The sequence below is a fragment of the Miscanthus floridulus genome, chromosome 5 (genome assembly GCF_019320115.1).
Source record: "Miscanthus floridulus cultivar M001 chromosome 5, ASM1932011v1, whole genome shotgun sequence".
Lineage (NCBI taxonomy): Eukaryota > Viridiplantae > Streptophyta > Magnoliopsida > Poales > Poaceae > Miscanthus > Miscanthus floridulus.
Window position 1 is genome coordinate 26876344 of NC_089584.1, and position 72089 is coordinate 26948432.

Sequence of the window (72089 nt, forward strand, 5' to 3'; positions counted from 1 at the left end):
TGTTGTTTCTTCCCCTAAAATTTAGTCTAACCATTTTTTACTTAACGTTTGCTCCTATAAAGCGCCCCAACCCGAACACTTTCAGCCCGGGTCGCTCAGGGGCTCCACAGGGGTGCAATGCCACCTCTCTTTTTACTATCATATGATAAATACATTTTTCCCCGAACGAAAGGGTAGTCTGTTCCTTTAATTACCTTATGTAACTTTGCTTTAAATATTCTGATCGATCGCACCCCGCCTCTACCTACGGTTATGAGCAGTTGAGCCTCGCGGACCACGTCTGGGCTCTTAAGGTTGCAGCCTACGATACGAACGGGCAGGTGCAAAAAGGAAAAGAATAAAAAACAAAGTTATGCTAAGATACAAATGAGGAACGGACAGGACAAGCTTCCCCGAACAAAGTAGTTCCATCACAAAAACAAAGTTACTGTATTCATGAATACACAAAAACACTTTACACAGGGGGCTCCCCCATGACATTATCTTTTACATCTACTAAAGTATTTCTACTCTAAAACTTCTACTATGGCTCCCCGATGGCATCGGCTATCGGCTTGACTGGCGAGGGTAGGGGCTGCTCATCCTCCTACAGGGCAACGTTTGGCTCGGTCGGAGGCGGGGCGACGTCCGCTTCCAACCCAGGCTCCATGCCATCCACAGGCTGGGCGACGTCCTTCGAATGCATGCCTTCAACCATGTCTGCACGGAGAGCATCCATCACCCACTACGCGGAGACTTGCTTGGCCACCAACTCGGCGTGTGGTAGCAAGCTCTCCCTGAGCGAGTGGATGTCCTCCACGCTCTAGCCGTCAGCATACCCACTGCAGATGGTGGTGAAGTCTAGGTCCAGGTGGTACGTCACCAACAAAGTCAACACCCCCGACGTCCCTTAGAACAGGCCATCGGTGATGAGGGCTCGAACCTCATTCAGAACCTCCTCCAGCTGGATGGTGGGCACGCTGGTACTTGGCGCTGACCCGAAGACCTCTGAGACGACGAGCTGGGCAACATTGCGTATCTAGCCAAGTTCCCCCTCAAAAGCACATTGCTCTTCAAGGGACTTGGCCAGCGCCTCTGCATTCCAGCCAATCGTCGCCTTGGCCGTCTCTAGGCCCCGCTCCAATGACTCCACCTTTCCACCTAGCTTTGGAAGACGGGCGACAAGCTCAGAAGCAAGCTAAAGGAAGAAACCAACACGTCGAAAGTAGAAAAGGTACATACTGAGGCGGGTGTTCTCGAGGATGGAGAGTCCTTCCTCCTACCAAATCACCTGCTCGCGCAGCTGGGCATTCGCCTCCTCCATCCCCATCACCTGGCCTCGAAGCGTGAGCACTTCCTGGTCGGCCTCTGACCGGGCCTTTCGCTCCGACTCTAGGGCCTTCCACTCCATCTCTAGGGTCTCTAGGGCACTTTGGAGCGCCACCTTGGTGTCCGCCAGGGACTTCTGCAGCACCGCCTCAGTCTCCGCCTGGCAGACATTCGCTGCCTCAAGCCCCCACTTGGTGGTGGTCGCTCGCTCCACTGCAAGCTGCTCCACCACCCGTGCCTCGGTCACCTCTACCACCCGGTCTTGGGACTCATGGCGGGCGACTCTAGTTCACCCTCGAGCTTGGCTATCCGGGTGTGCTCCTCTTGGAGGAAACAAGACTTGCGGCACGACATCCCCTCCAAGCCCTACAAAGTAAGGAGCTAACATGCTGAAGAAACCAGCAAGGAACCAAGGAATCAAGAACAAATCACAGAGACTTGCTTGGCCTCCTGCCGGTGAAAGGCGGGAACGGTGCCTCCGCTGGGTTCCTGATGTAGAACCATTCCCTATGCCACCCCCGATTGGAATCGCAAGGGATGTACATGGGGTACGAGACTGACGTGCTCGGTTTTTTCTGCAGCATGAAGCCCCCCACCGACATGATCTTGAGTGGCTTCCCCTCCGACAAAGCTCGCCTAGAGAACTTCCGCCAGAAGAAGTCCATGTGCGGCTCCATCCCAAGGAAGGCCTCGCACACGATAACATAGCCGACGATATGTAGCACCCTAGTTGGATTGAGGTGCTGCAACTCTAGGCCCACTCAGTGAGGAGCCCACATAGGAACTAGTGCATGGGGTATCCTAACCCGTGCTCATGAAAGGCGAGGAAGAAAATAACCTCACCGGCCTAAGGTTGTGGGAAATCCTACCCCGCAGAAGCCCTCCAGTGCGCTACCTCCTTTGGTGGCAGAAACCCCTTCTCAGCAAAGGCAGCCAGCACCAACTCCCTCACAACGGATGACCTCGAGCTCGACATTGCGCTCTAGATTCGTGAATGGATCTATGAGTTTTCTCCTCTCCCTCGCTCTACTCTTTTCTCTCCTAGGCACCATCATAGCACTCAAACGCTCTTAGCGAGAAGGTAGAAGAAGAAGGGGTGGCAGATGAGGAATAGGTGAAGGAACGGAGCGGAAGCCCTCTCCCTTCCCCTTCATAAAAAGAGGCACAGCAGTTGGGAAAGGTGCAGTGATTGGGGAAAGGCAAAACGATGGGGGCAAAAAACCCTCTCCCTTCCCCCATACAATGTAGATGGGATACGATGAGATGCGCCCTGACCGATGGGACACACCCTGCCTGACGGAATGGCACCTGGTCAGATGGGACGTGGCCTGGGTGTGGCCCACCACTACCACACACCGGGCATAAGAAACAAGGCGCCACTGTGCACAGGCGGCCCTCCACCTTCCCAAGCAGGACTTGGAAAGGCCCAAATGATGGGATCTCCACCAAGAGAGATCAATGGGCTTTCTGAGTCGATCGGACGGCTCAGGTGAATGCCAAGAGATAGGTAAGGAGTAGAGGGACGCCCCATGTAGGCCATGCCAACTTCGTCACGAACAGCGAGCGTGGATCCCGGTCGGACATATCCGATAGCAGCTCCTCAAACCCCATCACTCGAGTCATCAAGGTAACATTACCAAACCCCCACTATTTCTTTATATGAACATTCATTCATCCATGCACGCATTCATTCATTCCATACATCCAAAAGCATCACATATGCAGTTAAATACATCGCAATGCTCCGTGTTGCGTCGCGAAGTGGCAGTTGCCTCATTCAACATGAGCAACGACCGACCGGGGTTCGAAGGCTGGCCCACAAAGGGCTCGAGGCCATCTCACATCAAATAGAGCTAGGGGAGAAAACACAAATGAGCCCCGAGCAGCCCTCCCCTAATCTGCCTTGAAGCAGACATGGTCATCTCAACCTTCTCGTTTGATCCTAACCTCCCACCAAACCCACAGAATCTCCATCGAGGGGAGGCCAGCGGGCTACCTGAGTTGGTCTCCGGAATGACCCAGGCATCTGTCAGGTTACAGGTTAAGGACCAGTGGAGTGCCACATGAGGGCTATGCTGACCCCATCATGAACAATGGACCTAGACTTCACTCGAACCTACCCGTTAGTGAGCTCACCAAGCGCATCACTTGAGCCATTGAGGCAAGCGACGTTAGCTCAGCCCCTCCGGTTGCGAGAAACCACAGACGGGGTAACGCACAAAACTCAATCGACCCCTACCAAGCCCAATGGGGCTCAAGGGCTCAAGGCACCCAAATGCCCCGGTGCGCTCGACGCCTAGATCCACGAGTCTATCTCGCTCGATCCCTCGGTGCACCTGACGCCTGGATCCGCGAGTCTGTCTCGTCCGATCCCTCTGCGTGCCCGATGCCTAGATCCATAACTCTGACTCGCCTGATCCCCCGGCACACCCGATGCCTGGATCCGTGAGTCCATCTCGTTCGATCCCTTGGCCCGACCAGCACTTGGATCCACGACTCTGACTCACTCGATCCCTCATTGCGCATGATGCCTGGATCCACGACTCTAACTCACCCGATCCCTCATCACGCCCGACATCTGGATCCGTGACTCTGTCTCGCCCGATCCCTCAACTATGACCAAATGCCTAGGACCACGCTCCCAGAAATGACAGGTCAGAAGCCAGAAAAGAAGAGACTACGCCCACTACAGTGCACCCACTCATGCCCGCTAAACAAAACCCCCTAGGTGATTCTGCACGAATCACCCGAGGGCTCGTGCGCACCCACTGACGAAACAAAACCTCCCCTGCTGGCAACACGAAAAACCCTGTAGACGATTCTACTCGAATCATTTGGGGGCTTGGGGGCAACACCCATGGGTGCGATCGCGCGTACCCACCGTCAAGACAAAAATCCCCCATACGATTCTACCCGAATCACTCGGGGCTCGGGGGCTCCAGTCGGGTTCATAAACCCGAGGTCCCCCATGGACCGGCTTCCCAACAAAGGCTCGGCCCAGCAGACAATGTTGCGAATGATGTGCAACTCATGGGCCAGCCCAAATACCTAAATGATAGGCCAGAAGGGCAATCCAATCTCTGACCGGATGGCCTGGCCAAGGAGGAATGGCGCCCGCTTCCGACTCGGCCCGCCTCTCCGACCGGAAGGCCTCACTAAGGAGGAACAACACTCACTTCCGACTCTGGCCCACCTCCGGATGGCCTCTCCAACCGGAAGGCCTAGCCAAACACTAGTTCTGACTCCGACAGGGGATGCGCCAAACCCCTGCTTATAGCTCTTCTCCAACTGGCGCAATCAGAGCCGACTGGGACCAACCGACTGGGGACGCCCGCTTGGTGAGGACCAGGAAATAAATGGAGAAAATAAAGTAGGGCACTCAAGTCAACCGCAATACCGAGGACCATACCCTCTACACCTACAGAGCAGTACCAATAGGGCATGTCAGAAGGGTACCCTGCAACCTTCATGGCATGTTAGAACCTAAGCAGTGTTGTGGGCACTGACATTTGCCCTATAGTATTGTGGGAGCCATCAACTCCCATACCAGACAAACGCGGTAAGGCTCCCCCATGTGCCTCTAGGCATCAACAGTATGGCAGGCACCGACATCTGCCATACCAAAAGAAGACGATGCAACCTCCCACATGCGTCTGACAACAACAGTGTTATGGCCGCCTACCATCATCTTGTACCTGACGGCGTGGGCAACAAGACTTAGTAGCATACATACTCTCTCTCTCTCTCACACTTGTAAGGCCATCCCCTTCATCTATAAAAGGGGATGCGCTCTCTCCCAACAAGGGGGCAATGAATTAGTTCACTCACACACCACAATAGAACCACTAGGTGCAAACCTCGAGCACACGCTCGAACACTTAGCACGTAACAGAGCTCCCATCACTCTCGGCCCTTTAGACCAGAGTCCAACTAGACCTCTTGTACCCCCCATCTTTCTCCCTTCCGTTTGTAACCCCACAACAAACTTTGAGCACCTGGGCTCAGGAATAAAGTCACCGACCGACTCAAACTGGACGTAGGGCACATTGCCTGAACCAGTATAAACCCTGTGTCATTGAGTGCTAGGCCACCTCCAATCACAATGTACATCAAAACTATAAATATTTACATGTTGGTCACTTTCTGCACCGACACATGAATTCACTAAAACCAAACTAGAGCTTTCACGCTGCCATGTGCTGGATCACGTTGGGGTTGAGATGTTGTAGCTTGATCTTGTAATAGTGCAGCAGCCCTGAAGAAATTTATGGGTGGGGGTCATGAACCCATGCTCATGGAAGTGGGCTAACGACACCACATAGCCGTTGGGCGGCGATGAAAAATCCTCCTCGCTGGGCAGCAGCCACTCCTCAGCCAAGGTCCATGCATGGAGAAGACTGCGTCGGACAAGGCTTTCCATGCGTTGCAAGGTGATGTCGGAGCGGCACCATGGATCCATTGGAGGTGGGGTGGACAGATGTGGGCTCAACGGCTATGGGGATGCGGAGGTAGGAAACCTAAGTGATTAGCGGCGGCGGTCGTGGCTACGGAGGCAAGGATGCAAGGTATGGAATTCGGGGGGCGAACCCTTTGGTTTTATAGGGGCGATGGGTGCGAGGAAACCAACCACCCACCTAGATCTCCATGCTTGTCACGATCTACCATCACATTTTGCCTCTTTGAATGGGCCATGACCCATCATAGGTAAGGGATACAGAGCTAAAAACTCTACTACGGCCCGTCTAGGCCCAGGAGTTCGAAGGTTGGTCCACCGACGGGTTCGACAACCACTTTGGACGCCTTTTTGAAGTGAGGGGTGGAAAGGGATGGGCCTGCTAGTAGCCAGTACCTAGGCGCACGAGCATCGCAGGCATCCTAGCCCATGTTCGAGTCTCGGCCGGATATGATCCATGGTTTTCTCCTCGAAAGAAAGGCATAAGGCCCTCGAGACCGGTCGAACAGACCCGAGAACTATATGGATTGACCGTCGAGGGTCTGGAGTCGGTCACTAGTTGACCCAAGCTAGATCCACGCGAATAGGATGCTAGGGCCCCACTTAGACTAGCCAGCTAACAACTCACCGAGCACCATGGCTCATCCATAGAGGAAAATCACGGCACGGCTCAGCCCCTCCGGTTGCGGAAACCGTGGACGGGATGACGATCACAAAGATGAGCCAACCCTCGACTGGACCCCCACTACGCACGGGGGCTCGATGAAAGTTGGGCTCGCAAGGAGACCGGACACACGGTCGTAGAACGATAGACACCCGAAGGGATCAAAATCAGGGAAGGACCTTTTTTGACCCACCAAACCTCACGGCTATACCCCTGAGGGGTTCAATCTCGACAAAAGGGAATCACCATCCACAGGTCACGCCGTTAGTGACAAAAGAAGGCCAAGGCCATCTGTAAGGTCTTGATGGCGACTAGAGGGGGGTGAATAGTCATTACTAAATTCTAATCGCGCTGGCTAACCGAAACAAATGCGGAATTAAGACAATCGGTCTAGCCAAGACTACACCCCTCTATCTATGTTCTCTAGCACCTTATAAAGATCCTAATTATGCAACAAAGGTGCCAGGCTAGCTTGAGCTCACCTAACCAATTCTAGAAGCAAGGTCACACAAACCTTATGCCACTAGTACTTCAAGCAACAAGGGAGCTCCTACACATGCTAGTAAGCAAAAGCACAAAGCCACCTAAGCTCACTAGCAATGCTCAATAACAAGGCAACCAATGCCAAATTAGAGACCGCAATTACTTAGTTACACAAACTAAGCAATATGACTAACAAGTTTACACAAACCAAATTAGCCACGCAAGGGAGCTACTTCTATGCTACACAAGCAAGAAGGTAACTAGTAAGCTACACAAGCAAACTAATTGCAAGAGCAACTACACAAGCACAATGTATATGAAAGTAATTACAAGCTTGTGTAACAAGGATGCAAACTAACAGGAAGAACAAAGTTGACACGGTGATTTTTCTCCTGAAGTTCATGTGCTTGCCAACACGCTAGTCCCTGTTGTGTCGACCGGGCCATCTATCCTAAATCCGGTCATCAACTAGGTTATACCTTTGCCTTGCGCAACATCTCCTCCAATGTCAAAGCAACACATGTACCAACACGATCAACAATGATATGATCCACTTCATATCATCACGTGATCATATTGGTTCATCGATCTTGACTTTACTTGCTTTTCACTGTTGCCTTCATCCATCGGCGCCAATTCTTGCTTAAGCTTCACCACCAAGCGGTCCATCGCTCCAAAGCCTCTGACTTGCCCTTCACGCTTGCAACCGGTCCATCAAGCCAAGTCTTATCTTGATCTTCTCCACCTTGATCACATGACTCAATGTCATGTCTCATGTACAATGAGCTCCTTCATCATTACATATGTGAGCTTTGCAACATCTCCAAGCCATTTTCACCTTCATGGCATATGTTGCTCACACACATGTTCCTATGGACTAATCACCTGTGTATCTCACATAAACACAATTAGTCCACCTAGGTTGTCACTCAATTACCAAAACCACACAAGGACCTTTCAATCTCCCCCTTTTTGGTAATTGATGACAACTCTACAAAGATATGGAAATTAAGCTCTTTTGGATTCATGTTGCTTGCCCAAGCAATTTTACCATGTGTAAATGATTTTGGACAAGTACCACAAACTCGAAATGGTAGTATTAGCTCCCCCTACATATGTGCTAGAGTGTTTGAATTAAAGCTTGCACATATGCATAGATTGGAAATGTGGGAGAGTAATTACTATCAAATGATGCTAATGTGTATAGAGTAAACCTTTGAAGTGTGATACCAATCGGAGTTGCACCTTTAAGTTCATCCTTAGCACCATGATTAGCTAGATAACACTTGGAAATAAAAAGCACTAGATACCTTGTGAGATCAACATTAAAAGCAAGGTACTAGCATTACTTGAAAAGCATACCAAGTGTCTAACTATCATCCTATGCATGCTAGTTTTTATTTCATCAATCAAATTCTACAACTTGCATACATCACACAAACATGCATATTGAATTTAAGAACTTATGCAATGCAAGCAAGCACATGAATATGCACATATTAAATGCAATCAATCAAAGTTCATGAGCTTGCTCCCCCTACTTGTGTGCTTCTCTTGTCCAAGATTTTGATCCATCTCCTTTCTTCAATGTTTCTCCCTCTTTGTCCATGTCCATGTCCAACATCTACTTTGTCTCAATCTCTCCCAAAGCTTTCATATCTTATCTCTCCCCCTTTTATAATCTCAAACTCAAAGCTTTCATATCTTTGTACAATCTCTCCCCCTTTGTCATCAATTTTCATAAAAGGTGTGCTTCTCATTGATGCAAAGGTATTCATTTGGGATAGATGGTTGAGGCTTGAATCTTGCATTTTTTATGGACATCACTTGATTGTTGGAATGACACCACTAGTAGATATCACTTGTAACTTGTACCACTTGTATCTTGTGTAGGGCTTCTTGAGATACCACATATAGGATCTTTGATCTTGATATCAATTTGTGTGACACCTCTCCCTATGTGGTAGCATCGGTCATCCATTTGATGCACTTGAGCTCTTATAGGTGAGGGATGCATTCTTCATTTGATGGTCACTTAAAGTTGAGGATCACTTGTGGAACCATCGTCTTGCATGATTGATACCATGTGTAGATGTGATACCATTTGAAAGAATCTTCTAGTATGGAACCACTTGTTGGATTTATCAATAAAAACTATTTCTTGAACCTTTGTTATCTTCATGAGTCACTTGTGAGTTGATCTAGACATCACTTGTGAATTCTTGATGAAATACTTGAGTCTAGATACCACTTGAAACAAACAAACTAGATATCCATTTGCATTGTTGTTTTGTGCTTGTACTCTTATCACTATCATGAGCTTCTATGGTTGACTTGAACTAAATTGATTTACCTAAGCTACCAAGTCCGGTTTGAACCAATGACAAGCTTCTTCACACCACTTTGCAAGGGTTATCTTGCCAATGTTGTACTTGTCACTTGTTGGCAATCCAAATTAAATCAAGTACTTGGGTTTACTTAGCTCATGAATAAATTCATATACTAACCACTAGATCAATTAATCATTCAAGCAATAGTGGTATGCTATGAATGTAAACATTTCATTTGTTATGCATGATCCTATGAAGCATGTACTATATGCACTAACCGCATACTAGTAAGGGATGAAATGATCATGCACATTACAATGATACCTTTGCTATATTAGAGTAGAGGATAGTCACATAGATTCCAATTCATTACTCCAATAGCAATGTGAAGTCTAATTATAAGCTTCGTGAAGACCAATAGATATCATTTTGAATTCCATTCTTCACCCATATGAAATGAATACCACTTATGATCAAGTGCACTTTCTTGTTGTGGTTGGCTTGCTTCATATTTTGATCAATGCTTGCATGAGAGCATCAATGTGAGAGTACCACTTGAAATATCATGATTATCTCTCTTTTGGGTGTTGCTTGCTTTTCTTGATCAACCCTTTTGATTGCTTCAACTAAGCATCTTAGATGTTCCTTGGATCACCACTTCCATGTTAGTCTTCCAAGTACCATACTTGGTTTACCTACACATAGGCGGCAAGCCCCTACACTAGGGAGAAGTAATCTCTCTCCAATAACCATTCTTGATACTCACTTGAAATAAATTTGTTGATTGATCCAAGTGATGGACTTAATTTGATGAGTAAACTTGATTCCTTCTTTAAGTCCTTTTCTTTCTACTTGTTTAAGTCCTTTTCTTTCTATCAAATGATTTCCAATAGTCACTAGAACTTAAACTTCGTCTTGAGTTTGATCTTGATCTTCCAATTTGAGTACCAAATGTGTGCAAAGTATACTCCACAATCAAATAGCCTTGTACTCTTTGTTTGTCATGCTTCTAGATCATCTTAAAACCAAACTTAGATGCCTCAATTACTTATAAACATGTTTCCAATTTGAGGACCTTTCAATAAAAGTGACTCTATATCAATCCAACATTTGTCACTTTTCTGGCAGATTCTGTACCCTTCAAAGAAATAACCATATCTCCCAAAGTATAATTCCAAATACCACGAAATTTGGTGGAGATGTGATTATCTAAGTTACATAGTAGCTGTTAAAATTTGATCTTCATTTGAATTCTAGATTACTATCAGATTTCAATTTTTCCATCACTGCTACATGCTAAAAACTGCTGCACTATAGCTGACAAGATCTACTCCAAAACCGAAGCATTTCTTATCCAATTCTCATGAAATTTGTAAAGAAACTTATACCATAAGTCTAGAGCATGTGTACCAATTTTTATGTCAATCCAAAAAGTTTTGATTACTAAAACATGGGTAAGATCACAGCTAGCTCAGATTTTGTAATATAGGACAGATTTCAACTATTGAGCTATACTTCATCAAATGTGAATCAAACTTGTAACCAACTTATTTGAATACTTTTACAAGACATGAATCCATTTAATCCACTTACTAAATGTCATCTTATGAACTTATCCAACACAAATCAATCCAAACTTGACTACTAATCAATTTATCCATTCAAACATCTTATAGCAAGCAACATTGTATATTTATCCAATTCAATCAACTCATATGCACCTGAAAGCATCTAGGCCCCTAGTTGGATTTCGGTGATTAATATCAATACAAGATTACTATGACTAATGTGTGTTTTGCAGAGACAATTAAGTTAGGTCATGGTAATGGAGATCGATTGGGCAATCGAGGTTGTCATGCTCCTACGATGGAAATCGTTTCGGTTTTTAAAAGGATGGACGACAAGGTTAAGGATAACTAGTTCTAAGTGTCGATTGGAGTTGGAGAGACACTTAGAGTAGTTTAGGACTTTGCTTTTTTTCTTTGGCCGTACTATTAAGGGGGGTATGAACGGGTAGCTTGACCTAGTTGAGTCTAGTGAGTTAGGTGTGGTGCACACTTATTAAAACTAGCTCTAGGTAGCTCCTATGAATGCCTAAGATCCTATGGAGCAAACTTCATTCTCAGATGTTCGAGAGTTGGAAGTGAATGGAGGGTCAAACACTGACCGGACGCTGGCTCCGGTGCGACCGGACGCTGGCCGTAGGGTCCGGTCAGTTCATTTGACCGTGGAGATCTAGTCTGGTGTGACCGGACGCTGAGAGGTCATGTGACCGGACGCTGAGGGCCAGCGTCCGGTCGACTCCAGTAAGGGTCCAGACTTGAGAAAGTGCGACCGGACGCGTCCGGTCTATACTGACCGGACCTTGAGGGTTCAGCGTCCGGTCGAGTCCAGTAAGGTTCCAGTAAGGGTTTTATGCGACCGGACGCGTCCGGTCAGTGCTGACCGGACCCTGCCAGCGTCCGGTCAACTCTTTACTACTGGTTCGCGGGTTGAACTGACCGGAGCATCCGGTCATCACGACCGGAGCGTCCGGTCATCCCGCAGAAGCTCATAACGGTTCGTTTTTCAGGCTGCCTTATAAATAGAAGCTTCACTCGTGAGTGGAGTAACTTTTGCTCATTCCAATAGCTGAGAAACACGTTTGTGAGTGCCAAGAAGAGCAAGGTCCTAGTGAGGTGTTTGTGATTTGAGAATCCAAGAGAGTAGCCTCACTAGCAAATCAAGAGTAGCAAAGTGTGCATCCATCTTCTCATTAGGCTTCGCGTGGTCAAGTGAGAGTTCGTGCTTGTTACTCTTGGTGATCGCCATCACCTAGACGGCTTGGTGGTGATTGGGAGTTTGGTGTTCACCCGGCGGAGTTTGTGGGTGACCCAACTCAAGTTGTGAGCGGCTTTGGGTGATTCGCCGCGACGGAGTGTCGAAGAATCAACCCGTAGAGAGCACTTGATCCTTGCGCGGATCAAGGGGGAGCTACACCCTTGCGCGGGTGCTCCAACGAGGACTAGTGGGGAGTGGCGACTCTCCGATACCTCGGCAAAACATCGCCGTGTTTCTTTCTCTCTCTATTTACTTTGAGCACTTACTTTGAGTATTTACTTTGAGCAATTCAATACTTATTTTACATCCATAGAATTGCTTGCTAGAGTAAGTTTGGAACACAGGTTGCGAGGTTGTTGTGCATTAGTTTGATATAAACACTTTTCTAGGCACAAGGGGTTAATTGGGCTATCCGTAGGATTTGATTATTGCAAGAGAATTTAGAATTAGCCCAATTCACCCCCCCCCTCTTGGGCATCTTGATCCTTTCAATTGGTATTAGAGCCTCGTGCTCACGTTTTTAAGCTTAATCGCTTAGAGCAAGATGTCTCACGGGGATGGACCTCCTCCTATCTTTGAGGGAGATGATTTTCCATATTGGAAAATCCGCATGGAGGCATACTTAGAAGCTCTAGATGTTGGAATTCTTAGAGCCGCCTCTCAAGGGTTCCCAGCACCTAGGAATGCCGCACAACTTCAAGGCGATGAAGTGAATTATGAAAAATGGAATGCAAAGGCTCGCAACACCATCTTTAGAGGCCTTTGCAAAGATGTGTTCAATCGTGTAAGGAACCACAAAGACGCCCATGCACTATGGTCGGACGTTTGTGCGCTCCATGAGGGAACCAAGAGTGAGCGTGAGGAACGCTATCATCTTGTGATTAAAAAGCTAAATTCTTTTGAGATGTTTCCCAAAGAAAGTGCTAATGAGATGTATTCTCGATTAAATGTTCTTGTAGAGGAAGTCAATGGGCTTAGACTTACTCAAATGTCACCATCCGACGTTGTGAGAAAAATCTTGAGTGTCCTCCCCATTGATAAATATGGGCACATTGTGACCGTGCTACATCAAGGTGATCTTTCCGCCGCTACACCGACACAAATCTTGGGAAAGATCAATGCTCATGAGATGTACATGCACATCACACCACAAGATGGCTCATCCTCTACAAAGAAGAAAGAGAAGGACTTAGCATTCAAAGCTAGCCAAGACAAGGGCAAAGCAAGACTTGAGTATGAGAGCTCAAGTGATGAAGATGATGAAGAAAGCCTTGCCCTCATGGTGAAGAAGACCACCAAGATGCTAAAAAGGCTAAATAAGAGTGGCATCAAGTTTGATGGCAAGAAGAAGAAGTTCTTCACTAGCTCAAGAAGAAAGCCAATCTCCGAGATGGATTGCTACAATTGTGGCGAACTTGGCCACCTAGCTCATCAATGCACAAAGCCCAAGAAAGACAAGTTCAAGAACAAGGGCAAGAAAGATGAGTCAAGCGATGAAGATGAAAAGAAAAAGAACAAGCCATACAAGAAGAGAGATGGCAAAAAGAGGGACTTCTATAAGAAGAAGAAGAGTGGCAAGGCCTACATTGTCGGTGATTGGCTCACGGACATTGATTCATCAAGTGGATCATCCGATGATGATAGTGACGATGAAAAGGTGGCCGCCATTGCAATTGATCTTGCATCCTTCACCGCCACCATCGCCATCATCCTCTACACACCTATGCCTTATGGCCAAAGGTGAACGCAAGGTAACTAAGAGTGATGATAGTAGTGATGATGAACATGCTAGTGATGATGATAGTGATAGCGATGATGATGACTCACCTACATATGATGATCTTGTCAAAATACTAAGAAAATATACTAAGATCATTAGAAAGAGTAGAGCTACAAATGAAAAACTTGATGCTAAAAATGATTCACTCTTAGCTAAGTGTGATACATTAGAAAAGGCCAATGATGAGCTCAAAGAAACAAATGATTCTATATCATCCAAACTCAAGGAGCTCAAATCTTCTAAGAAAGAGCTTAAAGATAAAAATGATAAACTTGAGTGGGTGCACAATGAGCTTATCACTAGTCACAATAAGCTAAAAGATGAATATACAACTCTAAAGATCAATTATGATACCCTTATTATTGCACAAGAATTCTTACCAAATGAGCCACATGATGCTACTAACCATGTTGTTAAGATTGATATAGCTACCTCATGTGATGATTTAATTGATGAAAGCATTGAGCATGGATCTAGTAGCAAGGGCAAGCAAGTGGTTGAGTGCAATGACTATGATGAGTATGTCAAGCTCAAGAGTGACAATGAGAAGCTCATGAAAGATCTTGAAGAGATGAAAAGTCACAACACCATTGTGCTAGAAAATCTTGATCATGACAAAGAGGTGATCCTTGAGAATGAGAAGCTAAAAGAAGAAATCAAGAAACTCAAGGAGGAGAAGAACAATGATATTCTCAAGGAAGAGAACAAGAAGCTCAAGATGGAGAAAGAGCATCTCAAGGATGGGATTGAGCAAGTTTGCTAGAGGCAAGCATCTCCAAAGTGAGCTACTCATGAATACCGTCATGAAGATGGATAGAAGTGGCATTGGATATATGGCAAGTGTAGAGAAGAAGAAGGCTCAAGCTCAACACCAACAATCAAAGCCAAAGCCAAAGCCAAAGAGATGTTTTGAGTGTGGACAAGAAGGCCACTTTTGCTCATGAGTGTCAAACTCCACCACCACAACCCTTGCCCAAGCATGCTAGACCCTTTGCTTTCAATGCTCACTACATGCTTAGAAAAGATTCGAGTGGAAAGATGAAAGTCATGTTCTTAGGTCCCCCCAACAAGAGTAGGCCTAAGAAAATTTGGGTGGCTAAGTCACTTGTTGAGAAGGTGAAGGGCCCTCAACAAGCTTGGATCCCTAAAGCTTGAATCTCTTGTGTGTAGGTGAACTACAAGACCGGTGGAAGTCATTGGGTTATTGATAGTGGTTGCACTCAACATATGACCGGTGATCCTCGTATGTTCACCTCACTAGATGAAGAGGTAGATGGACAAGAGAAAATAACATTTGGAGATAATTCAAAGGGCAAGGTTAAAGGATTGGGCAAAGTGGCAATATCAAATGATCATTCCATCTCCAATGTGCTCTATGTTGCTTCATTGAGCTTCAACTTGCTATCCGTTGGGCAATTGTGTGATCTTGGCTTTCAATGCTTATTCACCGAGAAGGAGGTTGTTGTATCCAAGGTAGATGACAATCAAGTGATATTCAATGGATTTAGATACAACAACTTATATCTAGTTGACTTCACCTCCGAAGATGCAAACTTGAAGACTTGCCTATTCACCAAAACAACACTTGGGTGGCTATGGCATAGAAGACTTGCTCATGTTGGGATGAGCTCACTCAAGAAGCTTATGAAGAATGATTTGGTGAGAGGGTTGAAGGATGTGAAGTTTGAGAAGGACAAGCTTTGTAGTGCATGTCAAGCCGGCAAGCAAGTTGCAAACACTCATCCAACCAAAGCTTTCATGTCAACCACAAGAGTGCTAGAACTCCTACACATGGATTTATTTGGACCAACAACATACAAGAGTTTGGGAGGAAATCTCTATTGTCTTGTGATTGTGGATGACTATTCAAGATATACATGGGTGTTCTTCCTTCATGACAAATCCGAAGTTGCATCTTGTTTCAAGAAGTTTGCCAAGAGAGCTCAAAATGAATTTGAAGTGAAGCTCAAGAAGATAAGAAGTGACAATGGCAAAGAGTTTGACAACACAAACATAGAAGCTTATTGTGATGAAGTTGGAATCAAACATGAAGTCTCCGCAACCTATACTCCTCAACAAAATGGTGTAGTTGAGAGGAAGAACCGGACTTTGATCACTCTTGCAAGGACAATGCTAGATGAGTACAACACCCCCGAAGCTCTATGGGCGGAAGCAATCAACACCGCATGTTATGCATCCAACCGCCTATTTCTTCAAAAGTTCCTTGTCAAGACACCATATGAGTTGCTCAATGGGAAGAAGCCGGACGTCTCCTTCTTTAGGGTGTTTGGTTGCAAGTGCTACATCTACAAGAAGCGGCAACACCTAGGGAAGTTTCAAAGACGTTGTGATATAGGTTTTCTTGTTGGTTACTCATTGAAGTCCAAAGCATATAGAGTATTTAATCATGCCACCGGCTTGGTTGAAGAAACATATGATGTGGAATTTGATGAATCTAACGGCTCCCAAGGAGCACATGAGAATCTTGATGATGTAGGTGATGAACCATTGAGGGAGGCTATGAAGAATATTCCGGTGGGAGACATCAAGCCAAAAGATGATGAAGATGATGTACAAGTCATTAACCAACCTTCTTCATCAAATGTACCACAAGATGGTGAAAAAGTTGGGAGAGTAGAAAATGAAGATACTCATATCTCCCATGAGCAAATGGTGGTACAAGCACAAGATGTTGATGCTCCACAACCTCCTCCTCAAGTGGTCAATAGAAGAAATACACCTCTCCTACAAGATCATCCACAAGATCTCATCATAGGGAGTCCAACAAAGGGGGTGATGACTCGATCTCAAAAACTTACCTCATTTATTGCTCATCACTCTTTTGTCTCTTGCTATGAGCCTACCAAGGTAGAAGAAGCTCTTAAAGATCCGGATTGGATCAATGCCATGCATGAAGAGTTGAACAACTTCACTCGCAATGAAGTTTGGAATCTTGAAGAGCGACCAAAAGGTGCAAGAGTCATTGGAACGAAGTGGGTGTTCCGCAACAAGCAAGATGATCAAGGTGTTGTTGTGAGGAACAAGGCAAGACTAGTTGCAAAGGGGTTCTCTCAAGTTGAAGGTTTAGATTTTGGAGAAACCTTTGCACCGGTTGCAAGATTAGAAGCCATCCGTATCCTTCTTGCATATGCATCACATCATGAAATGAAACTATATCAAATGGATGTGAAAAGTGCATTCTTAAATGGCTTTATTAATGAACTAGTCTATGTTGATCAACCTCCCGGGTTTGAAGACCCTAGATATCCTAATCATGTTTATAGGTTGTCCAAGGCACTATATGGGCTTAAGCAAGCCCCAAGAGCTTGGTATGAGCGCCTTCGGGATTTCCTTATTGAGAAGGGCTTCACCATTGGGAAGGTCGACACCACACTATTCACCAAGAAGCTTGATGGGCATATCTTCATTTGTCAAGTATATGTTGATGATATCATCTTTGGATCATCAAATGAAGACTCATGCAAAGAATTTGGTGAATTGATGTCTAAGGAGTTCGAGATGTCAATGATTGGTGAGCTTACATTCTTTCTTGGTTTTCAAGTCAAGCAAATGAAAGAAGGCATCTTCATCTCTCAAGAGAAATACACAAAAGATCTTCTCAAGAGATTCAAGATGGATGAATGTAAGCCAATCAAGACCCCAATGCCTACCAATGGACATCTCGACCTAGATGAGGGAGGTAACTCGGTTGATCAAACTCTCTACCGTTCTATGATTGGTAGCTTGTTATATTTAACCGCATCTAGGCCCGACATCATGTTTAGTGTGTGTATGTGTGCTAGATTTCAAGCTAGTCCTAAGGAAACACATTTAATTGCCAGTAAAAAGAATCCTTAGGTATCTTAAGCACACACCAAGCATTGGCCTTTGGTATCCCAAAGGAGCTTTATTTGAATTAATTGGCTATTCCGATTCGGACTACGCCGGATGCAAAGTTGATAGAAAGAGCACATCCGGAGGGTGCCATTTGCTTGGTAGATCACTTGTGTCTTGGTCCTCCAAGAAACAAAATAGTGTGGCTTTGTCCACCGCCGAAGCGGAATACATTGCCGCGGGTGCTTGTTGTGCACAAATATTATACATGAAACAAACTTTACTAGACTATGGAGTAGTTCTAGAGAAAGTACCTCTTTTGTGCGACAATGAAAGTGCGGTAAAACTTGCAAATAATCCGGTTCAACACTCTCGCACCAAGCATATAGATATCCGCCATCACTTTCTAAGAGATCATGTAGCTAAAAATGATATATCACTAGAAGGTGTAAGATCCGAAGATCAATTAGCGGATATCTTCACTAAACCGCTAGATGAGGCTACATTTTGTAGATTGCGGAATGAGCTCAATGTACTTGATTTTAGTAACTTCACTAAAAATTGAGCTTGTGTTGTCCCTTGCATTCATTGTAATATACAACATGTTTAATTTGTGGCAATGCATATAGGGCTTGTCTAACATGGTTAAGATAACCGCCGAAAAGCGTGTGAAGAAGCTTAACCTTGGATCAAACTTGACAAGCAACTAGATTTACTTACAAGTATTACATATGCATGAATGTTGTTTTGTCGTTTTGTTCCATTTGCCCTCTTGTTGCCTATTTTCTTAAAAAGAATTATAGCCTAAGGCAAAATATTTTGAAAAATATGAGGGTTTGAGAGAGGTCACTCACATCAGTCCCAATTGGTGTTTATTTGGATCTTATTCAAGTTGGGACTTGATTGGGAACAGGCAGCGCGAAGGAAGTTTGAAGATTTGCTGGAAAAGGTGCACCGGACGCTGCACCGGACGCTGCTGTCCAGCGTCCGGTCAGTTCACAGGAGGTGAACTGCTGATGAAGGAGTGACCGGACGCTGCGTCTGTGCGTCCGGTCAGGAAGGGTTCCGCGTCTGGTCGATAAAGGAAGGACAAGCAGTACTGACCGGACCCTGCCTGCGTCCGGTCATGGACCACCAGACGCGTCCGGTCCCGATTCCAGGGGATTTGGACCTCTCTGGAATCGACCGGACGCTGGGTGGCAGCGTCCGGTCGCTACCACCGGAGCGTCCGGTCAGTGGATCTCGCGCGACTTCAGGAGTCTTTTCGGTTTCCTTTTTTTTCTGTTGCGTTTGGGGGATTATTTAACCGGGCCTTCGTTGTTCCTCTTCCTTAACCTAACCAGCGCCGTCATATGCCCTAGCCCGAGCCGCCGCCGCCGCTCACCGCCGTAGCCTTGCCCGCGCCAGTGCTCTGCACCGGCCACCTTCGCACCCTCGCTCGCCAGCCGTGCGCCTCCGTGCCCCTGCCTCACCGCACCACCGCAGCTCGCAAGCCACCGAGCCTCACCCGCGCCAGCTCATCTCGTAGCGCCGCCGAGCTCTAGCCCTACCGCGCCTCTGCTGCACCGCGCTGGCCACCTCGCGCCCTAGCTCGCCGCTCCGCCATTGCCAAGACTGCCGGTCATCTCGTCGAAGTGCCCTAGCCCTACCATCCCCTTGATTGGTAAGGCAAGTTTTATTTTTTCAATGACCTAGATCAAATTCTAAATGCACTGATTCCCCATTGCATTCAGGACGTTTGACCTAACCCTAGCCGGTTCCAAGATTCCCCGCGTGACATCTTATCTCTTCTCGGATCGCTGATCGTCAGGTAGAAAGCCACTCGATTCAAGTTCGCATCTACATTGCTTTCTCTATTAGGATTTCGCATCTATTAGACATATGGTATTTATTTGTATATCCATCTATTCTATCGTGCAGCGGGTCGGTTCCGTTGTGTTTCGTCTGGCAGTTGGCAGTCAACTCGGAGCCAAGCTCGCGAGTAAGGATCGAGGCCAAGCCTCGAAAGCGGCAGTTTGACAGTTGATCTTCATCAGCGGCAGTTCACCATCTTGTCTGTTCAGATGGCTCGCACCAAGAACGTTGGTGGTGGCCCAGGTGATGATGATCGGAGGCCCCCGCCTCGCCAGCCAGCCGGATCGAAGGGCAAGTCAACCAAGCAGGTGACATCCAAGAAGCGGAAGTACCCCGACGCAGAGACAGCGAGAGCAGCAGCTGTTGCAGAGGCTGCAGAGCGTGCCGAGAGAGGTGGTGCCCGCAGAGGAGTTGTCATTGCAGATCAGCCGGTTTCACCAGCACTGAGAGCTGCGATTGAGGATGTTGAGCGTCGTCATGGTAGTCCAGCTGGGACTGCCACGTTTGCAGGACGACGGGTTGCCATTGAGGAGGGTCCGTCAGCACAGCAGCAGCCCCCACTAGCAGAGCCTCAGCCAGCCCAGGAGACTCAGGAGAGTCAGGAGACCGAGCCGGCACCTCAGCTACGCTGCTCGAGTCATACTAGTGCTGCAGTTCCACCGAGGCCAGTTACACAGCGCAGGGGTTCTCGCCCTCCACCCAGACCACAGGGTCCGCCTCCAGTGGTACACCTCGACTTGAGGGCCGCTACAGCCAGGCAGGTTCAGCAGCTGCGTTTTGTTGAGTTTGAGATTTGGTTTCCTCCGAGGAGGGATGAGAGAGCAGCTGAGGGGTTCTACACGCCACTGCAGGAGGATTTCTACAATGCATATCTTAACAGTGGGGCAGTGTTCAGATCTCAGAGGGTCTGTCAGATAGAGTCTATTGTGGCAGCAGCGGGAGAGAGCATTCGGCAATACTTGTCATATTTGCCAGGACTGACAGATTTGATTGGACGGACGGGCATATATGTACCATCTTGGGTCCGTCAGTTTTATGCCTCACTCTACATCGATCCGCATCATAGATTCATTCACTTTGCTTTCAAAGGCAAAGACTACAGAGTGACGAGTGGCAGGGTCAGAGAGATACTGAGGCTACAGGAGCAGCCTGTCAAGATGCATGAGGTCTGTTATGGACAGTCAGGAGCCTCCCAGGCGTCCTCATGGAGGGTTGGTGCCCCCTACAGATTTAGTGCGGCATTGCTTCAAGGAGCCGTTTGGAGAGGGGTCGAGCAGGAACCCCAGTGACTTGACTCCTACAGCGAGGATACTAGAGGCCATCATCAGGAGGACACTGCTTCCCAGGTTGGGATACAGGGAGGGCCTGACTCGCTTACAGCTCTGGCTTCTCAATGCCATCATGCAGATGACAGTATTTGACATCTGGGACCTCCTTCTTTCAGAGATGGAGGATACTATAGCTGAGGGATTCAAGGGTCGCAGGCAGCTTCCCTATGCTCACTGGATCACGTTCCTCATCCGCAGAGTTGTGCTTGATAAGCCCCCTGGTATGATGGATGAGTATACAGGTGCCACTACAGAGTTCCCAGCCTACAACCTGTCACAGAGGATCAGACACACCACTCCTCAGGCACCCAGACAGCCTAGCCGTCGTCCCGACGTGCCAGAGTCCGCAGCTCAGTAGGATAGATCATCAGAGGGATTGCAGCCACTGAGGAGGAGGAGCTAGAGGCACAGCAGGAGGTGAGCGAGTACAGTGACAGCTCTGACGAAGACTACCAGCCTATATCTCAGATGCCTCCACGCAGACATGATGCAGAGGCCGGTAGCTCCAGTTCTGCTCCACCTACTCCACAGACAGACCCCGCTCTCATTGCCATTCTTGAGCAGATGCAGCAGGATCAGACACGACAGGCACAGGAGACAGCTGCCAACTTCGCACAGTTTCAGGCTCATCAGGACGAGTTTCAGCGGCAGCAGCAGCTCCTTCAGCACCAGTAGTTACTTATGCAGCAGCAGCTCATGGGATTCATGCAGCATGTAGTGACAGCTATTGGGGTCCCACTGCCACAGCCTTCGCCCCAGCTTGCACAGCCTCCCACCACTTCGACGACTCCAGCAGTACAGCCCAGTGGGCTCTAGAGTCAGGGACAGCCTCCAGCTCAGTTTGCTTCACCGCCCATATAGGTGTCCCAATGGTTAGCCTCACCTGTGGTAGCCCCGCAGTTCACTCCACTTCAGACGGGCTTCACACCAGAGCAGTCTTCGTCGCTATTCGTGCCTGAGACGTCAGTCTCCAGGAGTCTTGGAGCATCCTTCAGCGAGTTGACCGGCATGCCTACTCCGCCTCATATGCATACCGCCGGTCCATCTACAGTAGATCCAGTCGCAGTGACTACTCAGAGGCTCCCCTCGTCTGTCGCCTCGTCCGATCCTACGACAGACATACTTGCAGCTTCACAGGCAGCACCAGCCCCAGCTCAGACCCAGACCGCTTCAGCGACACTTCCTGCCACAGAGGGTCAGTCAGTTCAGAGCTCAGGGTCAGATGATGATGGTGCCCAGTTCCAGCTTGCCCCACGTTCTTCAGCGCCCGGCTCGTCCGCTGCAGCCCCGCCCTAGGTTTTGGTGTTTGACGCCAAAGGGGGAGAGGGTGTACGAGTATGTAGTCTTAGGGGGAGCTACATTTAGGGGGAGCTAGTTATATAGTATTAGCTTATTATATACATTTGGAGTTTAATTTGTGTGATACACTATTACTTATGCATTCGTGTGTCTACTTTCCTGCATACTATTATATATATGTGATAGTGCTATCTACGTGGTTGTGATATTTGACATGTGTGACTTCTACTTTGCTTTATCTATATGTCATATCACTTGTGTAATGCTCATTTGCTTTTGCTTCCGCGTTTATACTTCGAAGCAAATGAGCTTTGTTATTTGTACTCATGCTTAATTCATATCCTTTGAGTACATTGTGTTGGCTTGGGTCATATAAGCTTGACTAACTCTTTTGTTCTTATTGACAAAAGCTTATATGAATCAAGCCCGTCAAAAACCTCACTCCATAACATACTCGAGGTGGTATTGTCATCAATCACCAAAAAGGGGGAGATTGAAAGCATCTAGGCCCCTAGTTGGATTTCGGTGATTAATGTCAATACAAGATTACTATGACTAACGTGTGTTTTGCAGAGGACAATTAAGTTAGGTCATGGTAATGGAGATCGATTGGGCAATCGAGGTTGTCATGCCCCTACGATAGAAATCAGTTTCGGTTTTAAAAGGATGGACGACAAGGTTAAGGATAACTAGTTCTAAGTGTCGATTGGAGTTGGAGAGACACTTAGAGTAGTTTAGGACTTTGCTTTTTTCCTTTGGCCGTACTATTAAGGGGGGTATGAACGGGTAGCTTGACCTAGTTGAGTCTAGTGAGTTAGGTGTGGTGCACACTTGTTAAAACTAGCTCTAGGTAGCTCCTATGAATGCCTAAGATCCTATGGAGCAAACTTCATTCTCAGATGTTCGAGAGTTGGAAGTGAATGGAGGGTCAAACACTGACCGGACGCTGGCTCCGGTGCGACCGGACGCTGGCCGCAGGGTCCGGTCAGTTCATTTGACCGTGGAGATCTAGTCTGGTGTGACCGGACGCTGAGAGGTCATGTGACCGGACGCTGAGGGCCAGCGTCCGGTCGACTCCAGTAAGGGTCCAGACTTGAGAAAGTGCGACCGGACTGCGTCCGGTCTATACTGACCGGACCCTGAGGGTTCAGCGTCCGGTCGAGTCCAGTAAGGTTCCAGTAAGGGTTTTATGCGACCGGACGCGTCCGGTCAGTGCTGACCAGACCCTACCAGCGTCCGGTCAACTCTTTACTACTGGTTCGCGGGTTGAACTGACCGGAGCGTCCGGTCATCACGACCGGAGCGTCCGGTCATCCCGCAGAAGCTCATAACGGTTCGTTTTTCAGGCTGCCTTATAAATAGAAGCTTCACTCGTGAGTGGAGTAACTTTTGCTCATTCCAACAGCTGAGAAACACGTTTGTGAGTGCCAAGAAGAGCAAGGTCCTAGTGAGGTGTTTGTGATTTGAGAATCCAAGAGAGTAGCCTCACTAGCAAATCAAGAGTAGCAAAGTGTGCATCCATCTTCTCATTAGGCTTCGCGTGGTCAAGTGAGAGTTCGTGCTTGTTACTCTTAGGTGATCGCCATCACCTAGATGGCTTGGTGGTGATTGGGAGTTTGGTGTTCACCCGGCGGAGTTTGTGGGTGACCCAACTCAAGTTGTGAGCGGCTTTGGGTGATTCGCCGCGACGGAGTGTTGAAGAATCAACCCGTAGAGAGCACTTGATCCTTCCGCGGATCAAGGGGGAGCTACACCCTTGCGCGGGTGCTCCAACGAGGACTAGTGGGGAGTGGCGACTCTCCGATACCTCGGCAAAACATCGCCGTGTTTCTTTCTCTCTCTATTTACTTTGAGCACTTACTTTGAGTATTTACTTTGAGCAATTCAATACTTATTTTACATCCATAGAATTGCTTGCTAGAGTAAGTTTGGAACACAGGTTGCGAGGTTGTTGTGCATTAGTTTGATATAAACACTTTTCTAGGCACAAGGGGTTAATTGGGCTATCCGTAGGATTTGATTATTGCAAGAGAATTTAGAATTAGCCCAATTCACCCCCCCCTCTTGGGCATCTTGATCCTTTCAGCACCCAAATGAATTGATCAACAAGGGATATACCTAGGTTAGCTCATGATCATCCAACTAGCAAGTTTCAACTCAAATTCTTGCAAGGCATCAAATGTTTCCAATGAATCACCACAACTTGAATATGACACGTGTATGTTGTAGCACTTTTGTATATCGGACGCATCTGGTGTGGCGACCGGACGCGTTCGGTCGCTACCTGACCGCCACGTGTCCAATTTCAAACTAGTCATTGCCTCCAACGGCTCTCTGACATGTCCGATCGGACTCGCTGTTTGAAACGACCGAACGCTGAGCCGCAGCGTCCGGTCATGTCCAGAGACCTCTTAGGGCTGACCGGACATGTCTGGTCACTCCGGATCGGACGCAGGAGACACAGCGTCCAGTCGAGTCTAGAGAGCTCCCAGAGCTGCTCTGGGTCGACCGGACACATCCGGTCACTCTAGACCAGACGCTCCCAGCGTCCGATCAACTGTTACGCTGAAACCCAACTAGCTGGTTCATACCGAACACATCCGGTATGGTGACCGGACGCGATCTGTCGCTTTCACTTAGTCGCTCACCACGGGTCCAAATATCATACGTGTCCGGTCACTTCTGTCTGACAACCCAAAGTCTAGATAGAATACCGGACACGTCTGGTAGCCACAACAGACGCGTCCGGTCACTCTGTGACTAGCGCAACTAACTCCTTTTCTTCACCAACTTCTTCTCCTTTTCAAATGTGCCAACACCACCAAGTGTACACCACCATGTGTATGTGTGTTATCATATTCACAAATATTTTCCAAAGGATTAGCCACTCTACTTGCCATGCCACTCAATCCTAGTGACGATGCAAAGTTAGATCACTCGAGTGGCACTAGATGACCGATATGTAAACAAGTTTGCCCCTCTTGATAGTATGGCCATCTATCCTAAATTCGGTCATCAACTTCTCTACACACCTATGACCGGTTGAAAGGTCCTAATGGCTAGAGGGGGGTGAATAGCCTATTTAAAAATTTCTACAACAACACTTAACAAACCGGTTAGACAATTATGAGGCGAAGCGAGTGTTGCGCTAGCCTACTAAAAATGCAAGCCACCTACCACAATTCTAGTTATGTAGTTTCTATCCACACAATAACTATGTCACTACACTAAGTTAGCGTGCTCTCAAAGGCTAACTAAAGAGTCACACTAACTAAACTAACAAGCTCTCACAACTAGCTACACTAAAGAGCTTGACAACTAGTTTGCAGTAATGTAAAGAGAGCAAACAATTTGTTTATACCGCCGTGTCGAAGAAGGAGCCAATCAATCATAAGAATGAATATCAATGAAGATCAATCACCTCGAAATCAAATGATGAACACAATGATTTTTTTACCGAGGTTCACTTGCTTGCCAGCAAGCTAGTCCTCGTTGTGGCGATTCACTCACTTGGAGGTTCACAAGCTAATTGGCATCACACGCCAAACCCTCAATAGGGTGCCGCACAACCAACACAAGATGAGGATCACACAAGACATGAGCAATCCACTAGAGTACATTTTGGCTCTCCATCGGGGAAAGGTCAAGAACCCCTCACAATCACCACAATCGAAGCCGGAGACAATCACCAACCTCCGCTCGATGATCCTCGCTGCTCCAAGCTATCTAGGTGGCGGCAACCACCAAGAGTAACAAGCGAATCCCACAGTGAAACACGAACACCAAGTGCCTCTAGATGCAATCACTTAAGCAATGCACTTGGATTCTCTCCCAATCTCACAAAGATGATGAATCAATGATGGAGATGAGTGGGAGGGCTTTGGCTAAGCTCACAAGGTTGCTATGTCAATGCAAATGGCTAAGAGGATGAGCTTGAGCTGACCATGGGGCTTAAATAGAAGCCCCCACGAAATAGAGTCATTGTACCCCTTCATTGGGCACAACGCGGGGTGATCGGACGCTCCGGTCATATTGATTGGACAATGGACCTCAGCGTCCGGTCATGCAATCCGAGCCACATGTCCCCTCTCTTCAAATGATGAGCACCCGATCACAATGGTCAAGTGATGACCGGACGCTGCAGCCCAAAGTGACCGGACGCTGAACCTCAGCGTCTGGTTGTTTCCAGTAAGCATCTAGAAATGATTTTTCACGACCGGATGCGTCTGGTCATGCTCGACCGGACACACCCAGCGTCCGGTCACTCGGCGACTCCTCTGTGCGCGACCATGTCAGTATGACCGGACGCAGCCAACTAGCATCTAGTTGTTTTAGTGCCAGCGTCCGGTCGACGACCGACGCTGCGCTTCTTCTGCTGCTACTGACCAGACGCACCGGTCCTTCAGAGACCAGCGTCCGGTCACTTACAGTGACCTCCATTTTTTCTGTCTAGGGTGCCGGTGGCACCATCAGACTGTCCGCACTCTACAGGAGGACATTCTACCGGTGAAGTTCCTAACCCTTGCTCAAATGTGCCAACCACCAAGTGTATCATCTTTTGCACATGTGTTAGCATATTTTCACAAACATTTTTCAAGGGTGTTAGCACTCCACTAGATCCTAAATGAATATGCAATGAGTTAGAGCATCTAGTGGCACTTTGATAACCGCATTCCGATATGAGTTTCACCCCTCTTAATAGTACGGCTATCGAACCTAAATATAATCACACTCTCTATGTGTCTTTATCACCAAAACAAAATAGCTCCTACCATTTATACCTTTGCCTTGAGCCTTTTATTTTTCTCTTTCTTCTTTTCAAGTCCAAGCACTTGATCATCACCATGGCATCACCATCATCATGTCATGATCTTCAATTGCTTCACCACTTGGAATGTGCTACCTATCTCATGATCACTTGATAAACTAGGTTAGTACTTAGGGTTTCATCAATTCACCAAAACCAAACTAGAGCTTTCAATCTCCCCCTTTTTGGTAATTGATGACATCCTTTTCACAAAGATATGAATTGAAATTCAATTGAATCCATGTTGCTTACCCAAGCATATTTACCATGTGTAAAAGGATATGGACAAGTTTCATGAACCCCAAATGGTAGCAATTGCTCCCCCTACATATGTGCTAAGAGTTTGGATTGTAACTTGCACATATGCTTAGATAGGAAATATAGGAGACAATGTCTACCAAATGATGCTAAGGTATAAAAGATGGACCTTTGAAGCGTGATACCAATCGGAGTGCACCAATATACCATCCTTAGCACCATGGTTAGCTCGATACCACTTGGAAACACTTGGAAATGAAATCACTATATAACCTATGCATGCTAGATTTTCATTTCATCATTCAAGCCGATAACTAGCATACACCACACAAGCATGAATATTGAAATTTAAAACTTGTGCCATGCAAGCAAACATGTGAAATGCACATTCAAATGCACCATACAAGTTCATGAGCTTGCTCCCCCTACTTGTGTGCTCAAAATTTTAATTGATCCCTTTCCTTTGTCATATTTCTCCCCTTATGTCAGGTTCTCCCCCTATCACTTGTATCTTTATTTCTCTCCCCTTTGTGTTGTCTTTTCACTATCTTTGTGCACTATTTCTCCCCCTTTGTCATCAATGACCACAAAGGTTCAAAATGTAGATAGATTGAGATTATGAATGTCAATCAATGGGGTAAGGATCATTTTCCCAAATTTGGTCTAATCTAGATCATTTGCCAAAGATATTTAACTTCGTTTGATCCAAGGGCAAGCTTCTTCACACCTCCAAATAAGGGTTATCTTGTACCATGTTGAGTTAAACACTTAGAGCTCATTTTCTAGATCAAATACTAGGTTTACAAGCCCACAAACATGTCATATGCTACCACTAGATCAAAGTAAGCATAGAAGCAATAGTGGTACCATATAATCATCAACTTCATTTGATTTTCATGAATGAGCCTATTTAATGTGAGAGATGACTAGATGCACTAAACATGTCCTTAGCAAGGATATATGCCATGCCAATCAACTTTTACCTTAGATTGCTCGAAGGAGAGGCATGTCATATAAATGAGGGGTGCATCAACACATATTTGAGAAATCCAATATGTTCAACTCATTCCTTAGCTTGCAAAACCTTTTCTCATCCAATGGCTTGGTGAATATATCGGCAAGTTGATCTTCGGTGCCTACACTCTCAATGCAAATATCCCCTTTTTGTTGGTGATCTCTTATGAAATGGTGGCGGACATCAATGTGCTTTGTTCTTGCATGTTGAACCGGATTGTTGGTCAACTTGATTGCACTCTCATTGTCACATAGCAATGGCACTTTCTTGAACTTGATTCCAAAATCACTCAAAGTGGCCTTCATCCAAAGTACTTGTGCACAACAACTACCGGCGGATATGTATTCGGCTTCGGCGGTTGATAATGCAACACTATTTTGCTTCTTTGATGACCATGAAACAAGTGATCTTCCCAACAATTGACATGTGCCTCGAGGTGCTCTTCCTTTCAACCTTGCATCCCGCATAATCCGAGTCGGAGTAACCAACTAGCTCAAACTTTGCTCCTTTGGGATACCACAAACCAACATTTGGTGTATGCTTCAAGTACCTCAATATTCTCTTTGTAGCCTTCAAATGACTTTCTCTTGGTGAGGCTTGAAATCTTGCACACATGCATACACTAAACATGACATCCGGCCTTGATGCGGTCACATAGAGTAGGCTTCCAATCATAGACCAATACAATTTTTGATCCACCATATTTCCACTTGCATCACTATCCAAGTTGCCATTTGTTCCCATTGGTGTGCTAATGGCTTTACTATCACTCATGCCAAACTTCTTGATCATGTCCTTGATATACTTGCCTTGACTCACAAATGTACCATTCTTCAATTGCTTGATTTGAAGACCAAGGAAGTAACTCAACTCTTCCAATCATGGACATCTCAAACTCATTAGCCATCATCTTTCCAAACTCATCACAAAAGTCTTGATTGGTTGATCCAAATATGATGTCATCAACATAGATTTGCAATAAATAAGTCTTTTCCAATCTTCTTGATGAAAAGAGTGGTGTCAACCTTGCCCATCATGAAACCCTTTAGAGAGTAGGAAGTCCCTCAATCTCTCATACCATGCTCTAGGTGCTTGCTTCAAGCCATACAATGCCTTCTTCAACTTGTACACATGGTCGGGCTTCTTGTCATCTTCAAAACTAGGGAGGTTGCTCAACATATACTTCTTCATTGATGTAACCATTGAGAAATGCACTCTTAACATCCATTTGATAGAGCTTGATGTTGTGGGCACAAGCATAGGCTAGCAAGATTCTAATTGCTTCCAATCTAGCAACCGGGGCATATGTTTCTCCAAAGTCAAGACCTTCAACTTGTGTATAGCCTTGTGCTACCAATCTTGCTTTGTTCCTTACTACTATCCCATCTTGATCTTGCTTGTTTCTAAAGACCCATTTGGTTCCAATCACATTGTGTCCCTTTGGTCTCTCTACTAATTCCCATACTTGATTTCTTGTGAAGTTATTCAATTCTTCATGCATAGCATTCACCCAATCAACATCCTTCAATGCTTCATCTATCTTCTTTGGTTCAATGGATGACACAAATGAGAAATGCTCACAAAATGAAGCCAATCTTGATCTAGTTTGCACACCTCTTAGAAATATCACCAATGATAGTGTCCAATGGATGATCCCTTGCAATATTGGTTGGTTGGAGGATTGGAACTTGATTGCTTGCACTTGCTTGATCATTGGGTTGAGATGATGTACTAGCCACTTGATCTTGTTCATTATCATGAGAGCCACTTGTACTAACTTGATTTGTATCATCTTGCACATTTGAGTTAGAGAGCACTTGCACTTGATCATCTTCATCATCATTCACTTGCCTAGGCCTCAATTCACCAACATCCATGTTCTTCATGGCATTTGAAAGTTGAATGCCTCTAACATCTTCCAAGTTCTCATTCTCTACTTGTGAACCCTTGGTTTCATCAAATTCAACATCATGAACTTCCTCAAGAGTACCACTATCCAAATTCCAAACTCTATATGCTTTGCTTGTAGTGAATAACCAAGTAGGAATCCTTCATCACATTTCTTGTCAAACTTGCCCAATCTAGTGCCTTTCTTCAAGATATAGCATTTGCAACCAAAGACCCAAAAATATGCAATGTTGGGCTTTCTACCATTCAAGAGCTCATATGGTGTCTTCTCTTTCAATGGGTGACAATAGAGGCGGTTGCTACAATAGCAAGCCATGTTGATAGCTTCGGCCCAAAAAGATTGACTCACATTGTACTCACTAAGCATAGACCTTGCCATATCAATGAGTGTTCTATTCTTTCCTCTCAACAAGGCCATTTGATTGTGGAGTGTACTTGGCCGAGAATTGATGTCTAATTCCAAATTCATCACACAACTCATCAATTCTAGTGTTCTTGAACTCACTACCATTGTCACTTCTAACTCTCTTGATGGTTGTTTCAAACTCATTGTGAATGCCCTTGACAAATGATTTGAATGTTGCAAACACATCACTTTTGTCCACTAGAAAGAATACCCATGTGTATCTAGTGTAATCATCCACTATCACAAAGCCATATTTGTTACCACCAGATGCTAGTGTATTGTGTTGGCCCAAACAAATCCATGTGCAATAACTCAAATGCTTTACTAGTGCTCATCATGCTTTTCTTAGGATGGGTGTTTCCAACTTGTTTTCCGGCTTGACAAGAGCTACAAAGCTTATCCTTTTCAAACACAACATCTTTCAAGCCTCTAACCAAGTCATGCTTAACCAATCTATTCAATTGTTTCATTCCAACATGACCAAGCCTTCTATGCCATAACCAACCCATGCTAGACTTAGTGAACAAGCATGTAGATAATCTAGCTTCACTAGCATTGAAATCAACCAAGTATAGATTCTCATATCTAAAGCCTTTGAAGATCAAGTTAGAGCCATCTACACTTATGATCTCTACATCATCTACCCCAAATATGCATTTGAATCCAAGATCACACAATTGAGCCACAGGATAGCAAATTGAAGTTCAAGCTCTCTACTAGCAACACATTGGATATGCTCATGTCATTGGATATTGCAATCTTACCAAGCCCTTTGACCTTGCCTTTGCCATTATCACCAAATGTGATACTATCATAACCATCATTGCCATTGGTGTTGATTGAGTTGAACATTCTTGCATCACCGGTCATGTGTTGAGTGCACCCACTATCAAGAACCCAATGCCTTCCTCCGGCTTTGTAATTGACCTACAAAAGAAGATCAATTCTTTTTAGGTACCCAAACTTGCTTGGGTCCTTGAAGGTTAGTTACTAAGCTCTTTGGTACCCAAATGGCTTTCTTCTTTGAGCCCATCCATGGTTTACCAATGAACTTAGCCTTCACACCATTTGTACCCTTAGTAAGCACATAGAAAGAATTAATCTTAATTGAGGATACATTAGCATTTTTGCTCTTGTTCTTGCACTCATGCTCTTTATGACCAACTTGCTTGCAACTAGTGCAAAACCGACCATTGTTCTTCACAAAACTAGTCTTGTGAGGAGCAAAGGCTGCCTTGCCTTTCTTGGGGGTATAGCCCAATCCCTCTTTGTAGAGAGAAGCTCTTTGGCTACCCAAGCACATAAGCAAGCGGTCCTCACCACCATAGGCCTTAGCTAAGGTGTGAGTGAGCTTATTGACCTCCTTCTTGAGGTTCTCATTCTCAACCATTAGTGAGGCATCACAAGTGAAGACCATCACTACTAGATGAGGTGGAAGTAGAAGTACTACAAGAAGGGTTAGTGGGAGCAACAATGATAGGCATAGATAATGATTCATCAATTATATCACAAGTTAAGCCTATATTGCAAGTTTCAACATGCTTCTTTTTATTTTGCTCATCAAGCAAAGAGGAATGAGCTTTTTCAAGCTTTTGTGAGCCTTGCCAAGCTTCTCATGGGCTTCCTCTAGCCTCTCATGAGTTGCTTTGAGCTCATCAAGGGCTTGCTTAAGGGCTTTTACCTCCTTATTCAAGCTCTTGCATTCCCTTCTCTTAATGTCAAAGTGTTCTTTAGCATCTTCTAGCATGTCATATAATTCATCTTTAGTAGGTTCATCATCATCACTATCACTATCATTTTCATTATCATGTTCATCATCACTTCCATCATCACAAGTTTGTACCTTAGTGGCCTTAGCCATGAAGCATGATGGAGTGTCGAAGAGAGAAGGCTTCTCATTGATAGCAATGCTTGCAAGTGCCTTCTTCTTGGTGGTCTTGTCATCATCACTATCATCATCATCACTTGAGGAAGCATCACTATCCCAAGTGACCACATATGAACCACCCTTCTTCTTCTTGAAGGTCATCTTGTCCTTCTTCTCTTTCTTTTCCTTCTTGTCCTTCTTAGTTCTTCTTGTTGTCATCATCATTGTCGCTATTGTATGGACATTGAGCAACAAGATGATCTTTGCTTCCACATTTGAAGCACCTTCTTGACTCTTCCTTGTTCTTGGATGAAGATTTCTTTCTTCTAGCATGGTACCCTTTCTTCATCATGAACTTGCCAAATTTCTTGACAAAGAGAGCCATCTTCTCATCATCATCATCATCTCCATGAGCCATCATCTTCACTTGATGTATCTTGCTTTGCCTTGCCCTTGGATGATGTGGCCTTGAATGCCACACTCTTCTTCTTCTCATCTTCTTCTTTCTTCTCTTCTTTTCTTCCTTCTCATCATCATCTCTATATGTATCATCGGTCATTATATCTCCCAACACTTGGTTTGGTGTCATGGTGTCCAAACCACTCCTCACTAGAATAGTGACCAATGTGCCAAATCTTGAAGGTAAGCATCTCAAGAACTTGTGGGAGAAGTCCTTGTCCTTCACCTCTTCTCCAAGTGCTTTGAGATCATTGACAAGCACTTGAAGCCTATGGAACATCTCCGGCACACTCTCATCCTCCTTCATCTTGAAGCTTGCAAACTTCTCTTTGAGAATGTATGCCTTTGCACCCTTCATGGCTTGAGTGCCCTCAAATGATTCTTCCAACTTCTTCCAAGCCTCATGAGCCATCTCAATATTCTTGATTTGCTCAAATGTTCTCTCATCAATTGCATCATGAATGGCACTTAGAGCAATGTCATTGTTTTGGAGAAGCACTTCTTCGGCCGCGGTGGGATTCTCTGGATCACCAATCTCAATTTTGGTTTCTACCACCTTCCACACTTTCTATTGATTGACTTGATATGTGTGGTCATCTTTGATTTCCAATACAGATAATTTGTGCCATCAAATTGGGGTGGCTTCTTGGTGTTGTTGATTTGAGCCATTTTTACACCGAAGGTTGTTAAGCCTCAAATCATGGTGACCTCGGCTCGATACCACTTGAAAGGTCCTAATGGCTAGAGGGGGGTGAATAGCCTATTAAAAATTTCTACAACAACACTTAACAAACCGGTTAGACAATTATGAGGCGAAGCAGAGTGTTGCGCTAGCCTACTAAAAATGCAAGCCACCTACCACAATTCTAGTTTATATAGTTTCTATCCACACAATAGCTATGTCACTACACTAAGTTAGTGTGCTCTCAAAAGGCTAACTAAAGAGTCACACTAACCAAACTAACAAGCTCTCACAACTAGCTACACTAAAGAGCTTGACAACTAGTTTGCGGTAATGTAAAGAGAGTGAGCAATTAGTTTATACCACCGTGTCGAGGAAGGAGCCAATCAATCACAAGAATGAATACAATGAAGACCAATCACCTCGGAATCAAATGATGAACACAATGATTTTTTACCGAGGTTCACTTGCTTGCCGGCAAGCTACTCCTCGTTGTGGCGATTCACTCACTTGGAGGTTCACGAGCTAATTGGCATCACACGCCAAACCCTCAATAGGGTGCCGCACAACCAACACAAGATGAGGATCACACAAGCCACGAGCAATCCACTAGAGTACCTTTTGGCTCTCCATCGGGGAAAGGTCAAGAACCCCTCACAATCACCACGATCGGAGCCAGAGACAATCACCACCTCCGCTCGACTGATCCTCGCTGCTCCAAGCCATCTAGGTGGCGGCAACCACCAAGAGTAACAAGCGAATCCCATAGCGAAACACGAACACCAAGTGCCTCTAGATGCAAACACTCAAGCAATGCACTTGGATTCTCTCCCAATCTCACAAAGATGATGAATCAATGATGGAGATGAGTGGGAGGGCTTTGGCTAAGCTCACAAGGTTGCTATGTTAATGCAAATGGCCAAGAGGATGAGCTTGAGCTGGCCATGGGGCTTAAATAGAAGCCCCCACGAAATAGAGTCGTTGTACCCCTTCATTGGGCACAACGCGGGGTGATCGGACGCTCCGGTCATATTGACCGGACACTGGACCTCAGCGTCCGGTCATGCGATCCGTGCCATATGTCCTCTCTCTTCAAATGATGAGCACCCGATCTCAATGGTCAAGTGATGACCGGACGCAGCAGCCAAAGTGATCGGACGCTGGACCTCAGCGTCCGGTCGTTTCCAGTAAGCATCTAGAAACAATTTTTTATGACCGGACGCGTCCGGTCAATGCTCGACCGGACACACCCAGCGTTCGATCACTCGGTGACTCCTCTGTGCGCGACCATGTCAGTGTGACCGGACACAGCCAGCCAGCGTCCGGTCATTTCAGCGCCAGCGTCCTGGTCGATGACCGACGCTAGCGCTTCTTCTGCTGCTACTGACCGGACACGCTGGTCCTTCAGAGACCAGCGTCCGGTCACTTACAGTGACCTCCATCTTTTCTGTCTAGGGTGCCTGGTGGCACCGTCGGACTGTCCGCACTCTACGGGCGGACACTCCACGGTGAAGTTCCTAACCCTTGCTCAAATGTGCCAACCACCAAGTGTATCACCTTTTGCACATGTGTTAGCATATTTTCACAAACATTTTTCAAGGGTGTTAGCACTCCACTAGATCCTAAATGCATATGCAATGAGTTAGAGCATCTAGTGGCACTTTGATAACCGCATTTCGATACGAGTTTCACCCCTCTTAATAGTACGGCTATCGAACCTAAATGTGATCACACTCTCTAAGTGTCTTGATCACCAAAACAAAATAGCTCCTACCATTTATACCTTTGCCTTGAGCCTTTTGTTTTCTCTTTCTTCTTTTCAAGTCCAAGCACTTGATCATCACCATGGCATCACCATCATCATGTCATGATCTTCAATTGCTTCACCACTTGGAATAGTGCTACCTATCTCATGATCACTTGATAAACTAGGTTAGCACTTAGGGTTTCATCAATTCACCAAAACCAAACTAGAGCTTTCAATCTTCCCCTTTTTGGTAATTGATGACAACCCTTTCACAAAGATATGAATTGAAATTCAATGGAATCCATATTGCTTGCCCAAGCATATTTACCATGTGTAAAAGGATATGGACAAGTTTCATGAACCCCAAATGGTAGCAATTGCTCCCCCTACATATGTGCTAAGAGTTTGGATTGTAAGCTTGCACATATGCTTAGATAGGAAATATAGGAGACAATGTCTACCAAATGATGCTAAGGTATAAAAGATGGACCTTTGAAGCGTGATACCAATCGGAGTGCACCAATATACCATCCTTAGCACCATGGTTAGCTCGATACCACTTGGAAACACTTGGAAATGAAATCACTAGATAACCTATGCATGCTAGATTTGCAACATCTCTAAGCCATTTTCACCTTCATGGCATATGTTGCTCACACACATATTCCTATGGACTAATCACCTGTGTATCTCACATAAACACAATTAGTCCACCTAGGTTATCACTTAATTACCAAAACCACACAAGGACCTTTCACCATCAGAGTCCTCCCGCTCAGAAAAACCTCCGAAGGAGTTTTCTACTCCTCCGCAGGCTCGGGGGCTACTGTCGGGGACCAATACTAGAGTACCCGAAGAGGATGAGCTAATGACCATCAACATTGACTGATCCAAGCATCAAGAGCGCGACTACAGCTCCAACCGAGCCCCCGACGTGCAAGCTTCGCTTCTTCTGGTCTCTAGATCTGCGTTCCGCCTTGCCCGACCCTTGGGTCTACGCTTCGCCTTACCCGGCCTCTGGGGGAGGACTCCGCCTCGCTCGACCCTTGGGTCTGCACTCTTCCTCGCTCGACCCCGAGGCCGTGGCTCTGTCTCGCCTGACCCTCGGGTTGCGCTCCGCCTCGCCCGGCCTCTAGGGGAGGACTCCGCCTCGCCCGACCCTTGGGTTTGCGCTCCGCCTCGCCCAGCCTCTGGGGGAGGACTCCGCCTCGCCCGACCCCGAGGCCGCGGGCTCCGTCTCGCCCGATGGAGACCCATACCGCCGCCAACCACTCCAGGTCCAAGCGTATGGGCTTGAGTCAAAGCTCTGACACCAGAAAAGAGACCGGCATGCCCCAATGTAACCCGTGGCCTTGACGGGCCATACCGGAGGATTCACATCAAGAACAGCATCGGGCGTACCGATACTGTTCTGCCTAACCCCCGTATGAACACTGACGGGCGCGTTAGTTCACCATGACGTTCGCCAAGACGGAGTGGAGCGCCATGACCGGCATATGACGCCTGCGCATGGCGCTCGTGACGGATAGGACCACGACGCGAAGCCATCCTTGTTGACATTTACAGGGTCGGCGCGACCCGCATGAAGGAGAAAAAGGACCCGACGATCCTGAAGGCCTTCGGCTCTCTCTCTCTCGTTCTTCTTTTTCCTCCGCTGTAACCCATGCTTTCCTTTGGCCTATAAAAAGGGAAGCAGGGCGTCCCATAAGGGGCATCGCAACACATCACATCGATTCAGGCTAGATCCGATCGAACCATCACGAACCCATCGAACCCCGAACACACGGCCGAGTAGCAACCGAGCTCTCTCAGCACCCATTCACTCCTTTCACCAGAGACTTAGGATATGTCCTTCTCTCGCCCGTTTGTAACCCCTACTACGAACTTTCAGTGCTAGTAACACGAGCAGCAGCAACGAACTGGACGTAGAGACATTCTGCCCGAACCAGTATAAACCTCATGTCCTCTAAGCACATCATCCGAATCAGACGCGCAATATTAAAAATTTACTTGTCAGTGGCAACTCGAAACACTAACACCCAGGTTCAGCTCAACCCTCATTTTTCTCGGATGTATCTTTTAGTACTTCTTAGTTCATGTGATATTTTCTTTTTTTCTTTTTTTACCGGTAGAATTATTGGTGTCTTGACATTGGAAGGGTGCTTATCGGATGTGGAATCGGGATTCTGTCATATGTGGTGATTCCAATAAGCAACTCCATGTTGTTTCTTTTTTTCATAACGAATTTAGTTTGAATTCTGTTGTATCTGAACAGGTTCCGGTCTATATATCACATATAACGCCAAAGAACCTTAGAGGAGGCTTTGCAACTGTAAACCAGGTTTTTTTCTGTACTCAAGGGAAAGTAGTACTGATTGTTCAGAGCATGCTTTATCTCAAGAGAAAGATAAAGACAAACGAAACTCATCCATTCATGCGGTTTATGATATGCTGTGGAGGCTCACTTGCATTTGTTCTTGGGACCTTTATCGCCTGGCGTACCTTGGCGATCGTTGGTAAATTATTTTGTTTCGTGTAAAGTAGTTTGTTTGGGTATTCCAATCTACAGTTCCTGTAAAATGAGAATACATTGTACTAGTTCACATGTATGAAGAATCTATATCGGGCCAATTTAGTTGACCATTATTTCAAAATATGCACATGTGAACTACCCTGTATGCATACTTTTATATGCATAAATGCTAGCTTTTCCCTTGTAGGAGTGGCACCATGTTTACTGCAGCTGGTTGGCCTTCTTTTGATTCCTGAGTCCCCCATATGGCTCGTAAGTTGCCTTATTTGAACTTTTAATACTTGTTTAAAGTTTAGTTTCACTTTGATTCACATTTGTAGTTGAAAGACCATTCTTAATATGTGATTTTTTTTACGGTGCTTGGGAATAATTAGGGCCGTTTATACCTCTTGATCTAATGGCTAAGAAGGCAGAGAAACCAAATGATAGGAACTTAAGTTGTGCACCGGAACTAAAATCCTTGGGCCAAAAACCTTTTTTTTTACTGATAATTAAATTATAAAGGGTGTAACTGTACTTTCATTTTATCTTTTCTTTTTTACAGAAAATACTTACATTCTACGTTAGCACGTTCCCGATCCTCGTTTTTAATTCGCCACTTGCACGAGGAAGCCTGGAAGGGGCTCGCCGGTGGCCTATCTCCTCGCGGCTTGCCCCCGCCCGCCAGGAACGAGATCCTCACGGGTCACTGCCACGGCTCTCGGCTTCTGCAGCTGCCATGGTCGCACCATCGTGGGAGAGGAACTTCCATTGGCACGTCGGCACACCTGCTGCCATGGCTGCTGCACCACGTTTGATGTGTTCTTGGGCGCCGCTCGGCGCTGCTGCGGGCGGGCACGGCTGCCGGTGACCGAAGATGGGGGCGCGGCCAGGCGCGTTTTCGAGGGAGCTGCAGTGTCCACGAGCGGCGTCTACGAGTGGGGACGGGACCGGGGGCAGGGGCAGGGGCGGACGGCGTCCACGAACGGGGGCAGGGGCGGACGGCGACGGGAGCAGGGGAAGGGGCGGACGGCGTCCACGACCGGGGGCGGGGGCGGACAGCGTCGACTTGCTGAGGCAGGGACGGGGACGGGAACGGACGTCTGGGAGAAGCCGTAGGGAGAGAAAAAAATTCCAATTGTTAAATTACTATACCAACCCTACGCCAAAAATAGAAAAGGATGGGTGGAACTGCTAGTTCCTCCAAGCACTGTAAAAAATCTCTCTTAATATAAGAGACAAGTTTTTGGTGGCATTGACAACCTTAAGAATTAAGACGATCATTTGAACATTACACAAGGATCATATGCAAAGGAACTTACTTTGGACATCAAGGAATTATTACATATAATTTTTTTAGCCAGCCCTAATTTAGAAGCAGGTATGATTACATTTGTGCAGAGACCTACCGAGAAAATGTAAATTTGGCTCCTCTAATGATCATTGTTGTTTGCTCTAAGCTCTGTATTCATTAGCACAAGAGTATAAGTTCTTTCCTTGGGATGAACTTTGATAGAAAAATGAAGTATTTCAGGCTAGGTTTGGACACCCAGGTGCATTTGTAGTAGCACTGCAGACACTAAGGGGACATGGAACTGATATCTCTGAGGAGGCCTCAGAAATAAAAGTATGGACAGGTCAAGAGTTAAAAACAATCCTTCTATTCTTTAACCATGTTCCCTTGTTAATTCTACAGTCTATATCCAGGTTTTCACAGAAAAACTTCAGCGCTTACCAAAGTCGAAGATGTTAGACCTGTTTCAAAAGGATTGCATTCGTGCTGTTACAGTGAGCAACTGAGCATCTTAAAAATTCTGCTGTTCTACATAGATTCTGTTGTTTTTCTAAAGTAGGGCTCCATGCTCAGGCTGGAGTTGGGCTTATGGCCCTTCAGCAGCTTGGGGGTGTAAATGGCATTCTCTTCTACGCCAGTGAAGTATTCGTTTCGGCCGGTAATGACATGAACAATGACAACTTTCTGCCTTAACTCACGTACACTCGTTCTGTTATCACAAACCGGGGTATACCGGGGCACTACACTAACATTAATGATATGAATCAGGTTTCTCGTCAGGAAACACAGGAACAATCGCCATGGCAGTAGTACAGGTTTCTTCATCAGGCCCCTATCCATACTTGTTACTGAATTCAGGCGTCTGGTTAGACTCTTGAATTTTCAGGTTCCAATGGTCGGACTAGGGGTGCTTCTGATGGACAAGGCTGGAAGGAGGCCACTTTTGATGGTAACAAAGTTATTATACTTGAAACTTGACAGTCAACAATGAATTATGATCAGGAATATTTATGAATTCCAGATCTCTGCAGCTGGGACATGCCTGGGTTGCCTACTAGTTGGTTTCTCATTCTTGTCTAAGGTTTGAATTTTTTTATGATATTGAATTGATCGCATTATCGTAAGAAGGTCGACTGCAAGTTGCCATTCTTGGTCTCGCTCAACCAGTGATCTCTCTTCTTGAAAAACAGGAACAGCACTGGGAAAGGGACCTGAACGTGTTGGCTTTGGCCGGACTTCTGGTACGCACTGGTGACTGCTGCAATTCACCATTCCCGTCAAGAGAGGTTTCTCTGACGCACACATACACACACTCAGAGCTGTTGTTCTGAAGCCTTTTGTTGTCTGCAAACCAGGTTTTCATCGGATCCTTTTCACTGGGTATGGGGGGAATACCATGGGTTATAATGTCAGAGGTAAATTTTGTACCCTAACTTTATAGAGACATGGGATTAGTTTCTGACCAAACCACAAAACGTTCAGAACCAACGCACCGCACAGAATACTTAGGATGCTTGTAGTAGCGACTAGTCTGACCACACTCATCTCTGAACTTGCAGATCTTTCCTATAAACATGAAAGGATCAGCAGGAAGCCTTGTTACCCTAGTAAGTTGGCTCGGATCGTGGGTTGTCTCGTACGCCTTCAACTTTCTCCTGATATGGAGCCCCATGAATTTTTAGGTAAAGTTCTATCGTGTAGGTGGGACTGGGACTTAAGATCGAGCAGCAGTCAAAGGTATATTGGTGTCGCACTTTTGTTCAGCCCCATAAAATTTTTCAGGATCCGCCGCTGGTTAGTGCCAGAGACGAAAGGAAGAACCCTGGGGGAGATCCAAGCCTCCATGAACTCGTCCTTGACGCCCTTCCACAAATACTAGTTTGCTTGCATTGTTCAGCTGAAACAGTAGGTTCCCTGCATAGTGTATCTTAAGTTCCAGTGATTAGTGTCACGGATACGGTTCATTGTACACAAAGAAGAAATAAGAGTATACATGGCATTTTTCTCCATAATACTATATTGATGAGATATGCATACTGGAAACTTTTTAGCCAAGTTAGTTAAGCAGAGCGAGGGGTATTATAGTCCTTACATTCAGAGTAGTAACAGGTAGTATAACCGACACTGGTCTGGATTCAGGTTTTCTTGGAAACGTTCCCGACACGGTTTCGAAAATTCGAAGTCGGATTCATCAAAAAATGCTGGATTTCGATCACATTCAATTCAAGCATCCCGAGAATCAGACTCGAGCCGCCGCGTATAATAAATCAAACCGGGGTCCCCACGTCCACATCCGTGTCTCGTTCTCGAGTCCCGCGGCACGCGCACGAGCACGAGCTCCAGCTCTCCCTGCACCATGTCGGCGGCGGAGGCTCTAGGGCTCCCACCGGGGGTTCGCTTCGACCCCACGGGCGACGAGCTCGTCGAGTTCTACCTCCTGCCGCGCGCCCTCGGCCGCCCGCCCGCGGTGCCGGGGATCATCATCGAGGACGACACCGCCACCACCAGCACCAGCGCGGAGCACCCCTGGAAGCTGCTCACGCGCCACCGCCGCACCGACGACAGCGAGGCCTACTTCTTCGAGAGGGTCGCCGCCGGCAGCGGCGAGACCACCAAAGGCGGCGGCGCAGGCGCTCGTCAGGACCGGAGGTGCGGCGGCCGCTGGACGTGGGTGGGGCAGAAGCGCGCGCCGGACGAGGCGCTCCCCCCGCGCGGCGACGGCGAGCACGTCTCGTGGGGTAAGTACTCGCTCAACCTGCAGGAGGGCAGCCGCCGCAGGGGCGGCAGCACGGGGTGGGTCATGCACGAGTACACCGTCGCCTCGCCGCAGTGCCCGTTGCTCCCCGTCAAGCTCTGCCATGTCTCATTCACCGGCCACGGCCAGAAGCGCCAGCGCGTGCCCGACGACGATAGCGAGGGCCAAGAGCTGGAACCTCAAGCCGCCACGGCGCCTCAGCACAAGCGCGCCGCCACCGGGTGTTCCATGGTAACCACGGCGACGGCGATGCCAAATCAAGAACTCAGCGAGGCTCGCGCGCAGCAAAATCAAGAACAGCAGTTCCCGATCTACGACTACGATACATCATCCATTGGGCATTTCTGGAGCTCAGACGCCGGATTTAGCCAAGAATCGTCCATCATCCTGGATCCTTCGTACCCTGATGCACGATCAAACCACCAAGAACCCTTTGCGCTGGATCAACAACTCACTCAGATTCAACAATGTTCCGCGAGTCAATCGCAAGCTTATCATCAAGAGCAGTTCATGTTCATGAACCCTGCGGGATCATCCACTGAAGCGCATTGTGCGGTGCAATCGGCATCAGACCTCGGATCAAGAAGAACCTCAGGCGTGGCATCCTCTGACTGAAGAACAACAATTCAGTGTGGCTCAGCTTCTTGGCGCCATCAGCTCGCCACGCTGCCCTCCCACAACGCCGGCTACCTACCATGAGCAGGAGCAAATCCAGATGTTCGCACCTGTAGCAACGGCTGATCTCCTCCCGTTGTCGACGGTTCAAGAATCCTGCACGACGGAGCAATCGCATGGAAACATGGGCCAATACGACGATTTCTTCAGGGGGTGGAGCGATCTCGACAGCTTCTGCGACACATCAGGCATCAAAGACGACGACGACATGGCTGCCCAAACGCTTGCCGCCGTTGGTTGTGGAGGAGGATCGTCCTTGGACCGGCATTTCTTCTATCAACAACCAGCTTTCTAAGAATTTTGATTCTTTCCATCGTTCTTGTTGTAGTGAGCAACCTTATTTTGTACTGTCATACGTTCCCTAGGAATTTTGATTCTTTCCCATTGTTCTTGTTTTAGTGAGCAACCTTTATTTGTACACACAGACGGGTTCCCTAGGGATTTTGATTCTTTCCATCGTTATTGTTGTAAGTGAGCAACCTTAGCCTACTCTGTTTCTGTGTAGCACAGTGCTCTGTTTTTTACTTCTTGTCTTCTGAACAGAAAGGGATCTTGTAATGATTGGTACCATTAACTTCTGTTTTTGTCCCCTGAAAGGAAAGAGATCTTATTTCTATTTTCATACGATTCCCCGGAAATGAAAGAGATATTATGACATACTATTCCGCGTGCCCAAAGCACCTTTTTCTATTCTTGCTACCATGACAATACTATTTGGAACACTGTTCATATAACTACTAGCTTATACCTAGATCTATTACTTACATGCTTGGAGGTTGGCTCATAAGTATTAGAAGGGAGGATAAAAAAACTGATTTTCATGGGCATTTGCTCCTATTATTTGAGTAATTTGGTATACTTGTGATGATATTGTTTTTAGGAAAAAAAACTTTATTGCAGACAAAGACAACGTGAAGACACAAGAGAGAAGTTTTGTTTGGCAAACAAAGAGTTGGAGAGTATCGCTTGTTTGCAGATGACCAAGTAATAATAGCATTTGTATATGATTTCCTTTTTGTGTTCACTCTTTCCTCTTTATTTTTAAGCGAATAAACTAACAACTTTGTAAGACTTGGTTATGTGTTGCAGAGGCAAGTTTTTTTTGAAAAAGGTCTACTTAACACCTCTAGCTCTTAGTGGTTGTCTAGTTCATCATTTCAGCTATAAAACAAGTCATACTAATCCTTAAATTATTGAAGACCATCTAAATAATTAATCTCTTGAGGCGGTTTCATTGGCGTGACATATTACATGGGTGTTGACATGGCATTATGGCAATGAGTCAAAACAGTAGAAAAAGAATCTACATAATTCCATAACATACCAAGTGTTGATACAGAACACCTCAACTATAAAACCCGATATTATAGCCCTTAAAGAATCTAATAATATTTAATTGGCCTATTGAATAGTTTTGTAAGGTTGTTTTAATAATGTGTCCTGCTACACTGGCATAAGTACTCATGCTTATATGCAAGCTCATCTATCCGTCTGTCGGTCTGTCCCCTCCCTCTCCATACTCTTTCTAGACTTGCCCCACTACCTGATGAGTAGGGATGAAAATGGTACGGATATTTTCCGACCGTATTCGAAACCAAATCCGTTTAGAGGGGTTGAGATCTGTCCGTATCCGAGTCCGGATATCCAACATCCGATACCGTATCCGTATCCGAATACTCAAATCGCATATTTATGATGTCGATATCCAATCGTATCCTATCCGACATAGTTGGTACTATCCGTATTCGAATCCGAATCCGGACAGAAATATGAAAACAAATGTAATATCGGTGATATTCGTCCGTATCCGATCCGTTTTCATCCCGGCTGATGAGCAGCACACGATCTCCTATCTCCTACTTCACCTCACAGCCCAGCAGCATTGAGCTCATATACCACATCTCTTACTCCACTTTTTATGGTACTTCTTAGCAGCATTGAGCTTATGCACCACGCCTACACCCTCCTCATCACTCATCCCTCAACTTCTCCCACGGCCCCTCTAGCTTTCTCCTCCAACTCTTACAGTTCTGTTTACTTCTTTTCCATAAAATTTACCTCCATACCGATATATCGCTGATATGACATGATTGTCATGATACCATCCAAAGTTGTGATACCGAATGCTACATTTCAACAGTGTTGTAGTGTCAATCTATCCTCGCTAGCAAAGATGGAAAGATTTCTATTATTTTGTCAGGAGCAATTTTAAGAGTCTCTCTATATCCTTTCTAATTAATAGAAAAAACGATTTTGGTATTAAAAAAAACTTCAACAACTTATTTATTTAGGCAGATATTAATATCTTCTATTCTAGATCTCTAGCTGGCCAAAGATAAAAGAATAAAATTAGCTCCCTAGAATACTCATCGGATATAGAAAAACTTTTAGAGAATAAAAAAACATATAGAGAGCATTTTTTTTCCGATTAGCCTCCAAATTACGATCTAGAGAATGAGTTTAGAAAGAACTCTCGGAGATGGTGTGATCCTGACGAAATGGCAAGTCATGGATGGTCCCATCTGCATTAAAATTATGGCGACTAAACTAGGCCTTGTTTAGATCACCTCCAAATTCCAAGTTTTTTCACTCTCTCTCCATCACATCAATTTTTAGCCGTTTGCATGGAGCATTAAATGTAGGTAAAAAAATAACTAATTGCACAGTTTAGTTGGAAATCACGAAATGAATCTTTTGAGCTTAGTTGGTCCACGATTGGACAATATTTACCAAATAAGACGAAAGTGCTACTATTCATCGGTTTGAAATTTTTTACAATCAAACATGGCCCTAGCCCGTAACTGCGCAATTAGCCCTTTCGCATCGATGAACGAAATAAAAAATGACAAAGAAAGGACAAGGAGGAAAGAAACGTACAAGCGTCTGCACATGTCAGTACATCGGTCACTAGTGGACCAGACCGATCCACACCGGTCGCCGGTCGTCCTTGTCAAGTCGTCAGCTCAGCTCGAAAAACACCAGACGACGGAGTTCGCCTACTGAGAGGGAGAACCCAGGCCGGACCGATGGAGCTAGAGGATCAAGAAGCGCAGGAGCCTCTCCTGGTCACCGCGGCCGGGAGAAGCGGTGATGGCTGTCACTTAGCTGCGTCCGGCGCCGCCTCGTCCTCCTCTTCGATTGCGGTGGTGGTCGCCAGCACCTGCCGTCGCCGTCGCTGGATCCTTCGAGTTCGGCATCTCGGTAATTAAACCTTCCTCTGTAGTGTCTGCTACAGCATACTTCAAATTTCCTGCCTTTGTGGAGTAGATAACCAAGCTAGAAGACAACTAGGACCAAGAACTGGTGGTATATCTTTTTCCGGCAAATCGTCGGCACTTGCTTGCCGGGGCAAGTTAATTTCGAGTTCTTGCATCCTGCAGGTCGGCTACTCGTCGCCTTCTCAGCCTGGCATCATGCGTGACCTCAACCTCTCCTTAGCAGAAGGTACCCTCCTGTAAGGCTGTAAAAGATTTGACAGAAAAGGACACGAGGTCCTGTTCATCCGCAACTGACACAAATCTTGCTCAGATCCACGAGTTCCTGTTCATCCGCAACTGACACAAATCTTGCTCATATGCAGTACTCTGTCCTTGGCTCGATACTAACCATTGGAGCAATGCTAGGAGCTATTGTCAGTGGTACCGTGGCAGACCGAGTTGGTCGAAGAAGTGCTAGTGTAAATCCATTTTTCTCTTTGAAAATAGTTCCCATAATGTGTACCTACGGCTACACAAGAAAGGAAATCACTTGTTCGCTTTCCACTGGGCAGTGGACATTGACTGGCACAATATCGCCTAATTTTTCTTGTTTGATGCCACATGCAGGCAATGGCGATATCAGATCTTCTCTGCATTCTTGGATATCTCTTGATAACCTTTTCCCAGGTCTTCCCCTCTGTCTCTGTATTAGTGTATTTCTACATTAGTGGACCATCAACTTTTGAGAAATGATATCTTCTGAGTCCACTTAATCAATCCTATAGTGCGATTTTCGTGTATTCTCCCGTAGAATTTCTGGTGGCTTGACATTGGAAGGTTCTCAATTGGATGTGGAATTGGCCTTCTTTCATATGTGGTGAATATAATAACCTACTCTTTTGTGTTATCTTTTTCAAATGGATTTGGTCTGAATCTTGTAGCATCTGAACAGGTTCCAGTCTATATATCAGAGATAACACCAAAGAATCTTAGAGGAGGATTCGTAACTGTAAACCAGGTACTGTGCCTGATCAAGGGAGTTCATTGCTGGATGTTCAGAGCTTTATCTTAACAAAACAGCTTCCCTATTTATGCAGTTTATGATCTGTTGTGGGGCATCACTTGCTTATGTTCTGGGAACTTTTATCACCTGGCGGACTTTGGCAATCATTGGTAAGGAAGTTTCTTGGGTGCATCATTCTACCATTCCTAAAATAAAACGAGAATAGATTCTAGGTGTGCATTAATGAGGAGCAGATATTGCACCAATTTTAGCTGACCCCTTTTTTTCTAACTATGTCTACTTCAAAATTCATGCACAATGGTACTAAGAGATTCAATGCATGTCATTGTATACAGATTTTAACTTTCCTATTGTAGGAGTGGCGCCATGTTTGCTGCAATTGGTTGGCCTTCTTGTGACTCCTGAGTCCCCAAGATGGCTGGTTAGTAGCTTTATCTGAAGTACTAATACTTGATGATCTTTTTTTTTGGTTACATAATCATCCAAGTTAAGAACACTTCCCAGTATTAGAAGTTTAGAACTAAAGATGACATTTACAAACTAAAATCATACATTTCTTAATAATGTCATGGAGATACACTCATGGGAACATCATACAAGGATCATAAGTAAGGGAGCAGATTTTGGAATTTTACATATAAATATTTAGCTTTTGGACTAAATTTAGAAGCAGTTATGAACTTACTGATAAGATCTGCATCTGGACTAAACAATGAAAAAGGGTAAAACCATCTCTACTTCTGACCTTATATCATTAGATAGAACCCACAACTTCATAACTTTAATTTGGAAGTCAGAACAATGCCTGACAAAGACCATGTATGATGTATCTCAGGCTAGGTTCAGGCCACCCAGGTGCATTCTAGGCAGCATTACAGAAGCTAAGGGGAAAGAGAACTGATATCTCTGACGAAGCAACAGGAATTAAAGTATGGAGTGCTTGACAGCTTGAGAATAAAAATAAGCATTCAACTTAATCATGCATTAAAGAAACCTCTTGATAATTCTCTAATATTAATATTCAGGATTTTACAGAAAAGCTTCAGCAATTACCAGAGTCGAAGATGTTGGACCTGTTTCAGAAGGATTATATTCGTGCTGTTACAGTAAGCATCTTTAATATGCCATTCTTCCTATTACGACATGTTTCTGTTGTTGTTTCGTGATGGATCAGGTCTGCATTCAGGTTGGAGTAGGGTTAATGGTCCTTCAACAGTTTGGGGGAGTGAATGCCATTTGCTTTTATGCCAGTGAAATATTTGTTTCAGCCGGTAATGAAGAATGACTTATATCCTTAGCTCGCATAAACTTGTTTTGGTCCTGACAAGAGTTATTTTTACAATGGAACGCCCTTGAATACTATACTAATTACTAAGTGCTCATGCTACAAATCAGGTTTCTCATCAGGAAATACAGGAATGCTCGCTATGGTTGCTGTTCAGGTCTCTTCAACAAGACCCTAGTCTACTCATGTGCTCTTTACTGAATGTAGGTGTATAATTTGAGTTCTGATTTGCAGATTCCGATGACAGGACTAGGAGTACTTCTAATGGACAAAGCTGGACGGAGGCCACTTTTGATGGTAAAGAAAAGATATATTCAGAGTTAGTAATTTCTCTAATAATACAAGGATACGCAGTTCTCCTGATAATAATGAATTATGACCACACTGATAATATGTGTTCTACAATATTTCAGGTATCTGCAGCTGGAACATGCCTGGGTTGCCTACTAGTTGGTTTCTCATTCTTAGCTAAGGTCTTCTGCGATTTTATCCTGATAAGAAGATCAACAACTTCCCATTTGTCAGAACAATAAGTGTTAGTTTTTTTCTTCGTGGAACAGGAACATCACTGGGGAAAGGATCTGAACTTAGTGCTGGCTTTGGCAGGCATTCTGGTACATTACTATTTATTGTCTATTTTCCTGTAATACTTTCAGAGAGGTCTCTCTCTCCCGCTCTTTCGCTTGCGTGCGCGCACACACAAACTGTTGTTCTGACGATTTTTATCGTTTGCAAACCAGATTTTCAGTGTATCTTTTTCACTGGGTAGTGGGGGGAATACCGTGGGTTGTAATGTCAGAGGTACCTTCCCTGCCATAAGTAAAGACAAAGGATATTACTGTCGAAAACAAAATTTTGAGAACAGGCAGATTCAAAGTGTACTTGAATTGGACATGCAGATCTTTCCCATAAACATGAAAGGAGCAGCAGGAAGCCTTGTGACACTCGTCAGCTGGCTTGGCTCGTGGATCGTCTCATACGCCTTCAACTTCCTCCTGGTGTGGAACTCCTACTGGCAAGTCAAGGCGCACCAAGTGGAATAGAATTTTGGTCAGTGTAGCATACCAGCATCGGCATAAACATCTATGCCGCCATGCCTGCAGTTTCGTGACTCTGCAGCAACTTCTGATGATATATATTTGTTGTGTGACTTGGACGGAATGCAGGCACATTCTTCATCTTTGCAAGCATCTGTGGGCTCACGGTTCTGTTTGTGGAGCGGCTAGTGCCAGAAACCAAAGGAAGAACCCTAGAGGAGATCCAAGCCTCCATGAACTCATCCTTAACGGGCCCCCTTTGACATATGATTTGCTTTTCTAGTTTACATAGCCAAATACCTCATCTGCGGATGGCAGAGGCCGAAACTTTGTTCCCTTGTTTAAAAAAAAACATAGCCAAATACCTGGATGGGATGCTAGCATGTAAAGCTTCAGTGGTCATGTGGTCATTGTTTGTACAGTACACATACAAGTTTGTATATCATATTTTCTCAATAATATGCAGTGTAATAGATATGTCTCTCTCAGAGTCTCAGTTCTTTTTTTTTTCATTTGTCTTGTGCTGCTTTTTTCTTCTTCTCAATAATATGCAGTGTAATAGATATTTTTCTCAATAATATGCAGTGTAAAACAAGTTTGTATGAGACGCTGAGTGTGGCCCCTACCAACAAATATTGTCGAGTGACAAGCAGCAATCGAGAAGAGATAAGGTTCTTGGCAACAACAGGGCTGCCGTGCCGCGTGCACGCTTGGACGATGCAGCTCCAGCATGGCTCTCGACCTCGAGTGGCAGCAGCCGCCGGTGCTGCTCATCGTCCCCGCAGTCATCTCCCCTGCCGACCTACTAGCCTCCCGTGCCGCGGCAGCAGGACGAGGACGACGGCGCTGGTTCTTGTAGCCGCAACGACAAGAGAAGGGGTGAAGACGGCGGCATTGGCCACGGCGGCGGACGTGGTGAGGGAGTTCTACGACGGCGTGAACCGGCGGGATCTGGCGGCGGTGAGCCGCTCATCGCGGAGGGCTGCGTGTACGAGGACCTGGTGTTCCCGCAGGCCCTTCGTGGGGCGGGAGCGGATCGTCGGCTTCTTCGGCGAGTTCATGGGGACCATCAGCCCCGACCTGTTCGTCATCGACGACATCTCCGCCGACGACTCCGCGGCCGTCCGGGTCACCTGGCACCTGGAGTGGAGGGGGAGGCCATTTCCCTTCAGCAGGGGATGCAGCTTCTACCGCTTGCTCGCCTCGGAGTCGGAGCAGCAGCCGCTGCAGATTGTGTACGAACAACAGCTTCAGCTGCTCTCCTCTCATTTTGCAGTACTGGAATTGTTCACTCACCCAGCCTCTGGATTCAAATCCATATTGTGATATTGACATGATCGATCTTTCGATCAGGTATGGTCGAGACTGCGTGGAGCCTGCCGCCAAGCCCGGGGATTTGGCACTGGTACGTAAAACTCGGGCATTGACTATTCTTACGCGCATGTTTGACAGTTTGCGGCTGCAATTCTGCAATTGCATCGCTCAGCTTGTGTATTCAGTAGTTGTACGTATCATGGTGGCGCTAGGCATGAAAGTTTTCATTGCATGCAGGTAATCATCAGGGGGGTGACATGGATCCTTGAACGATTTCCAAGCCTTGACAGCAGGCTCTGATGACCTCACGAACACAACCGCGAAGGCGCCAACCGAGGCAATAGCTACAGGCTACGCTACTACGCAGCTTGTGAGAGCGTGTATAATGTTGAGTAGTACTGCCGCTGCTCCAAATTATATAAGATATGTTTGACTTTTCTAGATTCATCGTGTATCTAAATATGGTATATATCTAAGTACATAGCAAAATCTACGTAAAAAAAAGCCAAACGGTCTTATAATTTTACTAGGGTAATGCCTGTGCGTTTGCACCGGGTTAACAATCAGGTGAAAAATAAGAGAAAAAATTGTTTGTACTACCGATTACACAAGGTAATCAATCAAGTTTTTGAGGATTTTTTTTGTTATTTTGTGAAGCAATTAGGTTAATCTGTCAAATTAGGTAGTACGAATCTAAAATGCTACGAATGTTATAGGTAGATAGTTATAGGTATATATTGCACCAACAAAATGTTGATGTTATAGGTATGGACCAACAAGAATTTAAAAGAAATTAAAAAATTACATCGCAGAGTCCGGTCCGAGTCCTTCCAGGTCCGATAGAGATTTTGTTCTGCCGGTAGACTTTGTTTTTTTTTCTTGCCCGTTCGAGTACTTTGTGGAAAGCGGCAAAGATCCTCAGGGTGAACGGCGTATTCTAGAGGCAGTACTCATGAGGACCATCAGAAATTCCTCAGCTCGCTGAGATATTGCTTAATATTGTTGCTGACACGTAATTTTTTTATTTGGCTCACTCGTAACTTTTTTATTTGAGTAAAATTAGACATAGTTGTCATTGTTGTGTTTGTTAGATGTGCAGGATTACTAATTGAACTAACCTTCCGCGACCGACCCTAGCAGGCAATTTCTTGAAGTAAATCACGGTCCAGGGGAATTTTGGCTAGGTGTGAATGTCGCAGACGCACGTGACAGCGCGCGGAGGAGTTTCATGTTTTTGCGTTGATAGTGGATACTCTTATGTTCGGCTGATGGTTTCTGCAGCTGATAAACCGGCTGATGCTGTATATTAAATCAATCACTTCATACGTGTATATTGTTTTTTTACTTCTTACCTACGCACTTGAGAACATTAAATCATGGGATTCTAACTTCTTTTTCGATATATTTATCCGTTTTCGTATGTCCATATAACTTGATTCTATTTTAGATCTCAATTTTGTCGAACATGATTCTATTATCCTAGTGAAAAGAAGAGATTTCCCACCAGTTTACATCTATTTTCATCCCTATCTAGGTTGCATCGATCATTTGAATTTTTTTCCCCAAAAAAATGGGTCTTAGCTTGACTACTCCAGCTTGTGAGTGAGCAGAAGGTGTTACCTTTGCTACTCCGGCTTGTGGGTGAACAGACCAAAAAGATTATCTTGTGACCTGACAAACTAAAAAGGATAGACAACACAGCTTGTGAGTGGACAGACCAAAAAGCAAAAAAAGAAATGCAAAATGAATAGACAACACAGCTTGTGGACAGACCAAAAAGGGGGAAAAAAAGATAGACAACACAGCTTGTGAGTGGACAGACCAAAAAGTAAAAAAGCTTGTGGACAGACCAAAAGGGGGGGAAAAAGATAGACAACACAGCTTGTGAGTGGACAGACCAAAAAGCAAAAAAGATTGTGGACAGACCAAAAAGGTGGAAAAATGCTTCCGGCGGGGTTCGAACCCGCGACCTTCGGCTCATAAGACCAACGCTCTAACCAACTGAGCTACGGGAGCTAATCCTATTAATTAAATACTATATGTATATTATAGGTAGTACATTTCATATACAATCTCCTGAATGGAGCGGGTCGGATAAGATGCGGACGAAGCAGTTACCCACTCATGAGCGTACCCCCAGGTAAGGTTTCGTACCCACGCCCGGCTGGTATCATGTACGCCTTCGGTATATTAAGACAGATCAAATAATAAAATTACAATGATATGAAATAATAAATTTATAGTTAAATGACACGCAAATATGTCAATTTCACTTACATAATGTTTACTAGGACAATATACAATAGCTCACAAGCCACCATACATCATAGATTCATAATTCAGTCATGCTCATACAAATAACACAAAACAACTTACATAAGAACTAAAGTAACAAGTTAATAGCTCACACAATCATTTTATTCAGCCATCCATAAAAAAATATCATCTTTATAGCGCGACATGCTACGTATATGCTACAAATTGCATATTAAATGAGCTCGTCGACATGATATCAACAACAGGGGCCTTCTGGCCATGGTGAAGCGCGCTTCAACAACCATTGGAGGTACTATTCTCTTGTTAAAAATATGCTTATCATTTCCGAACGACGGGAGCACCGATTCCCATTCAAATCAGCATTTTGCAACACCAACCAACCCTAGTTTACATAGGCACAGACAAATGCAGGCACGGAGCCAGCGGTGGGGCTAGGGGGGCTCCAGCCCCCCTACCGCTCGCGAGCAAGCGAAGCCCCGTAGAGTCGTCGTCTGAAATTTCAGCTATAGATGTACAGGTAGGAGGGGCTGAGATTTGCTGAACCTCTTTTCTTACTAATTGCCATTGGTTAGCCCCTCCTAAATTTTTTCCTAGCTTCGTCCCTGGACAAATGTAATGGAGACAAAGCAAGCAACGCCATTGGAGGTACGGATACCGAGTTATCTCCTCCTCCTCCTCCTCCTCCTCCTCCTCCTCTTCTTCTTCTTCTTCTTCTTCTTCTTCTTCTTTTGCGTTAAAAGTTATCTTATCGATATCGTGCACAGTAGACAGTACACGGCTCACCTGAGACCTGACCACACTGCATCCATCCAAGCAAGTTACTACTCCTACAAACTTATTGCTACTATGCATGAATCCGTGAGCCGTTAACCTCCACCGGTATCGCGTACAACAAGCAAAGCTACTGTATGCGTCCCCTGTGTTTTCAGCTGTTTCTACCAGCTTTCTGAAGCATTCCCTGTGACGAAAGCGCGATCCGATCCGATCCATCCATCAGCGTTTCACGAGCTAAGTTATATTCATCGGTTCAACTTCCAACCCACCCGCCTGGGAGTAGTAACTCTCTAGCGATCGAGGCAACTATAAATATTCGCGATCGACCGCGATGGGAGCATGCACATGTAGCAGTCGACGATCGAGGTTCAGAGAGGTTGCACTGGGCGCCGGTAGCCGGTCGCCGGAGAGGAGATGGACGACTACGGGAGGCTGGCGCTGGCCGTGGCGGTGGTGGCAGCGGTGGCGGGCACGAGCGGCGGCCGCGGCCGCGTGGGGCTGGCAGCAGCAGCCGCTGGCGCCGTGCATGTACATCTTCGGGGACTCGCTGGTGGACAACGGCAACAACAACGACATCCTGAGCCTGGCGCGGGCCAACTACCGCCCCTACGGCATCGACTTCCACGAGGGCCCGCCGGGGCGCTTCACCAACGGCCGCACCATGGTCGACTTCCTCTCCGACATGCTCCGCCTCCGCCCGCCGCTCCTCCCGCCCTACGCCACGGCGAGGCCGGAGGACCTCCCCCGCGGCGTCAACTTCGCGTCGGGGGCCTCCGGCGTCCTGCCCGAGACAGGAAACAACCTGGTCAGTGCATGGCTCAGTGCCCGTGTGCCGGCCCTGCGGTGCACACGAGCTGTATATATATATGTATGTAGTGAGCTGATCAATCAAGAGCTTGCTGCTTGTGGCAATGGCAGGGCGGGCACTACCCGTTGTCGGAGCAGGTGGAGCACTTCCGCGCGGCGGTGAGCGACATGGGGAACACGTCGGAGTTCCGGGGCAACGCCACGAAGGTGGCGGCGCACCTGGGCCGCTGCATCTTCGTCGTCGGCATGGGCAGCAACGACTACCTCAACAACTACTTCATGCCGAACTACTACGACAGCGCGCGCAGGTACAGCCCGCGCGACTACGCCGCGCTCCTCCTCCAAGGCTACTCCGCCCAGCTCACCCAGCTCTACGGTCTCGGCGCCCGCAAGTTCGTCGTCGCCGGCGTCGGCCAGATCGGCTGCATCCCTTACGAGCTCGCTAGGATGAACGACGACAACCGACCGCCGTCTGGGCCTAGTAATCAGTCCGCGGTTGCTACCGAGGACATTGCTATATCCATTGGCTTCGGCGGCGGCGGCGGGTATCGGCATCGGCAGAGGTGGCGGGAGATCACCGTCGATGCCACCATACACAGACGGAGACGGACGCAACGGCAACGGCAATGCAAACCCAGCCCCTGACGCCGCCGGCGGGTGCAACGAGACGATCAACAGCGCGATAGACATCTACAACAAGGGCCTTCTGGCCATGGTGAAGCGCTTCAACAACCGCGGCGGCCCGCAGCAGCTGCGCGGGGCCAAGTTCGTCTTCTTCGACACCGTGCAGAGCGGCAAGGACCTGACGGCGAACCCCGCCGCGCACGGGTTCACGGTGCTCGACCGCGGCTGCTGCGGCGTGGGCCGGAACAATGGGCAGATCACGTGCCTGCCCCTGCAGCGGCCCTGCGACGACCGGAGCAAGTACATGTTCTGGGACGCCTTCCACCCCACGGAGGCGGTCCACAAGATCTACGCCGCCAAGGCCTTCAGCTCCAACTCCACCGCCGAAGTTTACCCCATCAACGTCAGCCAGCTCGCCGCCATTTGAACAAAGACTAGTCATCCGCTCCAAATCGATCAATCCAATAATTTCGTCTTTTTCATCTTAGTCAACTACATCAGATCTTTCATCTGCCACTCTCAGTCTCTGTGGGCAGGCTTTCAGTCATCATTATATTACTAGTAATTTACGCACGCCCATGCACGCGTTATAACTTTGCGGCTTTATTTGACAAATGAAATAATCTTAACATACACGACAGAATGGATATGACTTCATATTAGGTGACATCATATTATATTGATACAACACTGCTCTAAAAAACTAAGGGTCAAATGGGCAGAAAAGAATGATGGTATATTGGCTATTTCTATGTGCAATCTAAGCTCAATGGTTTACAGAAAAATAATGCCCTGCTTACAGAAAGATAAGCCAACATAACAAAATATGTTATACATGATGGTACACTATTCTTAATAAGTCTCATTGCAATTTTCTATTGAAGACTCATTCTGTGTGTTTCATTCATAGTGAAAAGAAGCACGAAATACTTATTGGTTCATGAACAGAAACCCAAACCGCTCTGATGACAGATACAGCATCAGTGCTATCTGTGCAATGACTAAGCCCGAGCAGGCCCTTCAACTGCTGCAGTCCAATAACAATGGAAGCTCCTCCGATGAATCCATTGATTGCAGAAAGAGAATCAACAAGGAAGCCCAATCTCAAAAAGGATCGATGCAAAAGACTAATTAGTGAAAGCAAGGAAAGTAGGCTCATTGTAATCACAAGACTGCAAAGGCTCTACCTGAACAACTGGAAGATACCAGTAAAGAATGTCACGGTGAAAACCGTTTTTCCGATAGGAAGCCGGATCTATGTTCGGGTCAGCTATCTTTTGAGCCATTGATGAAAGCAAGAGCGACATGATGGCAATCGGTCCAATGGCTATCTCCCTAGAGGTCCCCATTACAGCATACACATGAGGTGGCACAACACTTGTATCTTACCACAAAAGTGCAGTGGATTAATTGGTATTGACAGCAGCAGTTTCTGAAAGTGTTGGAAGAAGGAACAATGGTTTCAGTTAATGCAGATGGTGGTAACTCTTGCAGCATTGAGTGTAACATCAATTTTTAAGGGTTAAATGTAGGAGAATAATTAATATGAGAGCCTTCGATAATCCAATGCAGGGAAAGATTGTACCTGAGATACCTTCAGAGAGCTAACCATTTATCTAAGCCCGTGGCTGTTCAGTCCATCCTAAATATTTGAGAGATCACCCTGTATATTTGGCAAAGATTGTAAATGTTAGTGCTGCATCACATATCAATTGCCAAAAATTGTGAAAGATTTTAACAGGAGTATGGAAAAGCTTATTCTGAAACTGCTTATAAATGATGCTACTTTCTGCAACTGCTTGCTGGAAGGAAGAAAGAACCTATCAGATAAACAAAAGGTGCAGAATTCCCAAGAGGAAACTGTAAATTGGTACAATAATGCTTTTAGAGCCATTTTGCTAAGAGTGTTGTTCTGATTTTAGGAAACAACTCTATTTTTCATATCCATGGAAAAGAATTAGGAGGCACTGGGAAGAGTTATGTATTTTCTAAAAAAGAAATGGCTTTCCTTTTTTAGATTTCTAGAATGAAATTACACACACCAGCAATTAAAGAAAGTAGTAGAATATAAGGAGGTCCAGTTCCTTTACAGCAAGGTGATAAACTAATATGTAAGATGTAAGGATTAATTCTTTACTGCCAAGCAAATAGGCATGTGAGAACTAAGAACTTATCCAGATTTAAGCATTAGTTAATTACACAGCAAAAATCAGACTCAAAGCTATATAAGAATAGCTCAATTTGTTATCTATTTTGCCATGCTATATCAGGAAAAACATAGAGGCACTGATCAAGCCTTATGAGGGTGAGCACACACCAGAACCTTAGTTCCAGATGTTTCAAACCTGCTAAAAAGTGGATTTGCAAGAAAATGGAGATGGATAGGAACAAATACATCACTGGCAATGGGGTGTGCTCAGTAATAGAACAACCAACAAATTATGTGAAGCAAAGACATCACTGACAATGGACTTATGCTCAGTAACAAATGCACAAATTGTAGCAACTAACGAAAACAAAACAACACATGCAAAAGAGAATTGCTAAGATATAATGGCATTGTCCTCACAGAACTAATGCAAATAGCAAGAAATCATGGAAGAATGAAATAATTAGTCATCACTGCACAATTCCATTGTCTCAGTCTTAAAAAAGTTCATCATTGCACAACCCCAAAACCTCAGTAGGTAACATGAAGAATGAAACAATTAATCATCATTGTATAATGAAGGATATCAGTTCTGCGCATGATCCGCACATTTAAAAACAAGAGAAGCGCAAAATCCGATGGCCTCCTAGGGGAAGGGGGCCAAGATCCTTGCAGTGAAAAGAGGAAGCCAAGGGAAGGGGAGGGAGAGGAGGGGATAGAGTGCACCTCTGCCATGCGCAACGGGCCAGATGCGCCTGTGTGGGGCTCCTCTAGCAATGAAGGCTGGCCAGCCAGATCCACACACGTATCCGGCCCCGGCGCTGGCAAGGAGAGCACGCACCGTAGAAAAAGGCCTTTCTGAGCACAGAGAGTTCACTCATGCCACAACGAAGAGGAAGGAAGGAAAGCCTCACATCCATTATTACACAGAGATCTGGTGAGGGGACGAAAAGATCCAACAGAAAGGTGGGATGGACAGATCTGGTAAATGGGCTGAAAAAATAGAACGATTAGGCACACTTTATTGTTTGTTGTAAAGCAATGGAAAATTCAAAGGATCAAACCAACCACACGAATTAAGAGTTATCTGAACTAATTATGGTTAGACCTGTAGGTAACACCATGACCAAACACTCAGAGCTTAGTATTTTAAATACGCCATGATAGCCACATATGAAGAACATGAGTCTTTGACCAGCTTTATTAGCAAAATTGGGAATGCATATGACATCTAGCAGAGTTAACCCAACAGGAATGTTTTAATCATAGTGAAATGCTGATAATCTGTAAGTTTAGGTGTCACAGGTTGGGATCAGGGTTGTTCTAGGGGCTTCAATATGGCACTGAAAAAGCTACATATTTTGTGCAAGCATCTACAGTAGCTTACTGAACCAGAAACAAAAATAAAATATCATTGTAGCTTTTCAAGGCAACCTAGTCTTGCAACCTTTGTGTAGGAGCAGAAAAAATATAGAAGTACAAAATCAACCCAGGAGACTAATTAGGTAACTCATAGGTAACTACAGTCATCCAACCGCGAAACTGACAATGTTCAGGTTATTACCTTATTGCAGCCAGCCATGAAGTTGAAATGGGAGTGTTCTGTAAAGCTGACACCAATTCATGAATTGTTCTTAGTTCTCACATGCAAACCTGAAAAGCTGACACCAATTCATGTATTGAATGTTAGATTTCTTGGCTACAAATGAAAATTTGAAGCAAAAATAATTTTAATGAATTGTAACATACATATATATATATGAAAAACGAAAGCCTGCCTAAATGCTGAATGTCCACTTAGCTGGCATTCTTCATAGCACCAACTTCTTATCAAGATCCTAAATGCCAATACCTCAGTAATTTGCAATTATTTCAATACTTGCCATATTAAATACTAGATAATTGACTCAGTGAAGACATAAAAAAAATGGGAAACTGAAAAGTAATCTCTTTGTATGGTATGGCTCAGAAAATATGGCCTTATATTCTTAGATGCAATAGTGCTTTATGCTTGTCCATTACTAATACAAATGGCCAAGAAAAATTCTATTAGAAATTGACTATTTTTTTTTGCCGGAAATGGACCAAGTATTGGCTTGCATGTCACAGTTGTTCCAACACAGTACATTGTCACAAAGGCCAAGCCTTTTAGTTGATAATCAAATCAAGCCAACACAATGAAAACAAAAGTCAAGTAGGAGACCGAATAAACTCGCTATACAATGCCTAAGGAGACGTCTCTATATCTCTATTAGTCCATTTTCTTTGTGTTAGAACATCAAGTGAAAGGCTTTGCAAATATAAGCTGAACTGACCTGCATACGCGGATGGGCAGGAAACTGCTGCGTGCCAAGGCGCCGACCCAACAACCCAGCACAACATCGATGGTGTGAGCGCTAGCATGAGACACCTCAGATCCAGATGATGCAAACTTGCAGGCAGGAAGAAAAGTCAGTGCCGTCAGCATATAAAAGAACAGAGAACAACACTGGCCAACAAATAAAAAATGAAAGAACAGAAAAGAAACGTACCAATTCCTCCAAAGTTTGAGCAACCGTGGTGAATCGAAGTCAAGGACGTGATGCTGCGAAGGGAGGATGCGACGCTGACGAGAGGAAGAAAAGAAGCGGCAGTGACACGGGTCTAGCTTGAGCGCATTGCCATGGCCTAGCCCGACTCGACTGACCAGTGTGTGCCCACCCTACAGCTCGGCCGTAGGGCACAGGTGGCTCTTCACCCAAGACGGCGACCACAGATGCAGAAGGACGGATCCGGCCATGGAGGCACTGGATCTGGCCATGGAGGCCCTCAAAGCTTCACGCTTGGTGCTCTACATAGACTTAGTGGGGGAACGACCGGATCCGGCCATGGAGGCTGAAAGGCAATTCTAGGAATATAAAAGGCAACAATTGAATTGCTCAAAATAAATGCTCAAAGTAAAGAGAGAATGAGGAACGCGGCGATGTTTTGCCGAGGTATCGGAGAGTTGCCCCTCCCCACTAGTCCTAGTTTGAGCACCCGCGCAAGGGTGTAGCTCCCCCTTGATCCGCTCAAGGATCAAGTGCTCTCTACGAGTTGATTCTTCAACACTCCGTCGCGGTGAATCACCCACAACCGCTCACAACTTAAGTTGGGTCATCCACAAGCACCGCCGGATGATCACCAATCTCCCAATCACTATCAAGCCGTCTAGGTGATGATGATCACCAAAAGTAAAAAGCATGAACTCTCACTTGACCACGACAAGCCTAATGAGAAGGGTGGATGAACACTTTACTACTCTTGATCTCACTAATGAGGGCTCTCTTTGGGATTCTCAAATCTCAATCACCTCACTAGGACCTTGCTCTTCTTGGCACTCTCAAAGGTGTTTCTCAGCTGTTGGAATGAGCAAAAGTCCCCCCACACACGAATGGAGGAAGTATTTATAACATGGGCTGAAAAACGAACCATTATGTGCCTCTGTGGGGTGACCGGACGCTCCGGTCATGTTGACCAGACGTGTTGGTCAGTTCTCTAGTGTTTATAGTGTGACCAGACGCTGGCCAGTGTCCGGTCAGCACTGACCGGACGTGTCCGGTCGTGATTTTCCCTCTCTGGAACCTTACTGGAGTCGACCAGACGCTGGCCCTCAGCGTTCGGTCACTTAACCTTTCAGTGTCCGGTCGCACTAGATGAAAAACACCTTGGTCAAATGAACTGACCGAACCCTGAGCCAGTGTCCGGTCACACCGGAGCCAGCGTTCGGTCGGTATTTGACCCTCCATTCACTTCCAACTTTCGAACGTACGTGACTGAAGTTTGCTCCAATGAATCTAAGGGCTTTTTAGGAGCTACCTAGTGCTAGGATTAGCAAGTGTGCACCACACCTAACCCACTAGACTCATCTAGGTCAAGCTACCCGTCCATACCCCCTTAATAGTACGGCCAAAGGAAAAACAAAGTCCTAAACTACTCTAAGTGTCTCTTCAACTCCAATCGACACTTAGAACTAGTCCATCCTTTGAAAACCAAAACGATTTTCATCATAGGGGCATGACCATCATGATAGCCCAATCGATCTCCATTACCATGACCTAACTTAATTGCCTCTGCAAAACACATGTTAGTTATAGTAATCATGTATTGTCATTAATCACTGAAATCCAACTAGGGGCCTAGATGCTTTCAATCTCTCCCTTTTTGGTGATTGATGACAATACTATCTCGAGTACGCGAAAGAGTTGAGGTTTTTGACATGCTTGGTTCATATAAGCTTTTGACAGTAAGAACAAAAGAGTTAGGCAAGCTTATATGACCCAAGCCAACATGATATACTTAAAAGATATGAAATGAGCACGAGTACAAGTAATAAAACTCATTCGCATCGGAGTGAAACGTGGAAGCAAAGAAAATGAGCATAGCACAAGTGATATGACATATAAGTAATTCAAAGTAGAGAGCACACATGTCATATATCACTATCACATAGATATAGTTTGATGCACAAAAGTAAACACACAAATGCATAATAGTGTATCACACATAAAACTCCAAATGTAATAGATAGTCTAAGTAAACTAAGCTCCCCCTAAGTCGCTCTCCCTAAGTCTAGCATACTCGATCCCTCTCTCCCTTTGATGTCAAACACCAAAACCTAAGGGTCGGTCGGTGGGGCTATAGCGGACGAGTCAGGCGCTGAGGTACGAGGAGCAAGCTAGAACTGAGTGCCATCATCATCTAAGCCAGAACTCAGAGCTGTCTGACCCTCTGGAGCTAGAAGCGATGCTGAAGCGGTCTGGGTCGAATCAGCAACTAGAGCTGCTGTAGACTGTGCAGGTATGACTGGAGCAGCCGGCTTTGATGATGCCACTGAGAAAGGGAGTGTCTCTGTAGTTCCGGTAATAGGTGCAACTATAGAAGGACCTAGAACATGCAAATATGGCAGAGTAGGCTGCCCTGTCAACTCACTGAAGGATGCACCAAGGCTCCTGAACACTGTAGTCTCTAGCACTAGCAGCGAGGAAGTCTAAGCCGATGTGAAGCCTGTCTGGAGAGGTGTGAACTGTGGGGCTAACACGGGCGAAGCAAACCACTAGGACACCTGCTTTATAGGTGAAGCAAACTATGCTGGTGGTTGTCCCTGACTCTGAAGCCCACTAGGCTATAACGCTGGAGTCATAGAAGTGGTGGTAGGCTGACCAAGCTAGGGTGAAGGCTATGGCGGTGGAACCCCAATAGTTGTCACTACATGCTACATAAATCTAAGGAGCTACTACTGCATGAGGAGCTACTGCTGATGCATGGCCTGTTGCTGCTGCTGTATGGCCTGCTGCTATCACTGAAACTCATCTTGTCGAGTCTGGAACTATGCAAATGTGGCGGCGGTCTCCTGAGCCTGGTGAACCTGATCCTGCCTCATCCGCTCAAGTATGGCAAGTAGAGCGGGGTCTGTCTGCGGTGCAGGTGGAGCTGAACTAGAGCTACCGGCCTCATGGTCATGTTGTCGAGGAGACATCTGAGGTATCTCGCGGAAGTCCTCATCTGAGCTATCACTGGGGGTCGCTTGCAACCATCCCCTCCTGCTGAGCATTCAACTGCTCCTCCTCTATAGCTGCTATGCCCCTGATAGTAGCATCTTGCTGGGCTGTAGTCTCTGGCACCTCTGGATGATGGCATGGCTGGCTAGGTGCAATCGGTGTACTGTGGTGGATCATCTAAGTCAGGTTATATGCAAGGAACTCTGTCGTAGCACCACTGTACTCAGCTAGCATCTCAGGAGGCCTCACTATAACTACCCTGTGAATAAGAAACATGATCCAGTGGGCTTAGGGCAACTATCAGTGACCTCTGAACCCCTCAGCAATAGTGTCCTCCATCTCTGATAGAAAGAGATCACAAATATCAAACACTGTCTGCTGCATCAGACAGTTCACTAGCCACAACTATATGCGAGTCAAGCCCTCACGATACCCCATCCTCAGAAGCAATGTCCTCCTCATAATAGCATCAAGCACTCTAGCAGTGGGAGTAAGTTCACTAGGTGTCCTGCTAGACCCCTCACCAAATGGCTCTGTGAAATAGTGATGGACTAGATCTATAGGGGGCACCATCCCGCCATGAGGACATCTGGGGGGGCATTGTCTGTCCATAGCAAACCTCATGTAGCCAGACTAGCAGCTCCTAAAGCCTAAGTATCTCTCTGACCCTAGTACTCGTCAGCCTGTAATCTCTACCACTGAATGCGAAGTGTATGAATCTGTGCTATGGGTCAATCCAGAGAGAAGCATAGAACTGACAGACCCAAGATGGAACATACAATCATGTCTATCCAAGTAAATCTGTTAGCCCTGGCAGGTAAGAAAGGTAGGGGTGAATGTGCTCTCCAGCTGCTGCAACAATAGACTCTATGTTGCATACCCTCTGAGATCTGAAAATAGCTCCACTGTTAAGATATGCATTGTAGAAATCCTCCTGTAGTGGTGTGTAAAATCCCTCTGATGCACACTCATCTCGCCTCGGCGGAAACCTCTGCTCAAACTCCACAAATCTGAGCTGCTACACCTGCTTGGCCATGGCGGCCCTTAGATCTAGATGAGTCACTAGAGGCGGACCCTGTGGTCTAGGCAGTGGATGAGAACCTCTCCACTGTGTATCTACCCTCGGTGTGACTAGAGCACGGGTACGACTAGAGCGGTGAAGCTGAGGCTGAGGTGCCTGCTCTGTCTCCTCAGCCTATTGTCCCTCCTGAGTATGCTCTACTACTTATGGCTGCTGCTGTGACTCCCCCTGAGGCTTACTCTCATCCAAGACAACTCGCCGTCCCGCAACCATGACGGTCCCAGCTGGACCACCATGACGGCACTCAACCTGCTCTAGTGTAGCTATTATCACTGGTGGAAGCTACTGATCTGCAATAACTACACCACTGTGAGCACCTCCTCTCTCGACATGCTCTGCAGCCTCTACAACTATGGCTACTCTAGCTATATCTGCATCTGGATACTTGCACTTCTTTGTTGCTAGCTTCTTTGTCGCCTTGCCTTTTGGATCTACAGGCAAGCGAGGCGGACGCCTCAGATCCTCATCTCTAGGACCACCTCCAACATTCTTGACGTGAACCATCGGTTGGATCTAAAAAGAACAACTATCGCTGACAAGAAACAACTGTCAACTGTCACTTCCGAGGCTTGGCCTCAATCCATACTCGCAAGCTTGGCCCCGAGTTGACTGACAACAACAAGTATGACCTCAACGGCACCGACTCATTGCATGATAGAATAGAGGATATACAGATAATCTTAATTATTCATCTAGAGATATGAAACCCTAAGAAAGCAAGCAATTAGGTATGAAATTGCATCGAGGGCTTGCTACCTGACGAACCGGCGAAACAACAAGAAGAGGTACGGATCGAGGAACCACCGGGTCGACAATGAAGCTAGGGTTCTGGCAACTGCCCTAAGACGCTGGTCGTCGACACTGGATGGGAGTTATGGTCGCCGACACTGAATGTAGTGTGAGGGTGAGGGTAAGGCTGAGGCACGGCGGTGCTGGAGCTAGGGCACAGTGGCGCAAGGGCGGCTGTGCGGAAGCGGCGGCGCTAGGGTGGCACAGCGGGAGCGGCGGCGCTAGGGTGGCATAGCGGGAGCGGTGGCGCTAGGGCGGCTAGGGTGTGACCGCGGCTGTGCGGGCGCGCAAGGCGACGGGCGGCGGCGCGTAGGCGCGGTGGCACGGAGGCGCGAGGCGCGAGGCGAGCGCGAGCGGCGGCGCGTGGAGGCATGGAGGTGCTGCAGCTTGGGACGGCGATGTCAACGCGTTGTATGGGAATAGGTCAAGCGGCGCATGGCTTATATGGGTGTTCCCCGCGGAGTAGAAATGGAAAAGGAGAAAGAATTTGGGTCCCGTACGTTTTCTACTAACTGGACGCTCCGGTGGCAGCGACCGAACGCTGCCACCCAGCATCTGGTCGATTCCAGAGAGGTCCAAATCCCCTAGAATCGTGACCGGACACGTCCGGTGGACACCGACCGGACACAGCCAGAGTCTGGTGCAAGCTGTCTCCTTCGTCTTCGATCGACCGGACACTGGATCACCTTCTGACCGGATGCCAGGAGAACACTATTTTAGCATCCGGTCACTCCTTCTCAGCAGCAGTTCACCTCTTGTGAACTAACTGGATGCTGGACATCAGAGTTCGGTGCAGCGTCCGGTCACTCTTTTTCGAGCAAATCTTCAAAGTCCTTCGTGCTGCCTATTCTCAATCAAGTATCAACTCCAATAAGATCCAAATAAACACCAATTGGGACTGATATGAGTGACCTCTCTCAAACCCTCATGTTTTTCAAAAATATTTTGCCTTAGGCTATTATTCTTTTTTATGAAAATAGGCTATAAGAGAGCAATTGAAGATAAACGATAAAGCAACATTCATGCATATGCAATGCAATACTTGAAGATAAATCTAGTTGCTTGTCAAGTTTGATCCAAGGTTAAGCTTCTTCACACGCTTTACGGTGGTTATCTTAACCATGTTAGACAAGCCCTATATGTATTATAAAAAATTAAACATGTTGTATATTACAATGCAATGCAAGGGACAATATAAGCTCATCTTTTAATAAAGTTGCTAAAATCAAGAACATTGAGCTCATTTCGCAATCTACACAATGTTGTCTCATCTAGCGGTTTAGTGAAGATATCCACCAATTGATCCTCGGTCCTTACATCTTCTAATGATATATCATTTTTAGCAACATGATCTCTAAGAAAGTGATGGCGGATATCTATGTGCTTGGTGCGAGAGTGTTGAACTGGATTATTTGCAAGTTTTACCGCACTTTTATTGTCGCACAAAAGAGGTACTTTATCTAGAACTACGCCATAGTCTAGCAAAGTTTGTTTCATGTAAAGTATTTGTGCACAACAAACACCCGCAACAATGTATTCCGCTTTGGTGGTGGACAAAGCCACAATATTTTGCTTCTTGAAGGACCAAGACACAAGTGATCTACCAAGCAAATGGCACCCTCCGGATGTGCTTTTTCTATCAACTTTGCAACCGGCATAATCCAAATTGGAATAGCCAACTAACTCAAATATAGCTCATTTGGGGTACCAAAGGCCAATGCTTGGTGTGTACTTAAGATACCTAAGGATTCTTTTTATAGTAATTAAATGAGTTTCCTTAGGATTAGCTTAAAATCTTGCACACATACACACACTAAACATGATGTCGAGCCTAGATGCGGTTAAATATAACAAGCTACCAATCATAGAGCGATAGATAGTTTGATCAACCGTGTTACCTCCCTCATCTAGGTCAAGATGTCCATTAGTTGGCATTGATGTCTTGATTGGCTTACATTCATCCATCTTGAATCTCTTGAGAAGATCATTTGTATATTTCTCTTGAGAGATGAAAATCCCTTCTCTCATTTGTTTGATTTGAAAACCAAGAAAGAATGTAAGTTCTTCAATCATTGACATCTCGAACTCCTTTGACATTAATTCACCAAACTCTTTGCAAGAATCTTCATTTGATGATATCATCAACATACACTTGACAAATGAAGATGTTCCCATCAAGCTTCTTGGTGAATAGTGTGGTATCGACCTTCCTGATAGTGAAGCCCTTCTCAATAAGAAAGTCCCAAAGGCGCTCATACCAAGCTCTTGGGGCTTGCTTAAGCCCATATAATGCCTTGGACAACCTATAAACATGATTAGGATATCTAGGGTCTTCAAATCCAGTAGGTTGATCAACATAGACTAGTTCATTAATAAAGCTATTTAAAAATGCACTTTTCACATCCATTTGATATAGTTTCATTTCATGATGTGATGCATATGCTAGGAGGATACGAATGGCTTCTAGTCTTGCAACCGGTGCAAAGGTCTCTCCAAAATCTAATCCTTTAACTTGAGAACCCCTTTGCAACTAGTCTTGCCTTGTTCCTCACAACTACGCCTTGATCATCTTGCTTGTTGCGGAACACCCACTTTGTTCCAATGACTCTTGCTCCTTTTGGCCGCTCTTCAAGAGTCCAAACTTCTTTGCGGGTGAAATTGTTCAACTCTTCATGCATGGCATTTATCCAATCCGGATCTTGAAGAGCTTCTTCTACCTTGGTAGGTTCATAGCAAGAGACAAAAGAGTGATGAGCAATAAATGAAGCAAGTTTTTATGAGAGAGTCATTACACCCTTTGATGGACTCCCTATGATGAGATCTTGTGGATGATCTTGTAGTAGAGGTGTATTTCTTCTATTGACCACTTGAGGAGGAGGTTGTGGAGCATCAACATCTTGTGCTTGTACCACCATTTGATCATGGGAGACATGGGTGTCTTCATTTTCTACTCTTCCATCTTTATCATCATCTTGTGGCACACTTGATGAAGAAGGTGGATCAATCACTTGTACATCATCTTCATCATCTTTAGGCTTGATGTCTCCAATCAGAATGTTCTTTATAGCCTCCCTTAATGGTTCATCACCTACATCATCAAGATTCTCATGTGCTCCTTGGGAGCCGTTAGATTCATCAAATTCCACATCATATATTTCTTCAACCAAGCCGGTGGCATGATTAAATACTCTATATGCTTTGGACTTTGATGAGTAACCAATAAGAAAACCAATATCACAATATCTTTGAAACTTCCCTAGGTGTTGTCGCTTCTTGTAGATGTAGCATTTGCAACCAAACACCCTAAAGAAGGAGACATCCGGCTTCTTCCCATTGAGCAACTCATAAGGTGTCTTGCCAAGGAACTTTTGAAGGAATAGGCGGTTTGATGCATAGCATGCGGTGTTGATAGCTTCCACCCATAGAGCTTCGGGGGTGTTGTACTCATCAAGCATTATTCTTGCAAGAGTGATCAAAGGCTGGTTCTTCCTCTCAACTACACCATTTTGTTGAGAAGTATATGTTGCGGAGACCTCATGTTTGATTCCAACTTCATCACAATAGGCTTCTATGTTTGTGTTGTCAAATTTCTTCCCATTGTCACTTCTTATCTTCTTGAGCTTCACTTCAAATTCATTTTGTGCTCTCTTGGCAAACTTCTTGAAGCATGATGCAACTTCGGATTTGTCATTAAGGAAGAATACCCATGTATATCTTGAATAGTCATCAACAATCATAAGACAATAAAGATTTCCTCCCAAACTCTTGTATGTTGTTGGTCCAAATAAGTACATGTGAAGGAGTTCTAGCACTCTTGTGGTTGACATGGAAGCTTTGGTTGGATGAGTATTTGCAACTTGCTTGCCAGCTTGACATGCACTACAAAGCTTGTCCTTCTCAAACTTCACATCCTTTAACCCTCTCACCAAATCATTCTTCATTAGCTTCTTGAGTGAGTTCATCCCAACATGAGCAAGTCTTCTATGCCATAGCCACCCAAGTGTTGTTTTGGTGAATAGACAAGTCTTCAAATTTGCATCTTCGGAGGTGAAATCCACTAGATATAAGTTGTTGTATCTAAATCCTTTGAATATCACTTGATCATCATCCTTCTTAGATACAATAACTTCCTTCTCGGTGAACAAGCATTAGAAGCCAAGATCACACAATTGTCCAACGGATAGCAAGTTGAAACTCAATGAAGCAACATATAGCACATTTGAGATAGAATGATCATTTGATATTGCCACTTTGCCCAATCCTTTAACCTTGCCCTTTGAATTATCTCCAAATGTGATTCTTTCTTGTCCATCTACTTCTTCATCTAGTGAGGTGAACATACGAGGATCACCAGTCATATGTTGTGTGCAACCAGTATCAATAACCCAATGACTTCCACCGGTCTTGTAGTTCACCTACACACAAGAGATCAAGCTTTAGGAACCCAAACTTGTTGAGGGCCCTTCACCTTCTCAACAAATGACTTAGCAACCCAAATTTTCTTAGGCCTATTCTTGTTGGGAGGTCCTAAGAACATGACTTTCATCTTTCAACTAGAATCCTTTCTAAGCATGTAGTGAGCATTGAAGGCAAAATGATAGGTACTGAACTATTTCAGTACGGGAGTTGGCCCGATCTTCACGACAGTAGGTCACGATCAAGATAACTTGCAACAAGGCAGTGGGGATAAAAGGGTAACTTGCTAGAGAACAGCAGAGTAACTAGCTTTATACCTAACCAAGGTTGGATGTGACCAAGCGACGGGGAGAGAGACACCAAAACCATGAAGACTTTGACTCGATCTCCGAACGACCGTAGAACCACAACTGGAGCTAATCCACACAAGGCGGGGTAGCCATACTGGAACCCGCAAAGCACGAACTAGTGGATCCTAGAGGAATCTCTTCACAAGTCTAGGAAGAACAAGGAAGAACAAGGAAGAACTGGAATTATCAAATCATCAAAAGGTCCTTTTCTAGTAGCCTAGAGGTAATATTTATACTATGAGAAGTCTCTAAGATAGATGTGAACTGAAGAAGCTAGGTTGGGAGGTGGGAGGTCAATGGCCTAGAGTATTCACGAGGTGGTCTTCAATTTCCACGTGTCTTCTGGGCTTCTGTGTAGTCTTTAATGTTTTGGTCATAACTCCTTCCTTCATAGCCTTTGGGAGACAAAAGATATGATTGTTTCTTCTGGATGGTTCTATCATGCTGGGTTGACTCGAACGTAGCTCTTCTCTCTAATCCATCCTCGATGTATCCTTGTCTTCCTTCTCGGAGAACCTGAGTAATAACAACATGCACGACTTAGGTAGCTCGAAATTACCATCAATATTTAATTGAAATTCACAAAGTAGCGCGTGCACCTCTTGCTGTATCTTTCGGGTGCGGCTATGGGTGATTGGTCTAGTAGGGACTTGGAGTGGTGTATCAGCCGGTGAGGTGGTCGGAGAGGTCACCGAGGTCGGTGAAGTGGTCGGAGAGGTCACCGAGGTGGTCGGAGAGCTCGCCAAGGTGGTTAGAGAGATTGCCGAGGTCCCCGACGCTGGTGTGGTCACATCATCCTCCCGCCCTTGAAAAAGAGTCATCCTCGACTCTTCCAATCCAAAGAATGGAGATAGGTTGGCCACATTAAAACTGGTACTCACACCATAAGTACTAGGCAGATCAATTTCATAAGCATTGTCGTTGATCTTGCGTAGCACTTTGAATGGACCATCAGCTCGGGCTTGCAACTTGCTTTTGCGTTGTTCAGGAAATCTATCCTTGCGTAGATGCACCCAAACCAAGTCTCCTGGTTCAAATAACACATTCCTTTGACCTTTATTGGCGTGCTTCTCATACATCGTTGTCATCTTTTCAATGTTTGCCTGAGCTCTATCATGAAGGTTCTTGACAAATTTGGCTCGCTTGCTTGCATCGAAGTTTACATGTTCCTGCATAGGTAAAGGCAAAAGATCTATGGGAGCAGTGGGTTTAAACCCATATACAATTTCAAATAGACAAAATTTAGTGGTCGAGTGTACTGCCCTGTTGTATGCAAACTCGACATGTGGCAAACTTTCTTCCCAAAGTTTCAAGTTCTTCTTGAGGATAGCTCGCAGTGGCATTGATAGAGTATGGTTCACAACTTCAGTTTGTCCATCCATTTGTGGATGACACGTCGTAGAGAACAGCAACTGTGTTCCAAGTTTTCCCCACAAAGTTTTCCAAAAGTAACTCAAAAATTTGGTGTCACATCAGAAACAATGGTTCGTGGCACTCCATGTAGTCATACAATTTCTTTGAAAAACAATTCAGCGATATGTGAAGCATCATCGCTCTTGTGGCATGGGATAAAATGTGACATTTTGCTAAAACGATCAACCACAACAAAGATGGAATCCCTTCCCCACTTGGTTCAAGGTAAACCAAGAACAAAATCCATGGAGATATCTTCCCAAGGCATACTAGGGATAGGCAGAGGAGTGTATAATCCATGAGGATTCACATGAGACTTAGCTTTGTGGCATGATTCGCAGCGAAGAACATGTCTCTCCACATCTTTTCTCATCTTTGGCCAAAAGAAGTGGTCGGTAAGGACTTGTTCTATCTTCTTGGCACCAAAATGGCCCATGATGTCGCAGAACCGACCAATTTATAAGAATACAAGTACAATGGCAATCCGCAAGCGGTCGCACTGTTATACTTGAACCCATATAAACCCGATAGTCCATCGAGTACCACGACGAGTCTCGATAAACGATTTACAACAACCAAGATCGTACAGGATTCAACATACATGCCACATATTACATAAAGTTCACAGATACTTTTCATCATCAGAGTACGAATAAAAGTTATTACAAACCGAGTTTGATAAATAAAGCGGAAGCAATTAAGTTCAAAGATAAAGTTTCCAACATAGTTTGATACAGTGCCAAGCCAGATCACGGTCCACAAAAGCAAAGATAGGAATTACTAAAGGAGCCTGCCCAAGGCTTACTCCTCATCCACGGTGGGATAGAAGCAACTCTTGCAATACCCATGATACACAGTGCCATCTGCAACAATGGGAAAATAAACCCTGAGTACGAGAAGGTACTCAGCTAGACTTACCCGTCATGAACCAGAAATAAAAGGACTCCAAGGATTATGCAAGGCTATAAAAAGTGGATGTAACTTGACAACATTTTGCGTAAAAGGCAATTGATCCGTTGTACAATTATGATTCCTTTATCAAGTTAATTATAACTATCCATTTCTAGATTAGCAACTATCCTGTGCCAAACATGTGGTATATCCTTTAGAAGCATACAATAGTAACCATAGCAGGTGTTGTAATTTCATATTCATCCGAACCATCATGTTTCATAACATAGTTACTACGATGTTGGAGCTAGTCAAGTTTCTCACTATCCGGGAGAGACGGCGATTCAAATTGATTTTAACCAGCTGGGAATTTATTCCTAACACAAACCTAGGTCTACCAGCCACGATAGCCTTAGGTCACCTTTGGTACAACTTCGGTACACATTTTGCGGGTCCGTACTATGCCGCACAATCTGGAACACCAGATGCCAGGATGCTCAGGCCAAGCCTGCCCTTGGGCTCAGTCTGATCGTTCCCCGGAAGGAGCGCACAACAGAATGATTCCTGGCCTGAGTTGAATTACTCGGCTTCGCGGTTGGAATGA

At 45.7% G+C, this 72089-nt stretch overlaps 3 protein-coding genes, 1 non-coding gene and 3 pseudogenes across 4 annotated transcripts in view; 5 read left to right on the forward strand and 2 right to left on the reverse strand.

Annotated features, from left to right (window-relative positions):
- The window catches only part of LOC136454435 (uncharacterized), a 10172-nt gene extending 8782 nt beyond the window's left edge, over positions 1–1390 (reverse strand). Inside the window, exons 1-2 of the mRNA XM_066454862.1 lie at positions 1271–1390; positions 1045–1177 (exon numbers count right to left, since the gene is read on the reverse strand). Coding sequence (XP_066310959.1) covers positions 1045–1177; positions 1271–1390 — 253 coding nt within the window. The remainder of the gene's footprint in view (positions 1–1044; positions 1178–1270) is intronic.
- Positions 1391–3222: 1832 nt separating this feature from the next.
- On the forward strand, positions 3223–40790 carry LOC136454437 (sugar transporter ERD6-like 5). The gene is made up of 14 exons (XM_066454863.1): positions 3223–3348; positions 37435–37500; positions 37578–37644; positions 37744–37818; positions 38023–38087; positions 39349–39441; positions 39522–39602; positions 39682–39766; positions 39877–39923; positions 39995–40057; positions 40130–40189; positions 40305–40349; positions 40464–40523; positions 40668–40790. Exons 1-14 carry the CDS (start codon positions 3223–3225, stop codon positions 40788–40790), a joined length of 1056 nt encoding a protein of 351 aa, XP_066310960.1.
- Positions 40791–41464: 674 nt separating this feature from the next.
- On the forward strand, positions 41465–42478 carry LOC136454438 (NAC domain-containing protein 68-like). The gene has a single exon (XM_066454864.1). The coding sequence runs from the start codon at positions 41465–41467 to the stop codon at positions 42476–42478; it is 1014 nt and encodes a 337-aa protein (XP_066310961.1).
- Positions 42479–45452: 2974 nt separating this feature from the next.
- Positions 45453–49344, forward strand: LOC136454439 (sugar transporter ERD6-like 5; annotated as a pseudogene).
- A 23-nt stretch (positions 49345–49367) lies between these two features.
- Positions 49368–50836, forward strand: LOC136449726 (uncharacterized; annotated as a pseudogene).
- A 1501-nt stretch (positions 50837–52337) lies between these two features.
- TRNAI-UAU (transfer RNA isoleucine (anticodon UAU)) lies at positions 52338–52411 on the reverse strand. The gene has a single exon. It is a non-coding gene; the product is annotated as a tRNA-Ile (tRNA).
- Positions 52412–53724: 1313 nt separating this feature from the next.
- LOC136449725 (GDSL esterase/lipase At1g33811-like) lies at positions 53725–56065 on the forward strand (annotated as a pseudogene).
- Positions 56066–72089: the final 16024 nt, after the last annotated feature.

What these genes read in the sequence shown, in the direction of transcription:
- LOC136454437 (XM_066454863.1), top strand. Translation starts at nt 3,223, where the DNA reads ATGGTCATCTCAACCTTCTCGTTTGATCCTAACCTCCCACCAAACCCA. An exon ending in TCGGGATTCTGTCATATGTG is followed by an intron (nt 37,501 to 37,577) that starts GTGATTCCAATA and finishes GTATCTGAACAG; the next exon opens with GTTCCGGTCTATATATCACA. An exon ending in GCGTACCTTGGCGATCGTTG is followed by an intron (nt 37,819 to 38,022) that starts GTAAATTATTTT and finishes TTTCCCTTGTAG; the next exon opens with GAGTGGCACCATGTTTACTG.
- LOC136454438 (XM_066454864.1), top strand. Translation starts at nt 41,465, where the DNA reads ATGTCGGCGGCGGAGGCTCTAGGGCTCCCACCGGGGGTTCGCTTCGAC.